At 44.7% G+C, this 72,089-nt stretch overlaps 1 protein-coding gene and 1 long non-coding RNA gene across 2 annotated transcripts; one reads left to right on the forward strand and one right to left on the reverse strand.

The window, feature by feature from the left end:
• The first annotated feature begins 3,068 nt into the window (after window positions 1-3,068).
• Window positions 3,069-56,155, forward strand: LOC135550455 (fibroblast growth factor 11-like). The gene is made up of 5 exons (XM_064981252.1): window positions 3,069-4,060; window positions 42,922-43,029; window positions 45,001-45,104; window positions 55,608-55,806; window positions 55,934-56,155. Exons 1-5 carry the CDS (start codon window positions 3,868-3,870, stop codon window positions 56,116-56,118), a joined length of 789 nt encoding a protein of 262 aa, XP_064837324.1. The 5' UTR covers window positions 3,069-3,867; the 3' UTR covers window positions 56,119-56,155.
• On the reverse strand, window positions 21,273-50,324 carry LOC135550456 (uncharacterized). The gene is made up of 3 exons (XR_010457112.1): window positions 50,282-50,324; window positions 22,576-22,718; window positions 21,273-22,409 (listed from the first exon to the last, which is right to left on the reverse strand). It is a non-coding gene; the product is annotated as an uncharacterized LOC135550456 (long non-coding RNA).
• Window positions 56,156-72,089: the final 15,934 nt, after the last annotated feature.

Below are 72,089 nucleotides of genomic sequence, written 5' to 3' on the forward strand. Positions count from 1 at the left end.
CTGTAAATACTGCATTTATATGTTCAATGTTAATGACCAACCAAGCAATTTCTCCAGGAAAGGTTTACCCAGGAACTGAGCATACAGTGCATTTGGAAAGTATTCAGACCACTTCCCTTTTTCCACATTTTCTTACGCTACAGCCTTATTCTAAAATGTATTAAATAATTGATCTTATCAATCTACACACAATACCCTATAATGACAAAGCGAAAACCATTTTTTTGAAATGGTTGAAAATGTATAAAACATTTTTTTTTAAATAAAGTATTCAGACCCTTTGCTATGAGACTCGAAATTGAGCTCAGGTGCATCCAGTTTCCATTGACCATCCTTGAGATGTTTCTACAAATTGATTGGAGTCCACCTGTGCTAAATTCAATTGATAGAACATGATTTGGAAAGGCACACACCTGTCTACATAAGGTCCCATAGTTGACAGTGCAGGTCAGAGCAAAAACCAAGTCATGAGGTCGAAGGAATTATCTGTAGAGTTCCGAGACAGGATTGTGGCGAGGCACAGATCTGGGGAAGGGTACCAAAAAATGTCTGCAGCATTGAAGGTCCCCAAGAACACAATGGATTTCATAATTCTGGAACCACCAAGACTCTCCCTAGAGCTGGCCACCCGGCCAAACTGAGCAATTGGGGGAGAAGGACCTTGACCAAGAACCTGATGGTTACTGTGACAGAGCTCCAGAGTACATCTGTGGAGATCGGTGAACCTTCCAGAAGGACAACCATCTCTGCAGCACTCCACCAATCAGGCCTTTTGTAACGGTTTTCTTGACTTGAAGGAGAGGCGGACCAAAGCGCAGCGTGGTTATTTTGATTCATGTTTAATGAAGCACTTCACATGAACAAACTAACAAAAACAAGAAATGAGAAAACCCCAAAACAGCTCTATCTGGTGCAAACACAGAGACAGGAACAATCACCCACAAACACACAGTGAAACCCAGGCTACTTAAGTATGATTCTCAATCAGAGACAACTAATGACACCTGCCTCTGATTGAGAAACATACTAGGCCGAAGCATAGAAATACCCAAATCATAGAAAAACAAACATAGACTGCCCACCCCAACTCACGCCCTGACCATACTAAATAATGACAAAACAAAGGAAATAAAGGTCAGAACGTGACACCTTTATGGTAGAGTTTCCAGATGGATGCCACTCCTCAGTAAAAGACACATGATAGCCCACTTGGATTTGGACTCACAGACCATGAGAAACAAGATTTTCTGGTCTGATGAAACCAAGATTGAACTCTTTGGCCTGAATTCCCAAGCATCACGTCTGGAGGAAACTGGCACCATCCCTACAGTGAAGCATGGTGGTGGCAGCATCATGCTGTGGGGATGTTGTTAGTGGCAGGGACTGGGAGACTAGTCTGGATCAGGGCCAAGATGAACGGAGCAAAGTACAGAGAGATCCTTGATGAAAACCTGCTCCAGTGGGCTGAGTACCTCAGACAGGGGTGAAGGTTCACCTTCCAACAGGACAAAGACCCTAAGCACACAGCCTAGACAAGTTTCTGAATGTCCTTGAGTGGCCCAGCCAGAGCCCGGGCTTGAACCTGATCGAACATCTCTGGAGAGACCTGAAAATAGCTGTGCAGCAACGCTCTCCATCCAACCTGAGAGAGCATGACAGGATCTGCAGAGAAGAATGGGAGAAACTGCCCAAATACAGGTGCGCCAAGCTTGTAGCGTCATACCCAATAAGACTCTAGGTTGTATTCGCTGCCAAAGGTGCTTCAACAAAGTACTGAGTAAAGGGTCTGAATACTTATGTAAATGTGATATTTCAGTTTATATTTTTTTTTATAAGCATTTGTAAAAACCTGTTTTTACTTTATTATTAAGGGGTATTGTCTGTAGATTGGGAAAAGAACAATTCAATCAATTTTAGAGTAAGGCTGTAACATTAACAAAATGTGGAAAATGTCAAGAATGGCTGAATACTTTCCGAATGCACTCTATGTTTTTCTGTGTGTGAGTGTCAATGTGTGTGTGGTGTGTGTGTGTGTGTGTGTGTGTGTGTGTGTGTGTGTGCATATGCGACTGGGTGAGTGTATGCGATAGACTGGGCTTGGAGTGCCAGGGCCGGTGGTGTTCTGTGGTGGGTGTTGTGGCGGGAGGGAAGGGGGGAGGCTGTCTAACTCAATCTGTCCCTGGTCGTGTATCTGTCACGGTTAGCGTAAGCCAGCAGCCTTCCTTGACAGACACTCAATGACCGTCTCTGCAAGCAAACCTGCTTTTTCTACCCTCCATTTCATATGAGGAGTTTGAGGAGAGAGAAGGAAATAGAGGAGGGAAAAGGGAGGGAGACATGCAGCAGAGTCTCCAGAGAGAGTCAGCATGACATACTAGTGTAACGAAGATGGTGAATGACAGAGAGCATACACACCAAACAGAAACACATACCGTATGCAGAGATGTACCCAAAAGTATTGTGTGTTTATGCATGCACCTTAAGCACTTGTTCTCTTCCACACACACGCACGCACGCACACACACATTCTCTCTCTTTCTCGCTCTCCACCTCTGATGGACAGTCAGGCAGCGCGACAGAGAAATTGTATCTCTTCGAAGAGCGTTAACTCTGAGGAGAGAGGTGGCTGCATGGTTTCTTTCTCCTCAGCCTCTCTGCTTCTCTCTTTCTCTCCTCTTCTTCTCATTCCCAGTCGATCTCATTCTCTCCCATCACAGCTGCTCTCTCCCTCCCTCTCTCTTTTCCACTATCTCTCTCTCCCCCTCTCTCTCCTTCTCTCTCTCTCTCTCTCTCATGAATGTCACCTCTACTGATGGTGGCTGCTGAAATTCACACACACAAACACACACACACACACACACACGCACACGCACACGCGCACACACACACACACACACACACACACGCACGCACGCACGCACGCACGCACGCACACACACACACACACACACACACACACACACACAGACACACGCACACACGCACACGCACACACACACTCTCACACTAACTTGCTGGCTTTGGGTGGAGGGGGGGTTAGGTGAGGGCTGTGTGGAGAGAGAGTATGCCAGAAGAGGCGGAAGAGAAATCTCTCTCTGTCCATCCCTCTGTTCCGTTCCCGGCTTCATTCTTGTGAGTCCATCACCGTCCCGCCTGTATGCTGCCACTGGATCTTAGTCTGCTGGATTACCGCGCCGTTTCTCCGCTCATTATTCCTGACGCTTTTCCACGGCAGGCAAAGTTGGGCATCCAGAAACTACATGGTGACTGCCTGTATATTTTTATGCTGTTTGAGCTTCAAAATGATTTCACTCTTCACTGGAAGAAGTGTAATTTTTATATGACAGTGAAAAGAGCTCTGTCTCTTTTTGGGGATTGTACACATATAGGATAGGCTAGTGATTTTGCAATATTTTGAACTTCGTTGTCTGGTAATTTGGTCGTGAGGGACAAGATGGGTGGGGTTAAAAATGTAAGAAATGGAGATGTCTTTACATGGTTTTTAATCAAACAGACATTCTAACCTCAATCACCCTTCTTTATTTTGACTGATGATGTGACCTTACTGGTCTTTGTTTTGGGTGTTTTTTTTAGTGTTGGTGTATTTATTTAACATCACACTGGAGGGTCAACATTGGATGTTTGACTGCACTTGAACTTTCACCTTCTCCAGCTCCTTCCTTTTTCAGGGGGCTCTGAACCTAACCCCCATATCTGTAACACCGCATAGAACCCCTCTCCCCCCTCTGGGGCTCTCCCTGGACCTTCCCATCTCTCTCTGCTACTTGAGGACAGAGACAGCCCCACCAGGAGAGGGGTTGTTAGGTAGGAAGACACCCCCCTCCCAAAGGTGAGAGGGGGGGGAAGATGGCAGCTCTCGCCAGCTCTCTCATCAGACAGAAACGGGCGGTCAAGGACGACGGACAAAACCGACCTGTAGCCAACAAAAGGAAGCCCTGTCCTAAGAGCAACAAGTCTCTGTGCCAGAAACAGATCTTAGTCCTTATCTCTAAAGTACGGCTATGTGGGGGTCGAAAAGGTCGAAACGAAAAGAGACCGGGTGAGTCATCGCTCTCTTCTTCCTCCTCCTCCTCCATCTCCTCCCATTCCTCTCTGCCAAGTCACTGATTGGTTGGTGGAATGGTGGTCACAGGTAAACACAAGATATGCTTTTGAGCCTGTCAGTAGTGTTTTGGGGTAAACATTTTGGGGGTTACATTTTTTGCTTTATTCATAACTAACGGAATGTGGGGATGTTCATGTTGGAATTATTTGTACATTTTTTGGAATGAATGATTAGAGAATTATATTCTATCCAATGTGTCTGTTTGGGTCAGACCATGTCAGAATGAAAAGGAACACCATATTAGATTATCACTGGTTGTAGTGGGTATGCCCTAGTCACAGAGAGACAACAGAGCTAAATCAACAGTGGTGAGCAGGAGTCTCCACTCACACTACTGGATTATATAGTGTACAGTCAGCCTTCCCCAAATCCACACAGCTGTTCCCATCCTGGTTGGTGGCTCGTTGGATAGTGGGTATATCATGTGGAGTGGGTTATTACTCTGTCTATACTGGAGGGACCACATGATGCAGTCGACTACAAAGAGAAAACCCACAGCTCACATACACTATTCTTACTTCACCTTTTAGAACTGCCTTTGGGGAGGTAATTAGAGCCACTTATTTCTGTCTAAGTGTGTGTGTGTGTGTGTGTGTGTGTTGGTAATGTGCACTGTAATGACACCTCCGGTTAAAATTCAGTTATGTTAAAGACCCTTCGACCTTTCAACCCAGAGATGATTAATACATCTCAGATTGAGACCAATCTAACCTGTGTTGTGATCTATGCAACTTTGCCAGTTTTCTAATCTATGTAACCTTGCCACAGGCCCCCAAAAATACAATGATCACAATATTGTTCTCTTCAATGTCCATTGGGTGGCCATGAAAATGTAGACCACACGAGCCGCCTGATTAATGAAAACGTCTGGTTTCTGTCAATTCTTCTGTGCTTCTGGATAGTGAAGAGTTGAACGTAAAGGATCATAGCAGCCGCCATGTTGAGAATATAACCCATAATGCATTTCATACAACACAAATATTTTGTTGTAACCCCAGATAATCCCTGTTTGGAGAATCACCACTTTTCTACAAAGCCTGAAATGTCTGCTACGTTATGATGGTGTTTTCAAGATGTTGCTGAATAGTGAAGAGATTCTGCTTTATGGACACAGTTAAGGACATGCCAGAGAGGGTTCACATTATAAAACACTACGTTATCCTTGTTATTTCCTATGGCCATTGGTGTATGTAGTATAGTATCTTGTAGTTTTCTTTCAATGACTTTGGCAACATTTTCAGACACAAATGATATAATTTCTAAACATTAAGTACAAAACTCTAAACTGATAACACTTGTAATGCCCCCCCCAAAACTCTAAACTGATAACACTTGTAATGCCCCCCCCAAAACTCTAAACTGATAACACTGGTAATGCCCCCCCCAAAACTCTAAACTGATAACACTTGTAATGCAAAACTCTAAACTGATAACACTGCCCCCCCCCCGCCTAATGTTCAGAACATTTGTTGGGAACATTCATTGGGGTTTTATACATCTTTCACCCCTGAGTCATTCATGCACAATCAACGTTTTCCATGAAATACCATTACCGTTTAGTCCCCAATACATAAGATAGGCCCTTTAGTCATTTTAACTACCATTTATTCAATAGCAAAAATGACTAGACATTTTAAGTGCTGAATAGAAAGAATAGTAAATAGTCAGTTTAATTTTCCATGCAGTTTTTGACTTTAACTTGATATGCAATTTGTCTGCCCCATGCAACACTGTGCCTTTTCTTATGTGACTTGTCAACTGATACAGTATCACCTGTCTCTCTCTGCTTGAAATTCATCAGCTTACAATGCATCAATGACATTCAGATAGTAAGTGGGATACACGGAGTGTACAAATCATTAGGAACACCTGCTCTTTCCATGACACAGACTGACCAGGTGAATCCAGGTGAAAGCTGTGATCCCTTATTGATGTCACCTTTTAAATCCACTTCGATCAGTGTAGATGAATTGTGTATGTGTGCCATTCAGAGGATGAATTTTGTTTGATTTCAATTTATATTTCACCTTTATTTAACCAGGTAGGCTCGTTGAGAACAAGTTCTCATTTACAACTACAACCTGGCCAAGATAAAGCAAAGCAGTGCGACACAAACAACAACACAGAGTTACACATGGAATAAACAAAAATACAATTAATAATACAATAGAAAAAGTCTATATACAGTGTGTGCAAATGAGGTAGGATAAGGGAGGTAAGGAAATAAATAGGCCATAGTGGCGAAATAATTACAATATAGCAATTAAACAATGGAGTGATAGATGTGCAGAAGATGAGTGTGCAAGTAGAGATACTGGGGTGCAAAGGAGCAAGATACAATTAAAAAAATAACAGTTTGAGGATGAGGTAGTTGGATGGGCTGTGTACAGGCGGAGTGATCTGTGAGCTGCTTTGACAGCTGATGCTTAAAGCTAGTGATGGAGATAAGAGTCTCCAGCTTCAGTGATTTTTGAAGTTCTTTCCAGTCATTGGCAGCAGAGAACTGGAAGGAAAGGCGGCCGAAGGAGGAATTGGCTTCGGGGGGTGACCAGTGAAATATGTTTGCTGGAGCTGCTGCTGCTGGTTGATGCTGCTATGGTGACCAGTGAGCTGAGATAAGGCAGGGCTTTACCTAGCAAATACTTATAGATGGCCTAGAGCCAATGGGTTTGCCGACGAATATGAAGCGAGGGCCAGCCAACGAGAACATACAGGTCGCAGTGGTGGGAAGTATATGGGGCTTTGGTGACAAAACGGATGGCACTGTGATAGACTGCGTACAATTTGCTGAGTAGAGTGTTGGATGCTATTTTGTAATGTGATTTTCTGGATTTTTTTTCTCATTTTGTCTGTCATAGTTGAAGTGTACCTATGATGAAAATTACAGGCCTCTCTCATATTTTTAAGTGGGAGAACTTGCACAATTGGTGGCTGACTAAATACTTTTGTGCCCCACTGTGGTGTCGTCTGCAAAGAGGTGTATCAGAGAATCACCAGCAGCAAGAGCGACATCATTGATGTATACAGAGAAAAGAGTCGGCCCGAGAATTGAACCTTGTGGCACCCCCATAGAGACTGCCAGAGGTCCGGACAACAGGCCCTCCGATTTGACACACTGCACTCTGTCTGAGAAGTAGTTGGTTAACCAGGCGAGGCAGTCATTTTAGAAACCAAGGCTGTTGAGTCTGCCGATAAGACTGTGGTGATCGACAGAGTTGAAAGCCTTGGCCAAGTTGATGAATACAGCTGCACAGTATTGTCTCTTATCGATGGCGGTTATGATATTGTTTAGAACCTTGAGAGTGGCTGAGGTGCACCCATGACCAGCTCGGAAACCAGATTGCATAGTAGAGAAGGTAAGGTGGGATTCGAAATTATCGGTGATCTGTTTGCAAACTTGGCTTTCGAGGACCTTAGAAAGGCAGGGGTAGATATAGGTCTGTAGCAGTTTCGGTCTAGAGTGTCCCCCTTTGAAGAGGGGGATGACCGCGTCAGCTTTCCAGTCTTTGGGGATCTCAGACGACATGGGAAAGACAAAAGATTTAAGGGCTTTGAACGGGTATGCTAGTAGGTGCAAGGCTCTCCGGTTTGAGTGTATCAACAACTGCAGCGCTGCTGGGTTTTTGAAGCTCATCAGTTTTCTGTGTGTATCAAGAATGGTCCACCACCCAAATGTACAGTATCCAGCCAACTTGACACAACTGTGGAACACATTGGAGTCAACATGGGCCAGCATCCCTGTGGAAAGCTTTCAACACCTTGCAGAGGCCATTCCCCAAAGAATTGAGGCAGTTCTGAGGGCAAAAGTGGCACAACTCAATATTAGGAAGGTGTTCCTAATGTTGTGTATATTGCTATATACAACCCAGATATTTCATAAGTGCATTCTACACTACACTATAATTCCAAATGGTAGCACATAGAGTGACTCTTTCCACTTTGTCCTATTGAAGCATTCTGGCTGATATACAATGTTGTAGTATTACAGCCACATCAATATACAGTTGAAGTTGGAAGTTTACATACACCTTAGCCAAAAACATTTGAATTATGAGTGAAATAATCGGGTCTGTAAACAATTGTTGGACAAATGACTTGTGTCATGCACAAAGGAGATGTCCGAACTGACTTGCCAAAACTATAGTTTGTTAACAAGAAAGTGGAGTGGTTGAAAGACAAGTTTTAATGACTTCTACCTGAGTGTATTTAAACTTCTGACGTACACTGTATGATTTGGTTTTACCTTCCAAGATAAATTGACACATTTATTTTTACCAGGCAAGTCAGTTAAGAACAAATTCTTATTTTCAATGACAGCCTAGGAACAGTGGGTTTACTGCCTGTTCAGGGGCAGAATGACAGATTTGTGCAGAATGACAGATTTGTACCTTGTCAGCTCAGGGATTCGAACTTGCAACCTTTTGATTACTAGTCCAACGCTCTAACCACTAGGCTACCCTGCCGCCCCTAGGAAACAAAGATATAAATGTACAGTGTTCAGCAGTTATCTATATCCGTTAACTCGGGACTATATAATTTTGGTTTAGAAGTTATCAGTTTTGAGCAGTTAGTTCATTTTATTGTTAACAAATGAAAACAAAATCATATGAAAAGTAAAGTGAATATTGCTATTTGAAAAGCAGATGCTCAGATTGACTATGTACCCAAATGGAAAGAACAACTGGGCAAAAACTGGTTGAATCAACATTGTTTCCACATCACTTCAACCCCCCCCCCCTCCTCCCACACACACCCAAGAATGTATGTGATGACATTGAAAAATGGATACGTAAGGGTATTTCGTTTTCTTCGTCCAAATCCAATGACATGGTGATTTTTTTTGATTGGTTTCCCATTGAATTCACATTAGTTGACAATGTAAAGCAAAACAAGACGTTGCACTGACGTATGTGCCCTGTGAGGAGTAATTTGGTACAGTGAACAAGTGACTTTGTGAATTAGTTTGTTGTAATCAGTCAACTGAAAATGTGCTTCGATGATCTGTTTTGTGCTTAGAGTTGTGAAACATTCTGATGATCTGTTTTCATATTTGTGCTTAGAGTTGTGAAACATTCTGATGATCTGTTTGGATATTTGTGATTAGAGTTGTGAAACATTCTGATGATCTGTTTCGATATTTGTTATTAGAGTTGTGAAACATTCTGATGATCTGTTTCGATATTTGTGAGAGTTAGAGATCTGTTTTCATATTTGAAACATTCTGATGATCTGTTTCATATTTGTGATTAGAGTTGTGAAACATTCTGATGATCTGTTTCGATATTTGTGATTAGAGTTGTGAAACATTCTGATGATCTGTTTCGATATTTGTGATTAGAGTTGTGAAACATTCTGATGATCTGTTTTGATATTTGTGCTTAGAGTTGTGAAACTAAGAATAAGAGCACCTCCTCCCAGCTGGCCACTGAACTGAGGCTAGGAAACACTGTCACCACACCGCTTTGCATGCTCTTCAACCTATCGCTGCCCACACCTGCCCGCCCGTCCAGCATCACTACTCTGGACGGTTCTGACTTAGAATATGTGGACAACTACAAATACCTAGGTGTCTGGATAGACTGTAAACTCTCCTTCCAGACTCACATTAAGCATCTCCAATCCAAAATTAAATCCTTCCTATCTTGAAACAAAGCATCCTTCACTCATGCTTCCAAACATACCCTCGTAAAACGAACTATCCTACTGATCTTTGACTTCGTCGATGTCATTTACTCTACTCAGAAAATTGGATGCAGTCTATCACAGTGCCATCCGTTTTGTCACCAAAGCCCCATATACTACCCACCACTGCGACTTGTATGCTCTCGTTGGCTGGCCCTCGCTTCATATTTGTCGCCAAACCCACTGGCTCCAGGTCATCTATAAGTCTTTGCTAGGTGAAGCCCTGCCTTTTCTCAGCTCACTGGTCACCATAGCAGGACCCACCAGTAGCACGTGCTCCAGCAGGTGTATTTCACTGGTCACCCCCAAAGCCAATTCTTCCTTTGGCCGCCTTTCCTTCCAGTTCTCTGCTGCCAATGACTGGAACGAATTGCAAAAATCACTGAAGCTGGAGACTCATATCTCCCTCACTAACTTTAAGCATCAGCTGTCAGAGCAGCTCACAGATCATTGCACCTGTACATAGTCCATCTGTAAATAGCCCATCCAACTACCACATCCCCATATTGTTATTTATTTTTTGCTTCTTTGCACCCCAGTATCTCTACTTGCACATCATCTTCTGCCACATCTATCACTCCAGTGTTTAATTGCTAAATTGTAATTACCACTACAGCCTATTTATTGCCTTACCTCCCTAATCTTACCTCATTTGCACACACTGTATAGAGATTTTTTTATATTGTGTTATTGACTGTACGTTTGTTTATTCCGTGTGTAACTCAACTGTGTTGTTGTTTGTGTCGCACTGCTTTGCATTATCTTCACCAGGTCGCAGTTGTAAATGAGAACTTGTTCTCAACTGGCCTATCTGGTTAAATAAAGGTGAAATGAAAAAAACAAATAAAAAAACATTCTGGGGATCTGTTTTGATATTTGTGCTAAGAGTTGTGAAAATGTAGCACATGCAGTACTTGTGGAAATTGCTACAAAGTGATAAAAAAACGATCTGTCTTTGTGTGACATTAATTATTTGTGTGTCTTTGTTAGTGTTTGTAGACCTCTATTTACATGTGAGTGTGGAAGACTGCTTGTGTGTGTGTGTGTGTGTGTGTGTGTGTGTGTGTGTGTGTGTGTGTGTGTGTGTGTGTGTGTGTGTGTGTGTGTGTGTGTGTTAATGTATGAACAGGTAAAATAATTGAAACGAGTAAATAAGGATACAAAGTATATTGAAGGCAGGTGCTTCCACACAGGTGTGGTTCCTGAGCTAATTAAGCATCTAACATCGCATTATGTTATGTATCAAATGTATGTATCATGGCTTATGTATCAACATTTTGGGCAGGTCATTATTTTGGCACATATTTTGGGCTACCATGGCTATGCCCCCCATAGGAAGACAATTGCCCAATCCACAGGGCACGAGTGGTCACGGAATGGTTTGATGAGCATGAAAACAAAGTAAACCCAGGCAGGTCACCCGTGATACAAGTCAGTGTTCCATGTCCATCCATGTCTGAGGGACGTCAGGAGATGTCGTGGAAACAGGCAACAGTGATCCCTTTTACCTTCAAGTAGGCTTTAGTTTTGCTTGGGCATAAGCATCTCCCCCTGGTTCCAGAAGTCGCAATCCATTTGTATATTTTTTGTTTCAAGCATATCCCAAACCTTAACCCTTACTTGACACATTCATAGTTAATGCTTAACCTTAGGAATTCAGCGTTAATGCATAAACTTAACCTTGGAACCATACGGCAACCATACACTTCGAGATTTGACGTGTGGAGCAACTTAGAAATTTGACGTTTGAGATACACGCATGAACATCTAATTCTGATGTGAGACTGTGTGAGCTTGTTGTGAAAACCATATACCATGGCCGTCTCAGTCACCAGATCTCAACCCAATTGAACACTTATGGGAGATTCAGCAGCAGCGCCTGAGACAGTGTTTTCCACCACCATCTAACTAAACATCAAATGATGGAATTTCTTGTGGAAGAATGGCGTCGCATCCCTATAATAGAGTTCCAGACACTTGTATAATCTATTCTAAGGTGCATTGAAGCTATTCTGGCTCCTGGTGTTCCAACGCCCTAAGACACTTTATGTTGGTGTTTCCTTTATTTAGTCAATTACCTGTATGTGTGCGTGTGTGTCCATGAGTGTGTGTGAGTGCTTGCCTCCCGTATATGTGTGTTTGAGTTGCTGTGCATGTTCAGGTCTCTGTGTGTGAAAGCCCCAGAGTAATGTATGATAACAACCTCTCCACGGGCCTGAAATAGCACCGTGCTGTATTCCCATTCTTCTAGTGGCAACAGAGTGCACTGCTGACATGCCTCATAGCTTTGTTATGGTAATACCCACTGGTCTTGCAACTGTGAGCGATATCATAAACAACAGTGAAAAACAACAGGAAAGCTTCGTGGCTCTCACATATGACTGTGTGTTTGCATAACATGGCTTCAGGCCACTAAATGTCTCATAGTTGAGTTCACTGCACTGTAGGGTACTCACTTCATGCCAGTGGTTGTGTCTTTCATTTAGGGTGTGTGCAGAGAGTTATATAAGTGATGCGTCGCCATTCCTCCATTTTAAGTGCGTTCTACCATCAAGCCATCAGCATTGGCACGGAAGACCCATATCATGTTCTGCGCATGTATTTATTTACCTTTATTTGACACACATATTTTTGTGGTCACCCTCCATTCACATTTCTCACTGCCAATCGTGAATGATAATTCCTCCAAGTTTCACCGGTGAAACATCCATGCAGCATCTTCATGCTAACCATGTGATCTCAGCTTCATAGGAATACGCATTTAGGTCTTTTTAGTTATGTACAATGTTGTTTTGAATTATGTATAGTGAGCAGTTGGTGTTAAACTGTAGCATACCGGTGTTTTGTTTCAGTCAGATCCGCAGCCACTCTGAAGCATTTACCACTTTCATTAAACTGTCATATTTGCAGTATACACATTTCCTATAATGGTGGTAGGTGTACAGTGTTAAAGATGTCATATTACCATCAACAGTGTGATAGTTGCAAAATGCAGCATCAGCCTCTGCTCCCACCTTCCCTCCACCTCTTCCTGTCCTGGCCTTTCTTAAGATGGCCGCCTGGCTGGCCCGCTATATGAAAGCTCTCTGCCAGTGATCTGCGGTGATTCTCCCCTCTCCGATCCATCCAACGCATTAATGTACAGTATACTGATTCATCAATAATTACCCCCTTAGTTTGTCCAAGGAGGAATCTGACCTGGGAAGGGTGGGATATAGAGCAGTGACCCTCTCCTCCCCTCACACACACTGTCTAGCTCACACACACACACACACACACACACACACACACACACACACATATACACACAAACTCACACACACCTACAACCTGGCCAATGACACCTGGGCAAGATGAGAATGAGACAGTAATATGAACCAAAGCTAAAGAGGAGTGTTTGATCTGCAGTTAGTGCATGTTGACAGCCAGACAGACAGGAAGTGTAGTATAGTCCCAGATGTCTTCTGGCGCAGAGGTGGGTCGTAGTAAAGCATGAGTAGGCATCAGTAGGGCCAATCGACTGTACTCTGGAAAAGTGCTGCGGGTCACAAATCTGGGACCCTATCGGCGAGCAGGAGACCAGGGAACGTGGTGAGATCCAGCGTAGGATAGCATTTAGCTGACCGCAAGAGATGAGGGCCCTAAAGTCGCTTACTGGACAACACCTGATCAGACTGAGCGGTGTTAGGTAGCCTCCCATCAGATCTTTACTGACTGCGACAGGGGTCAGAGAGGGAGAGAGAGAAGAAGGGAGAGAGAGAGAGAAGAAGGGAGCGAGAGAGAGGGAGGGAGAAGGGATACCATGAGGTTGAGAGGTAAGAGACCACGGTCAATAGAAAAATGTGTTTATTTCTACAAGTTAAGCCCTTCTTTTCCCTTATGACAAAATAAAGCATCACTATAAGCACAGTCAGATCTGACAGTAATAGCAAACTACTGTACATCGAATAGGCCGTGTTGATAGCCATCACATCTGCACAATAATTACAACGTTTACATTTTTGTTACCCCTTTATCTCCCCAATTGGTAGTTACATTCTAGTCCCATCGCTGCAACTCCCGTACGGACTCGGGAGAGGCAAAGGTCGAGAGCCATGAGTCCTCCAAGACACCACCCTGCTAAGCTGCACTGCTTCTTGACACACTGCTCGCTTAACCTGGAGGCCAGCCGCACCAATATGTCGGAAAAAACGCTATACAACTGGTGTCCGAAGTCAGCGTGCATGCGCCCGGCCCACCACAAGGAGTCGCTAGAGCGCAATGGAACAAGGATATCCCGGCCGGTCAAAACCCTCCCCTAACCCAGACGACGCTGTGCCAATTGTGTGCCGCCTCATGGGTCTCCCTGTCACAGCTGGCTGCGCCACAGCCTGGGATCGAACCTGGGTCTGTAGTGACGCCTCTAGCACTGTAATGCAGTGTCTTAAACAGCCGAACCACTTGGGAGGCTATAATTACTAATAAGTGATTTTATCACGAGTAAACCATAGATTTAAAAAATTCTTTAGCCATGACAAACAAGATTTAAAAATAACCTTTGTGTCTATTTTCAGACTGTACCGTATTATGGAATAAAACCTAGGGAAAGAGTCGACACCCAGCTTGTGTCTGTCAGTCTCTGGGCAAAACAATGAGCAAAGATCACCTTGGATTTGTCCAACCAATTTCCGTGGATTTTCAAATTTGTCCATGAACAGCCCTTGTTGCGTCACAATGCCTAAAATACCTCTTAGCAAATAGCATCCACGGACCAGGACGCTAGTATCCATGCGTAAGCATATCCGATTAGTTTAGGAACAGAGGGAGAATAAATTCCTATATTCCACTGTTTGATAATGAGAATGCCCAAGATGCATCAGATTACAGCCTTATGCAACAGCAAAGATTTGGGTCCGTTCCATAATCTTTGAGGATTTTTTTGCTCAGAAGGAAAAAACACAATTAGAATCGAAGGGATTGATGTTTGTGGTTTGGTGGCTTAATTTTCTGTCCATAAAATAAGTCTCCAAGCTGGAGCTCCGAACTGAGCTGCAGGATACAGTAGATGGAAAGCATCCAGAATCATGCTGATATCTAAAAGAAATGCAGAATGCATAAATCAGATTATCATTCTCTTTGAATGGATCAGAGGAAATGTGGCCTTTAGCCAAACACACAGTGATATTAGGGTACAGTAGCTCTGATAGCTTTAGTGGCAGTAATCAAATCAAATCAAATTGTATTAGTCATATGCGCCGAATACAACAGGTGTAGTAGACCTTACAGTGAAATGTTTACTTACGAGCCCCTAACCAACAGTTAAGAGACAAAATAAACAAGTAATTAAAGAGCAGCAGTAAAAAAATAACAATATATACAGGGGGGTGACAGAATAGAGTCAATGTACAGGGGCACCGGTTAGTTGAGATACATAGATGACAGAGAGTGGTCGTGGTGTGGAGAGGGGAGGGGGGGGCAATGCAAATAGTCTGGGTGGCCATTTGACTAGATGTTCAGGAGTCTTATGGCTTGGGTGAAGAAGCTGTTTAGAAACCGTGAACAGGGAGTATAGGAGGGGGCTGAACACACACCCCTGAGGGGCCCGCGTTGAGGATCAGCATGGCGGATGTGTTGTTACCTACCCTTACTACCTGGGGCGGCCCGTCAGGAAGTACAGGATCCAGTTGCAGAGGGAGGTTGTTTTTAGTCCCAGGGACCTTAGCTTATTGATGAGCTTTGAGGGCACTATGGTGTTGAACGCTGAGCTGTAGTCAATGAATAGCATTCTCACATAGGTGTTCCTTTTGTCCAGGAGGGAAAGGGCAGTGTGGAGTGCAATGGAGATTGCATCATCTGTGGATCTGTTGAGGCGGTATGCAAGTTGGAGTGGGTCTAGGGTTTCTTGGTTGATGGTTTTGATGTGAGCCATGACCAGCTTTTTAAAGCATTTCATGGCTTCAGATGTGAGTGCTACGGGTTGGTAGTCATTTAGGCAGGTTATCTTAGTGTTCTTGGGCATAGGCACTATGGTGGTCTGCTTAAAACATGTTGGTATTACAGACTTGGACAGGGAGAGGTTAAAAATGTTAGTGAAGACACTTGCTAGTGTCGTGGCAATTTCCTGTATTACCAAATGATGAGAGAGCAAACCACACACCAGTCAGAGTTATACTTAAACTTCACCTTTAATAATAATTAAGCTTTTGCAATAGCATTTGACTTTCAACATTTCAGGATCTCTAATGAAAAGTTGAGAGTGGTCAACATAATGGCAACTAAGATATTTTATAGCAAAGATCCACCCCCTAGTCGACATGACAAACCACAGATAATAGGAACTGTTCACACTGAATTTTTTTTACTTGAGAGAGGAGTATCTCATAGCCAGACAGCATTCACTATAAATTATCGTTCAGTTTGGTCTCTAAAACGAGGCTCTAATCTCTTTTTGGTACTTCATAGTACCAAAACACCAACTCATCCAATGGCATATATCAATTGTCAATTCTAGATACTCACATATCAAGAACACCCCACTTCTAGACAAGATCACTGAGGCGAGTGAGGCTCTGGGTCATATACTAGGTCACGATAAGGGCAACATCAGAGGGGACATACAATGGTTCCAGACACTGCCATACTCCTCCCCCCAATGGGAAAAGGAGGGAGTGACTGGCGTACATACATTGTGGAGATAACTAACCGGTTCCCCATTATCAGGCCCACGCTTCACATGGTTTAGGAATAGTTACAGACACATTCCCATAAGAAGACAATGTCTCATTCTGTCCTCCTCCCCTTCTGATATTCTGCATAGCACCACATGGTTTAACAGATACATTCACATATGAAGACAATCCTGACCTCTCCCCTCTCTGGGCACCAAGTGACTGAGACCTAGCTGAGGAGGGATAACTGCAACTGCCAACCTTATAGTCCAAAGGGAAACATTCTAATGACAAGTATCTGACGTAAGCATATTATGAAAATAAAACATCTTATCTATGTTACCCAACTAATTCTGATTCGCCGCAACACTAGTTGGTCAGCGTATGCTCGCAGTACACGTCCTGGTTATCCATCTGGCCCTGCGACCTTGTGAATGTTGACCTGGCTAAAGGTTTTACTCACATCAACTACGGAGTGCGTGATCACACAGTCTTCTAGTACAGCTGATGCTCTCATGTATGTTTCAGTGTTATTTTCCTCGAAGCGAGCATAGAAGTAGTTTAGCTCGTCTGGTAGGCTCGTGTCACTGGGCAGCTCTCAGCTGTGCATCCCTTTGTAGTCTGTAATGGTTTGCAAGCCCTGCCACATCCGACGAGTGTCAGAGCCGGTGTAGTACGACTAGATCTTAGTCCTGTATTGATGCTTTGCCTGTTTGATGGTTTGTCGGAGGGCATAGAGGAATTTCTTATAAACTTCCGGGTTTGAGTCCCGCTCCTTGAAAGCGGCCGCTCTAGCCTTTAGGTCAGTGCGGATGCTGGCTGTAATCCATGGCTTCTGGTATGTATGTACGGTCACTGTGGGGATGACATCATCGAAGCACTTGTTGATGAAACCAATGACTGATGTGGTGTACTCCTCAATGCCATCGGAGGAATCCTGGAACATATTCCAGTCGGTGTTAGCAAAACAGTCCTGTAGCTTAGCATCTGCTTCATCTGACCACCTTTTTATTGATCTAGTCACTGGTGCTTCCTGCTTTAATTTTTTGCTTGTAAACAGGAATTAGGAGGATGGAATTATGGTCAGATTTGCCAAATGGAGGGCGGGGGAGAGCTTGGTATGTGTCTCTGTGTGTGGAGTATAAGTGGTCCAGAGTTCTTTTCCCTCTGGTTTCACATTTAACATGCTGATATAAATGTGATGAAAGTGGTCTGTTATGGTAATGCTGGTATGGCTATACGTATGCTAGTCCCTGGTATTTAAATGATTAGTTCACAATTTTACAATTTGATGTAAGATGGCTCCACACCCTGAAAGTAGTCTATGAGCCATATGAAACTGTATTGGTTAATGGTTCAGTTCTTTAAACAGCCATTGCAAACTTCAGCTAACTTTAGCCACCGCTAGCAAAACAAAAAAATCTGTGGAAGTGACGGGGGCATTTGATTATGTTGTATTTGTTAAAAGCAAAATCACCTTCAATTAACATGAAGCCAAATATGCATTTGATTTCATTTGGACATGATTTTTTTAAACATGCTCACATGCCCCCATCACTTTCATTGGTTTTTAGCTAGCGGATGGTAAAGTTAGCTGAAGTTAGTAATGGCTGAATAAAGAAAATGTAACCATGGATTACAGTTTCTCCTTGCCCATAGACCACATTCAGGGTGAGGGACCATCTAACATCAAGCTGTAAAATACTTACTCCTTTCATCAGAAGTTACGTAGGGAAATGTCAATTACATCATACTGTATGAATAACTCTTCTTTTCTGACATCCATTAAAACAAGCACCATTACCATTTGTCATCAGGTAGTGTTGAACTCATTAAAGTAAGCACCAAAAACTACCGTTGCTACTTAACTTCTAAATAAATAATAAATCCCTTGCGAACAGGAATGCAAAAATCAAGTCTGGTCATGTATTAGTATTGGGCAGCAGTACTGTGCAGTGGTAAGAGTTCACTCTATGACTATGCTGTGTAACCCTGAGTGTGCACTGAACTGAGCTGAGGGTGTTGCAACAGGCCCCAGGGGCTGATTTACCCTCATCCAGCTCAGCTAAGGGAATAAGTTATGCACAGAAAACACCTCTTTGCCTTCTCTCGTCCTAAAGATATCACAAAAAGACAAAGAACGCAGTCAGTGCCCCCCAACATATAACAGCTGAAATTAAAATTGTGGAGACTTTGATTAGACCGGACAAGGACAGATTGAGTTTAACCGCTAACAGTAGAAAGACAGACAGAGAGGGGGGGGGGGAGGGGGGCGGTGGAGGACAGGCAGTGAGATAAAGATGGAGGGAGTGTGAAAGAGAGAGAGGGGTATAGAGAGAGAGAGAGAGAGAGAGAGAGAGAGTGGGATAGAAAGTGGGTGTAGAAGGCGTCCATTCCTGTCCATCTGGATTAAAGTAATCTATCGAAGAAAAATTGTGCATAAAGCAACGTGCCTCTGTGTGTGTTCGTGTGTGTGTGTGTTCGTTCGCATGTGTGCGCGTGTGTGTGTGTGCACGAGTAAATGTACATGTGTGTGGTTAGTATTGACGTTGTGTCAGCTGTAATCTATCTCAGGCAATGTTGGTCTGAAAAGTGGCTGATCCCAGGCAGCACCAACACAAAACGCCTCTCACACAACACCAGGACTATATAGCACCATTCATGACCCACAATGTTCTCACACCAATTTAGTTTCTCTATACGCTACAACAATCCACACATAGTAATATCTATACCGACAGTACCATTCTTCACATTGCTCATTTACACTTAAACTGACTGATTTACCCAGTTTCAATCCACTTTATTAAGAAATGCAACTGAGAAGGAGATTAGGGTCTTGGAGGCGTGCTTTGATGTGGTTGTCTCTTGTGTGTGTGTTTGCACGTAGGACGTGTTTGTACATTCGCTCTGCCTAAACTGTACATGTGTACAGTTACAGTCACTCACCATTCGAGATAACTTGAAACAGTCTAACCAGGCTGGAAGTAGCCTAGGCTAACTAGCAAGCTAGCCAACTCCTTTTGCCAATTAGCTTCAGCCAGACAGTGGGACTGGCTGACGCCAGACCGTGGGAAAATTGGTTTGACCTTGTATTGCCTCTCTGTGGGGCTAGTTAGGGACCGTCAATAATTTACATGGGAAAACATTTTCATATTGCACACCTTTTACTTCTCATTTAATGCTTTCAATATTTGTATATGAACTGCTGACATTAAAAAAAAATATTGTCCCATTTCCATTGTGTAAATTACCTATCGTCGATAACTAGCCCTATAGTGATATCCAAAGTTAAACCAAATTTACCATGGGCATCACAACCGGGTTGCATGCAGCTGAGCTCTGAATTGATGATTACTACGGTGCTGCCGGCTGTGGGCATTATTGAAATAAACCCAACCCAAGGAATACTGTGGCGTACCTTTAGCCCTTTACACTCATGGGAATTGGCCTATATGGATAGGGCTACATTGAAATGTTTCTTACAAAAGAAATATAAAATGCATACGCATGGTAGCAATTGGAAGGGAACAGTTTGGAGATTATGGGAAACGTATTAGACCAAAGTTGAGGACACAACTGTTCACCTGACTCAAGACTGAAACATTACACTGTTGATTTTAGTGGCATTTCACGTTCACTTTACTTTTTGCCACATTTGTTGATAGCAAAATCTGAAAATACTCTGGATGCATTCAGTGACACGATAAGAATATTCCTGGAAAATGTGGAGTAGGTGCAACATAAGACAAAACAATTGCAAGAATTTGAGTGAGAGGACGAACTGGTGTCTCCAAGTGGACACACACACCTCTCCAAGTGGACACACACACACCTCTCCAAGTGGACACACACACACCTCTCCAAGTGGACACACACACACCTCTCCAAGTGGACACACACACACCTCTCCAAGTGGACACACACCTCTCCAAGTGGACACACACACCTCTCCAAGTGGACACACACACCTCTCCAAGTGGACACACACACCTCTCCTAGTGGACACACATACCTCTCCAAGTGGACACACACACCTCTCCAAGTGGACACACACCTCTCTCCAAGTGGACACACACACACCTCTCCAAGTGGACACACACACCTCTCCAAGTGGACACACACACACCTCTCCAAGTGGACACACACACACCTCTCCAAGTGGACACACACACATCTCTCCAAGTGGACACACACACACCTCTCCAAGTGGACACACACACCTCTCCAAGTGGACACACACACCTCTCCAAGTGGACACACACACCTCTCCTAGTGGACACACATACCTCTCCAAGTGGACACACACACCTCTCCAAGTGGACACACACCTCTCTCCAAGTGGACACACACACACCTCTCCAAGTGGACACACACACACCTCTCCAAGTGGACACACACACCTCTCCAACGTGTGCACACTTCCTAAGTGATTTCATTTTTTTTCATGACTCAAAAAAAGTCTTCAACTATAAGGGGCTTGTTTGAGCTCTCCTGGCTGTGCCGTTGAGAAGCTAGAGCAAGCACACTTGTAGTTGTTTTGAACACAACCCTGCATCTCCACCATCACATAATCACTGTTTTTGTTTTACGCAATACAAAACGTCCCATTATAAATCACAATCTGGGTCAGGTGGGCATCATTTGAAAGCTTGTTCTATTGCCAACATGACTACCTAAGTTATAGAATGTGATCGTACAGTGTTAGGCTTTGACAAGGCAATTCAGAGAAACACATTGTAGTTTTGGAGTGCTAAGAAAGGAGTCAGGAGTGCATTCAGGTTTCAAATCAAACTTTATTTGACACCTGCGCCGAATACAATAAGTGTAGACCTTACCGTGAAATGCTTACTTACAAGCCCTTAACCAACAGTGCAGTTCAAGACAGAGTTAAGAAATATTGGAAATGTAATAAAATGTAATAGTAAAATAATAAAATGTAACACAAAATAACAATAGTGAGGCTACAGTATATATAGGGGGTACCGGTACAGAGTCAATGTGCGGAAGTACAGGTTAGTTGAGGTAATTTGTACATGTAGGTATGGGTGAAGTGACTGCATAGATAATAAACAGCTAGTAGCAGCAGTGTAAAAATCAAATGGGGTGGGGGAGGGGGTGTCAATGTAAATAATCCGGTGACCATCTGATTAATTGTTTAGCAGTTTTCTGGCTTGGGGGTAGAAGCTGTTGAGAAGCCTTTTGGTTCTAGACTTGGCGCTTGCCGTGCGGTAGCAGAGAAAACAGTCTATGACCTGGGTGACTGGAGTCTTTGACAATTTTTTGGGCTTTCCTCTGACACTGCCTAGTACATAGGTCCTGCATGGCAGGAAGCTTGGCCCCAGTGATGTACTGGGCCATACGTACTACCTCTGTAGCGCCTTGTTGTCAGATGCCGAGCAGTTACCATACCAGGCGGTGATGCAACCGGTCAGGATGCTCTCGATGGTGCAGCTGCAGAATGTTTTGAGGATCTGTGGACCCATGCCAAATCTTTTGAGTCTCCTGAGGGGACATAGGCTTTGTCATGCCCTCTTCACAACTGTCTTGGTGTGTTCATGATGGTTCGTTGGTGATGTGATCACCAAGGAACTTGAAACTCTCGACCTGCTCCACTACAGCCCCGTCAATGTTAACGGGGGCCTGTTCGGCCCGCCTTTTCCTGTAGTCCGCGACAGTGGAGGCTGGTGACTTGAAAAATTGAGGAGGACGGGAGACTCACGGTATAGGTGAATAACGCACAAAGAGGAAAAATTGTGTTTCAGAAATCGTCAAAGACTAATTATTTTAACCTAAAGCATTTAATAAAGACATTTATAGTACAATATTATGGGGTATGGGAGTGAGAGGGCTAATTACACCGTGTGGGATAGGGATCACAGCAGTGATTGAATGAGGATATGAGGCATGAGTTGAGGTGTTCAGAGGCTTGACCAGTGCAGGACAGGATTTGACTGGGAAGACAAAAAACAATAACACAACACACTACACAGTTAGAAAAAAAGAACTAAGAATGAGTTAGTCCAAGCAAGTAGTAAAGTCATTGATGTGTAATAATGTGATTGTGTATGTGATTGACTCTACATACAGGAATGAGAGAAAATGTATAGGGGTACTCACAGTGCTTGGAGGGAAACATTCAATTTGCCTGTGGATGAGAGGGCACATGAGACATGGCTTCATTTGATGTCAGGAGAGAGTTGACAATGGTAGTGGAGTGGAGCTGTCATCACCTCTTAAACAGGGAACAGGAGGGGACTTGGCTGTAAATACAAATAGCAGATACATTCCATTACAGCTGCGCCATCGTAGGTTTGGACGAGTTTCTCTATGAACTTAAAAAATAATGTAGTCAAACACAGACTGCACATCTCGCTTACTTGACACATCAAAGTATCCCAAGAAACATTCCTGAATAAAGCCCTGACCATCCACATACCTGAGGATAACTGACAACTGCAAGCAGACTGGTGGCACCATAGGTCTCAGAGCGGTGTAGCAATTTTTCCCCCTGAGGCCTGGAGTTTTTCCTTATATGATAACCTAACTTGGAAAACTCTGGACCCTATAAGGTATGACAGTGATTCATTTGTAAAAATGTTTTATATGGGCTATGGTGGGACCAGTTTTTCCTAATCAGGTCACATGATTTTTAAAAACCCCTGAAATTCCTGGCCTGGGGGATGAAAACCCTGTCAAACTGCAGCTACCTTATATTAGTTCATATGACATGTATTTAACTGGATTAGGGGGGGGATTTCCTCTACCCAGACAACAACTGATAGACATAAGAACTCACAAGGCTGAGCATGCTTTATGCATGTTTGCATCATGCAGGCAACTGTAGGCTTTATAAAACATTTACTCACACCCGTCATCACTATTATGTTGATTCATTCATTCCAGTTTATCATTATGGATTAAAAACGTATAGGCAGCCTAAATCAGCCAAATTTGAATATAAACTAAATTTGATCACATTCTTTCCTGACACACAAATGGACTATAAATACATAAAGTTACCAATTAGTTTACCCTGACCAGATGGACAGGGCGCATAGGCTGTATGCAGCTGCTCTTATTAGTAGCCTACAGTTGATCAGACTGAAAAATAGTCTCAGCATGTCAGATTTCTAATGTTTAGGTATAGCCTAGTCTGTTGCAACATTTATATCGTGAGTTTTTGCTTGCGTCTGTCCGGAGTGATCATGTGTTACCATCTTCGCTAAATAAATACCGGAGGAAAGTGGAAAGGCTACTTGACCGCACGCACGCATGCTGCGTCAAACTCTCTCTTTAAAAACGTGTAATGGATGATGCGATCAAATCATTCGGAATTATTTTCTACATCCCAGAAATGACAGTCGGAAGTGCGATATGTTCAGCTAGTAAAACATAGTAACGTGCCATTTCCTCTGCAAGCTCCTTGTAGTTGCCCTTGTCAGCGGAACTTTCCAACTTGTCGTGTCCTCTAAAAGCAAATTAAAGCATGCTCAAAAACGCAGGCAAGGCCAATAATACAGGCAGCTTGATGGCCAGCTATACTTTTGATACCAGTTGGTATTGAATGCCTTTACCTTTTCATACTTCTTCATGAAACTGATCCCAGGCTGAGGTCGACCTTTTCCATAAACCCCAGATAATGAAAGGGGTTCTTAACACATATAACACCCATAATGCTCTGTGGCACAATCCCAATTCAGCTCAACATGTTCATTCTCTGATCCTAATTCTAGGATTGGATGGACACCATGTCAATTCATACTGCAAAAGCTTTGATTGGTTGTAGGATGTCCTCCGGAAGTGCTCATAATTACCATGTATGTCTATGGAAGGTGGTGAGGCCTACGAGCCTCCTAGGTTTTGTTATGAAGTCAATGTAGCCAGAGGAGGACAGAAGCTAGCTGTCCTCCGGCTGCACCATGGTGCTACCCCAGACAGTGCTGTTGAAGTTACTGTAGACCTTCATTGCAAAAAAATGTTATTTAATAAATTATTTGGTGACGCATGAATGTATTTAACATAGTTTTATCTAAAAAGGATAAATGTAATGTTTCACAATTTTTATTTTTATGAAATTTCACTGAGGAGGATAGTCCTCCCCTTCCTCCTCTGAGGAGCCTCCACTGGTTTCACGATCAGCTCCTTTGTCTTGCTCACATTAAGGGAGAAGTTGTTGACCTGGCACCACACTACCAGGTCTCTAACCTCCTCCCTATAGGCGGTTTCATTGTTGTCGGTGATCAGGCCTACCACTGTTGTGTCATCTGCAAACTTAATGATGGTGTTGGAGTCATGTTTGGCCACGCAGTTGTGGGTGAACGGGGAGTACCAGCTACCAAGAGCGTTATCACACAGGCATCCAGAACAGCTGGTGCTCTCATGCAAGCTTCAGTGTTGCTTGCCTCGAAACGAACATTTAACTCATCAGGTAGGATCCTGTCACTGCGCAGCTCGCGGCTGGGTTTCCCCTTTGTAGTCCGTAATAGTTTTCAAGCCCTGCCACATCCGATGAATGTCAGAGCCGGTGTAGAAGGATTCAATCTTAATCTTGTATTAACACTTTGCTTGTTTGGTGGTTTGTCTGAGGGCATAGCAGGATTTCTTATAAGTGTCTGGATCAGTGTCCCACTCCTTGAAACCGGCAGCTCTAGTATTTAGCTCGATGAGGATGTAATCCATGGCTTCTGGTTGGAATATATACATACGGCCACTGTGAGATAACGTTGTCAATGCACTTATTGATGAAGCCGATGACTGAGGTGGTATACTCTTCAATGCCATTTGATGAACCCCGGAACATATTCCAGTCTGTGCTAGCAAGTCACTGGTACTTCCTGCCTTAGTGTTTGCTTGTTAACACGAAATAGGAGGATAGAATTATGGTCAGATTTGCCAAATGGAAGGTGGGGGAGAGCTTGGTATACATCTCTATGTGTGGAGTAAAGGTGGTCTAGAGTTTTCTTCCTTTGTTTGCACATGTGACATGCTGGTAGAAATTAGGTAAAACGAAAGTATCTAGACAATATTTCCCCATGCTATTAGGCTAGCATTTGCAAAAGTTGGGGTTTGTCTAAACCAGGAATGGGCAACTGGCTGCCTGTCCCCCCTTTGTAGGCCAGTGGATCAATTTCCAGAGGACAGGCTGGCAGATGACCCAATGAGGGTGCGGAACGCCTCCCAGAACTGAGATGAGAGGCCATGTCGACCGGTAGTCTATGGATCCGGAAGACGTGATGTACCATGAGCTGTGCCGTCTCCGTGGCAGAGGGTAGTTTGGGGAGAGGAATGAAGTGGGCGACTTTGGAAAACCGATCCACAACAGTCAGGATGGCGGTATTGCCATCAGATGGGGGAAGAGCCATGACAAAGTCCAGGGAGATGTGGGAAGGTCCTGGTACTATGCTGGATGGAGGAGAGGTCCGGGGCACCTTCCGAGACCCCAGGAAGACATCCCGGGGCAGAACGGACTCCAGCCCATGATGGCACCAGTAGACCAGTTGATGAGGGGATTGTGTCATTGGAGCCAGGAGAATCCTAAAACCATGGGAATCTGAGGAGACTTGATGAGCATGAATTGAATAGTCTCGCTGTAATTCTCTGACACCCGTAGGTTGATGGGAGTGGTATTATGAGTGACCCGGCCTATAGAGCGCCCGTCCAGGGGCTGAGTGGGGGGGGGTAAGCGGGGCTCCCGAGAAGGTGGAGAGATCGATGTACCACCGTTGTAAGCTGCCTCCCAGACAACCCGCGGAATTCCTCCAGCAACTTGTCCAATCCCCGATCATGGCATTCAGCCAACGTTTGGACCCCCTCCATAAGGCCACGAAGCAGTTCCTCATGCCTCCCGATGGTGGCTCCTTGGGAGGAGATGGCGTTGCGCAGCTGACCTGGTCTGCTGGTCATGGCCAATTCGTACTAACAGGTTTGAAGGTAAGACCCAGGTGCAGACAATGTCAAAGTAACAGAAGTTTATTAAATCTAACACTGGCAGTCAAAGGTACAGGACAGCAGCTCAGGGTCAGGGCAGGCAAAGGTCGATAATCCAGAGTAGTGAGGCAGGTTCAGGGCAGGCAGAAACCTCAACCTGGAAAATTTGAAAACAGGCACTCTAGACAGGACAGGAGCAGGGGGGGAAACGCTGGTAGGTTTGAATGGACAAAACAAACTGGCAACAGACAAACAGAGAACACAGGTATAAATGAACAGGGGATAATGGGGAAGATGGGCGACACCTGGAGGGGTAAGGAGACAAGACAGGTGAAACACATCAGAGGGGTGAAGACAGGTGAAACATATCAGAGGGGTGAAGAGAGGTGAAACACATCAGAGGGGTGAAGACAGGTGAAACATATCAGAGGGGTGAAGACAGGTGAAACATATTAGGGTTTGACACCTATGTGCTCTTTCTATGTCCAGCTGTTAGTCAGGAATTATTCACACGATAATTACCAGGTTCTCATGCCTTATTAGTTCTCATGCCTTATTGCTTAATTATAAACTGGGTGGTTCGAGCCCTGAGTGCTGATTGGCTGACAGAGTGGTATATCAGACAGTATACCACGGGTATGACAAAACATTTATTTTTACTTTAATTACCTTGGTAACCAGTCTATAGTCACCTCAGGGGTTTGTGATGTACGGCCAATATACCACGGCTAAGGTCTGTGTCCAGACACTCCGTGCGGCGTAGTGCTTAAGAACAGCCCTTAGCCGTGGTATATTGGCCATATACCACACCTCCTCGGGCCTTATTGCTTACATATACCATGGCTAAGGTCTGTGTCCAGGCACTCCGTGTTGCGTCTTGTTTAAGAACAGCCCTTAGCCGTGGTATATTGGCCATATACCACACCTCCTCGGGCCTTATTGCTTACATATACCATGGCTAAGGGATATTCTTTGACACAACGTGAGGCACAACCCTGAGGTGCCTTACTGCTATTAAACTGGTTACCAACATAAATAGAATGGTAAACAAGCATGTTTGTGTCATACCCGTGGTATATTGTCTGATATGCACACGGCTGGAATGCTTTTTTAGCCTATCAGCATCCAGAACCCAAACTACCCAGTTTATAATCTACTATATACACTGGCCAATCAGAATGATCTTCTGGTTTAAACATCATGACCCAGTTCTCCAGTTGACAGATTATTCCCCTTGCACGCCACGCTGTGCACTGCTGTAGGGGGAGGAAACCCCTCTTTCTGCAGTGAGGATGAACCCTCATGGGACAGTGTTTGTCTTCTCTGGTAAATCAAACAGAGGTGCCTGGCTGAACTTGTGTGTGTGTGTGTGTGTGTGTGTGTGTGTGTGTGTGTGTGTGTGTGTGTGTGTGTGTGTGTGTGTGTGTGTGTGTGTGTGTGTGTGTGTGTTACGGATACAAGTATCCTGTGTGTGTATCCTGTGTGTGTGTTTCTTTTCTCTCCTTCTCCCCTCACAGGTGAAAATCATCACTCCCAATCAGTCACCAATTATCAATCAGAAGACACACCTCCTCCTGTTTCCTACCCAATCACCGTTCCTTTCCCTTCGTTCGTTTAAAAACCCTGTCAGTTGTCAGTTGTTTGCTGTAGAGCTCAATTTCTCTGTAAATGCCATGTCTGTTTCACTCTCTCAGTTTCACTCTCTCTGTTTCACTCTCTCTGTTTCACTCTCTCTTTGTGTATTGACCTCTCTTTTGTTTGAGCACCTCCATAGCACTTTGTCATCACCTGTGAGTATTGTTTTTGGTTATGGTGTTTGTTTGCTGGTGGGAAAAGGGGGAACCAAGACAAGTCGCCCATGGGCATACACTACCCGTAGGTAAACTTTGTTAAATACACTAGGTAGAACTGGGCGGACCACTCACTGTATTTTTGGTTAGTTAGCTGTTGTTAAAGTAGGCTAGTCTAGCTTAGGGGTGTTTTTGAATACTTATTGTTTCTTTCCTTGGGTCCAGCTCAGCCCCTTTTCCTGCTCCCCCCATTACCGTGTGTTTATTAATAAACCCTGAGTTTGACGGTAGATTTCAGTTGTCGTAGTTATTTCGTTTTCACTTTTACTTTGTCACTATTAGAATTTGTATGAGTTATGTTACGGGTCTCATTACCATCCCCCCTAGACTGTCGGGCCAAAAGGGATTTGTGTGTGTGTGTGTGTGTGTGTGTGTGTGTTCATGGGAAAGACATGGTAGTTGAGGGTCATGGGAAGCTGTTGGATAGGACTGAAGGGAGAGTGAGTAGTGTGTGTGTGATGATGAACAGCACTCTTGCTGCTTTGCATTAGTTTTCTTCACCTGCCTCTGGTCCTTATTCCTCCAAGTAAGCAGGGCAGAGGCTTTGGAGTCTGCAGCTAAGAGGGAAGAAACCATGGTGTATAGAGGTAGTAAGAGCAGTCCTTGCGGTGTATGGAGGTACTGTAGTAAGAGCAGTCCTTGGGGCGCACTATGGTGCTCCCTTTCTTTCTGAGCTGACAGCTCCTCAGACAGTCTATATTGCTAATTACTAATGACACAGATCTGTCATGATGCCAATGAGGCAGATATGAAATATGTGAATGTTTAATGTGTGTCAACTAGGGAATCAGTCAGTGGGAGCTCTATTTGCGTCGCTGTGTGTTTGACATGTCCTTGTCAATGTCATTAATAAGTAGCAGTAACTCTCGCCTGGCTGGCTGGCTGCTGGGTGTTTGACATGTCCTTGTCAATGTCATTAATAAGTAGCAGTAACTCTCGCCTGGCTGGCTGGCTGCTGGGTGTTTGACATGTCCTTATCAATGTCATTAATAAGTAGCAGTAACTCTCGCCTGGCTGGCTGGCTGCTGGGTGTTTGACATGGGTAACCGTTTTACCGTGGTATAATTGAAAGTGAGAGAGTAGTGTTTGATTGGAAGATGAAGAGGTCATTAAACACCCTTCTCACGCTACTACTGCATGATTTACCCAATGTACCTCTTTTCTGTTCTCTTCCTTCTAATGTTTCAACCTTCCTCATATCACATCCGCATCCTCTCCTCCTCCTCTATCTTTCAGCTTCTTGTCTATCCTCATCCCTGCCTCCCTATTATCTCTTGCTCTCTTTCTATCTCTCTCTCTCCGCATCCCACGTAGCATCGATAATTACTAGCGATACTCCAGAATTCATGGCTCTGTTTGGAGGGATTGAACACCACCAGAGACAAACTGTTCTCTCTCTCTCGCTCTCACACGCACACATACAATTCCCTCACAATCTGGTTGAAAGAGGAAGGCAGAGAGCGAGGACAAATGACAAGAGGGGAGGGGAGAGGCAGAGAGTCCTTCTAATGAAAGGAGAGGGAAGCCCCTGTAGTTTAGCCCGGTCACAGAGCAGAATGAGAAATGCCCTTGGCTGCTCAGTCAAGCAGTGCTTGTGATTAGTCTCCACACTTATCAAGATGAGGTAAGTCACAGATAACCCCAGCAAGCTACAGTTCCCAGGGAGCAATAGACTAACAGAGCATTGCAGACACACTCACTAACATATACACAGGCACACACACAAAGACACACACACACCACATACACACATGCACTCATACAAGCGCACACACACGCACACCAACACACACATACAAAGACACGAACACAAAGACACAAACACACACATACTCACACACGTGCCCACACACACAAAAGGGTTCCACTGACTGGCATCCATGGTTGATGATGGCACATGCTCTGTAGAACTGCCCTCACCCTGGACTGGAATAGTGATGCAATAGTGATGGCTCAGCATATGAGGTGCCAACAAGGGAGGTGGGTTAATTGGCTCACATTGTGGGTGACAGCAGTGAGAAGGAAACAAAAGGAAACAGCAAGAAAATCCCTCAGCCAATCATATTAATTAAAGGGTGTTGATGCATGAGATTAAATTAGACAGAGCCAGGGGTAAAAGGAGAATATTGTGGGTAGAGGGTACGGTGTGTGTGTTACTGATGAATGATGATCTGATGAATGAAATGAGCATGGATCTGTTACAGTGATGAGAGTGTAACATGTTTGCTGTGGTACTGAGGTTGTCACCCCTACCCGTATTGCTACCAGATCATTAACTAGGATAAAAAAGCAGGTGTGTCACAGGTGGCCGGTGGCACCTTAATTGGGGAGGATGGGCTCATAGGAGTGGAACACATGATAAATGGTATCGAACACATCAAACACCTGGTTTCCATGTGTTTGATACCATTCCATTCACTCCATTCTAGCCATTATTATGAGCCGTTCTCCCCTCAGCAGCCTCCTCTGGCGTCCGTGTATGTGTGTATGAAAGAGAGAGAAGTTCATGTGTTCATGGTAATGTAATGCATGGCTGCAGAATCCTGTGACATGGAGTACAAGGAGTCAGTGTTATGATTCTGCACTATATAGTCCGCTGTCTGGTTGACATTCACATCAATGTCATTGTGCCCATTCAAATGTGTTTGCACGCATATGTCTTCGTGAGACAGCCATGGATGGAGTATTGAGGGGAGCTTGTAAAACGGCTAACTAGCTTGAGGGAACCATTTTGGTAAACATTATAGGTAGACGGTCATTTGGAAAATAGCATGTGTGCCTGCACTGAGATCAACTAAGAACTATAAACTGAACAGTTAAACTGTGGGCATATGCGTTGACATGCCAGCCTCAGTCTGTCTGGGAAATGTCCTTCTGCCTCCCCTCTTCCCCCTGGTCCTGCTGCCTCCCAGCCATCCCCTCTGGTCTGCTGCCTCCCTACTGCCATCCCCTCTCCCCTCTGGTCCTACTGCCATCCCCTCTCCCCCTGGTCCTACTGCCTCCCATCCCCCCTCTGGTCCTGCTGCCTCCCAGCCATCCCCTCTCCCCTCTGGTCCTACTGCCATCCCCTCTCCCCCTGGTCCTGCTGCCTCCCAGCCATCCCCTCTCCTGCCGCCATCCCCTCTGGTCCTGCTGCCTCCCAGCCATCCACTCTCCCCTCTGGTCCTACTCCATCCCCTCTCCCCTCTGGTCCCAGGAATCTACCCTGCCATCCCCTCTCCCCTCTGGTCCTGCTGCCTCCCAGCCATCCCCTCTGGCCTGCTGCCTCCCAGCCATCCCCCAGCTCCCCTCTGGTCCTACTGCCATCCCCTCTCCCCGCTGGTCCTACTGCCATCCCCTCTCCCCGCTGGTCCTACTGCCATCCCCTCTCCCCGCTGGTCCTAGCCATCCCCTCTCCCTCTGGTCCTAGCCATCCCCTCTGGTCCTACTGCCTCCCAGGAATCCCCTCTCCCCCTCCCAGGAATGGCCCTGCTGCCTCCCAGCCATCCCCTCTGGCCCTGCTGCCTCCCAGCCATCCCCTCTGGCCCTGCTGCCTCCCAGCCATCCCCTCTGGCCCTGCTGCCTCCCAGCCATCCCCTGCTCTCCCCCCCTCTGGCCCTGCTGCCTCCCAGCCATCCCCTCTGGTCCTGCTGCCTCCCAGCCATCCCCTCTCCCCTCTGGCCCTCTGCCTCCCAGCCATCCCCTCTCCCCTCTGGTCCTGCTGCCTCCCAGCCATCCCCTCTCCCCTCTGGCCCTGCTGCCTCCCAGCCATCCCCCTCTGGTCCTGCTGCCTCCCAGCCATCCCCTCTCCCCCAGGAATCTGGCCCTGCTGCCTCCCAGCCATCCCCTCTGCCTCCCAGCCCTCTGGTCCTGCTGCCTCCCAGCCTCCCAGCATCCCTCTCCCCTCTGGTCCTGCTGCCTCCCAGCCATCCCCTCTCCCCTCTGGCCCTGCTGCCTCCCAGCCATCCCCTCCCTCCTCTGGTCCTGCTGCCTCCCAGCCATCCCCTCTGGCCTGCCTCCCAGCCATCCTCTGGTCCTGCTGCCTCCCAGCCATCCCCTCTGGCCCTGCTGCCTCCCAGCCATCCCCTCCCCTCTTGCCCTGCTGCCTCCCAGCCATCCCCTCCCTCCTCTGGTCCTGCTGCCTCCCCAGCCATCCCCTGCTCCCCAGCCATCCTCTGGCCCTGCTGCCTCCCAGCCATCCCCTCTCCCTGCTCCTCTGGTCCTGCTGCCTCCCAGCCATCCCCTCTGGCCCTGCTGCCTCCCAGCCATCCCCTCCCTGCTGCCTCCCAGCCATCCTCTTGCCCTGCTGCCTCCCAGCCATCCCCTCCCTCTCCTCTGGTCCTGCTGCCTCCCAGCCATCCCCTCCCTCCTCTGGTCCTGCTGCCTCCCAGTCACCCCTCCCAGCCATCCTCTGGTCCTGCTGCCTCCCAGCCATCCCCTCTCCTCTGGTCCTGCTGCCTCCCAGCCATCCCCCCCATCCTCTGGTCCTGCTGCCTCCCAGCCATCCCCTCTGGCCCTGCTGCCTCCCAGCCATCCCCTCCCTCCTCTTGCCCTGCTGCCTCCCAGCCATCCCCTCCCTCCTCTGGTCCTGCTGCCTCCCTGCTCCCCCAGCCATCCCTGGTCCTGCCTCCCAGCCATCCCCTCCCCTCTGGCCCTGCTGCCTCCCAGCCATCCCCTCTCCCCTCTGGCCCTGCTGCCTCCCAGCCATCCCCTCTCCCCTCTGGTCCTGCTGCCTCCCAGCCATCCCCTCTGGCCCTGCCTCTGGTCCTGCTGCCTCCCAGCCATCCCCTCCCTCCTCTGGTCCTGCTGCCTCCCAGCCATCCCCTCTCCCCTCTGGCCCTGCTGCCTCCCAGCCATCCCCTCTCCCCTCTGGTCCTGCTGCCTCCCAGCCATCCCCTCTCCCCTCTGGTCCTGCTGCCTCCCAGCCATCCCCTCTCCCCTCTGGTCCTGCTGCCTCCCAGCCATCCCCTCCCTCCTCTGGTCCTGCTGCCTCCCAGCCATCCCCTCTCCCCTCTGGTCCTGCTGCCTCCCAGCCATCCCCTCCCCTGCTCTGGTCCTGCTGCCTCCCAGGCCCTGCTGCCTCCCAGCCATCCCCTCTCCCCTCTGGTCCTGCTGCCTCCCAGCCATCCCCTCTCCCCTCTGGTCCTGCTGCCTCCCAGCCATCCCCTCTCCCCTCTGGTCCTGCTGCCTCCCAGCCATCCCCCCTCCCTCCTCTGGTCCTGCTGCCTCCCAGCCATCCCCCCTCCCTCCCAGCCATCTGGTCCTGCTGCCTCCCAGCCATCCCCTCTCCCCTCTGGTCCTGCTGCCTCCCAGCCATCCCCTCTCCCCTCTGGTCCTGCTGCCTCCCAGCCATCCCCTCACCCCTCTGGTCCTGCTGCCTCCCAGCCATCCCCTCCCTCCTCTGGTCCTGCTGCCTCCCAGCCATCCCCTCTCCCCTCTGGTCCTGCTGCCTCCCAGCCATCCCCTCTCCCCTCTGGTCCTGCTGCCTCCCAGCCATCCCCTCCCTCCTCTGGTCCTGCTGCCTCCCAGTCACACCCTCTCGCCTCTAGTGACTCTCCAGGGTTGCTCTGCTCTGGGGAAGAGTGAGTTGTGACATAATGGCCATCTGTAACAGGCTTGCCTGGGATTGAAAGCTCAGCCCGACACAGCCTCCCCAACAATCATGTCTCTCTCTCTGCTGCCCAGTTAAGAGCTCCGCTGGGAGAGCTCTCTCTCTCTCTTTTTCTAGCACTAACTATCTGCCTCTCTCCAGTGATTTTTCATTCTGGCTGTCTTTTTATTCTATTTACATTTGGGGGTCACAGCAAGGATGTGTTCTTATATATGTTTTTTCCTTGACATGCTCAAATAACAAAGATTGGTCCCTTTTTTGTAATCTGTTTGACCAGGAGACTCTGATCTTTGTACGTCAGTGTCTTTCCTCGTGCTGAACAAATGTGTCCATAACATCCGTCAGGACAGATTTTCCTCCATCTTAAACCTTTTGTTATCACCAAATCACATTTTACACTTTAAATCCACCCCGCAATAGCCTATCACCTCAACTGGTCATCACCGTCCTGGACGTCCCTAAGATGAACCTCACTGAATGTGCTATTGATATCTAGAAAAACAAGGGAACTATAACAGGTATTCTTTGCAATATATAACTCTAATGCTCAAAATCATCTGCAATCATCATCTCATGAACCATATGGCACATTCACTCCAGATTTGGTATTTAGACTTATTACACCAGTCTTTACTGGTTTTGAGACAAATATGGCCGCAATGTACCTATAGATGCATGTTAGCACATATGCTAATGATAAAAATGCTTAAAATATCTTCTCATGAACCATGAGTCAGATTGGCTCCAGATTTGGTATATAAACTCAATTAATTATCCTCTAATGAATTTGAGAATGATTAGTTTCTGCATTCAAAGTCGGCCACTCTACACCACTAGATGGTACCATATCACACCAGGGCTATAAGAACTGAACCCATTGACATGAGGCCATGAAATTTGGTATGTAAACCTTGTGTATTTGTCCGTAGAAGCTGTGTGAATATAAAGTCAGTTGGTGGCACTATGAATGTCATTGGCACCAGTGGAACCATAGAATACTGGAGCAGTAACTATTGATTAAGTGATCTTTGTCTCATGCAAATTAAGGTTAGATTTAAATTTCGCAGACAATCAATGAGAAATATCGTGATTAGTATATCTGCATAGTCACATATTGTTGCCATATCAAATAGTGTTGCCATATTATGTTGTCTGAACATAGTGAAAGATTTATATTTTATTCTGGAAAATTAGAAACCTGAAGTCCTGCCGCTTGCGCAGTATGTGTATTACAGCTGTGAGCGTGTATTATTTTGGAATGCGAATGTGGAGTATTAATGAACTTATCTTGTGTTCTTTCTGTGAACCCTGAACATTGCTACTCTTTCTTTCTTTCCAAGAATTGAACAGAACTCTAGTCAGTGACAAATGAAACCATCCTTTGGCCTTCTCCACCAACTGGCTTGACTTCCTTGTAGCAATATATTATGCTGTTCCTCATCCCAAAGCCACAGTCTCACTTGTTTCATGGTATAAAGAGGCTACTAGAGCTGCAATGATTTTTCCATTGATCGATGCAGAGCGTTAGCAGAGCAACACAAGAGCCCCAATGGCACCTGGGAGATTCTCAGTGGCACTTCCTAATGGCTAGAGTTGGTAAAAGCCACAGTGGCTCTTTATTCCCCTCTGGTACATATCTGGTGTGATGAGGACTGGTTTGTTTTTTTTGTGTTTTTTTTAACGATTTCTTACACACTAGAATTGAACTTTTCCCACAATTAGCAAAACCTTACACTCAAGGAGCAAAACACAAGGCTAGATTTGCACAACTGTAGGCACATTGTCAGCTTCACACTATTTGCAAAACATTACACACAGTGATTTGCAAAACCCTGATGATGTCACTTCCTTTCAATTCCGAAGCACTGACTGTCAAATTACCACACCTATGAGCCAATCTGTTAAACTTCTTAAGGCTGCAATCCCGTTAACGGGATGATATGACGACAACCAGTGAAAGTGCAGGGCTCCATATTCAAAAGAACAAATCTCATAATTAAAATTCCTCCGTTTTCAATGTGGTCTTGTTGTTAATCCCACCAGTGTCCGATTTCAAATAGGATTTACGGGGAAAGCAGCACAAACGTTTATGTTAGGTCACCAACAACTCACTAAAATACACAGCCAATTTTACCAGCCAAAGAGAGAGGGAAAGAAAAGCACAAATAGAGAGAATTAATCACTAACCTTTGATAATCTTCATCAGATGACACTCATAGGACTTCAAGTTACATAATACATGTATGTTTTGTTTGATAAAGTTCATATTTATATAAAAAAATCTGAGTTTACATTGGCGCGTTACATTCACTAGTTCCAAAAACATCCAGTGATTTTGCATAGCCACATCGATTCAACAGAAATACTCATCATAAATGTATATTATAGATATACCTCTCCTTAATGCAACCGCTGTGTCAGATTTCAAAAAAACTTTACGGAAAAAGAAACCCATGCAATAACCTGAGACGGCGCTCAGAAGTAAAAATCACCACAGCCACAACGATGGTGTCAACATAAACAAGAAATTACATGGCAAATATTCCCTTACCTTTTGATCTACATCAGAAAGCACTCCAGGAATCCCAGGTCCACAATAAATGTTAGTTTTGTTTTGATAATATCTGTTATTTATGTCCAAATACCTTATTTTGTTGAAAATGTCTGCTTGATAGACACCTGATGCATTCCGCTATCATTCACTCCCACAACACCATAGAAATCTCATTACAATTTCTATTATTGGTTGACATCTAGTGGAACCCCTAGGCAGTGCAACATCATTAATATCTCAAGGGGATTTCATTGGGGACTCTGATGAATACAGCAGGGGTGGCAGGGTAGCCTAGTGGTTAGAGCGTTGGACTAGTAGCCAGAAGGTTGCAAGTTCAAACCCCCACACTGACAAGGTGCAAATCTGTTGTTCTGCCCATGAACAGGCAGTTAACCCACTGTTCCTTGGCCGTCATTGAAAATAAGAATTTTTTCTTAACTGACTTGACTGGTTAAATAAAGGTAAAATAAAAATACATACAAAGCCCAGTTTTCTCACTTCCTGTTTTGATTTCAACTCAGGATTTTGCTCAGGATTCTGTTATACTCACAGACATCATTCAAACAGTTTTAGAAACCTTGGAGTGTTTTCTATCCAACACTAATAATACTATGCATATATTAGCAAATGAGATTGAGGAGCAGGCCGTTTACTTTAGGCACCTTATTCATCCAAGCTACTCAATACTGCCCCCCAGAAGTTGTTAAACACAGCCATCAGGTGCACAAACACATAATTGCTCAATTGTAGACACACCAATCAGGTTTAAGCACTATAAAAATGCAGCCGGTAGGTTCACCTGCCTTCAACCAAAATGGAAGGAGTCAGAAGAAGGGTGAGAGGAGGAGTACACAGGAGGAGAAGGAGGTAGAGGAGGAGAAGGAGGCCCAAGCCAGAGGAATACCTGAAGCAGGAGGAGAATGTGCACAAAAAAGAAGAGGACAAAACTTATCAAATGACATTCGTGCAACACTCGTGGATCATGTTGTGAACCACGGATTGAAGCTGAGGGAGGCTGGACTGAGAGTTCAGCCAAATCTTAGCAGAAATACAGTGGCATCTGTCATAAGGACTTTTCGACAGGAAAACAGGTAAAAGATCTGTCTACAGTTACAGTAATCAGCCTCTTATGTCAGCACCATATCAGCACTTCTGATACCCCTTCCTGTGACACTATACAGTAAGTTACATGTATTATTCTCTGCATAGGATTGAGGCTCGGGAACGACAAGGAGGAAGGGGGCCCATATTCACGCAAGAACAAGAGAGAGATAATAAACATGGTTTTGGCCAATAATGCTATCAGGCTCCGAGAACTACAAGCCAACATTATCGGTGACCATCTCATTATCAATAATGTCCATCAGGTCTCAGTCAACACGGGCACACATCCTGAAGAGACATCCGGTTCAAATGACACAACTTTATCGAGTGCCTTTTGAGCGGAGTTCAGAGAGGGTCAAACGGCTGCGGCATGAGTATGTGGAGGTTTGTATTGTTCACTTTAGCACTGTGATGTTGCATACTGCACACATGCCTTTTTTACATTGACTGTATAGTAGTTCTTTCCTGAACTACACAATCTTGTCTTTCACTGTATTTCAGTGAAAGTTTTGCAGATGGATGCTGAGGAAATCCTGCATGCATTCATATATATTGATGAGGCAGGGTTCAACATCGCAAAAGCAAGAAGGAGAGGCAGAAATATCATTGGCCACAGGGCTATAATCAATGTCCCAGGGCAACGTGGGGGTAACAGCACCCTTTGCACTGCCATTTCACAGCATGGGGTTGTCCTCTGTCATGCCAAAATGGGCCCTTACAACACACCTCACATTCTCGCATTTTTGGACCGATTGCACCACATCGTCACAGCAGGTAATGAAATGCACCAGATGCAATACACGGTCATCTGGGAAAATGTGTCATTCCACCGCTCTGCTTGGGTCCAGAACTGGTTTCAACACCATCCACAGTTGACAGTACTATACCTTCCACCATACTCTCTGTTTCTAAACCCTATCGAAGAGTTTCTCTCTGCATGGCGGTGGAAGGTTTATGATCTCCAGCCCCAGGCTCAGGTACCCCTCATTCAGGCCAGGAAGGTTTATGATCTCCAGCCCCAGGCTCAGGTACCCCTCATTCAGGCCAGGAAGGTTTATGATCTCCAGCCCCAGGCTCAGGTACCCCTCATTCAGGCCAGGAAGGTTTACGATCTCCAGCCCCAGGCTCAGGTACCCCTCATTCAGGCCAGGAAGGTTTATGATCTCCAGCCCCAGGCTCAGGTACCCCTCATTCAGGCCAGGAAGGTTGATGATCTCCAGCCCCAGGCTCAGGTACCCCTCATTCAGGCCAGGAAGGTTTAAGGTTTATGATCTCCAGCCCCAGGCTCAGGTACCCTCATTCAGGCCAGGAAGGTTTATGATCTCCAGCCCCAGGCTCAGGTACCCCTCATTCAGGCCAGGAAGGTTTATGATCTCCAGTCCCAGGCTCAGGTACCCCTCATTCAGGCCAGGAAGGTTTATGATCTCCAGCCCCAGGCTCAGGTACCCCTCATTCAGGCCAGGAAGGTTTATGATCTCCAGCCCCAGGCTCAGGTACCCCTCATTCAGGCCAGGAAGGTTTATGATCTCCAGCCCCAGGCTCAGGTACCCCTCATTCAGGCCAGGAAGGTTTATGATCTCCAGCCCCAGGCTCAGGTACCCCTCATTCAGGCCAGGAAGGTTTATGATCTCCAGCCCCAGGCTCAGGTACCCCTCATTCAGGCCAGGAAGGTTTATGATCTCCAGCCCCAGGCTCAGGTACCCCTCATTCAGGCCAGGAAGGTTTATGATCTCCAGCCCCAGGCTCAGGTACCCCTCATTCAGGCCAGGAAGGTTTACGATCTCCAGCCCCAGGCTCAGGTACCCCTCATTCAGGCCAGGAAGGTTTATGATCTCCAGCCCCAGGCTCAGGTACCCCTCATTCAGGCCAGGAAGGTTTATGATCTCCAGCTCCAGGCTCAGGTACCCCTCATTCAGGCCATGGAGGTTTATGATCTCCAGCCCCAGGCTCAGGTACCCCTCATTCAGGCCAGGAAGGTTTATGATCTCCAGCCCCAGGCTCAGGTACCCCTCATTCAGGCCAGGAAGGTTTATGATCTCCAGCCCCAGGCTCAGGTACCCCTCATTCAGGCCAGGAAGGTTTATGATCTCCAGCCCCAGGCTCAGGTACCCCTCATTCAGGCCAGGAAGGTTTATGATCTCCAGTCCCAGGCTCAGGTACCCCTCATTCAGGCCAGGAAGGTTTATGATCTCCAGCCCCAGGCTCAGGTACCCCTCATTCAGGCCAGGAAGGTTTATGATCTCCAGCCCCAGGCTCAGGTACCCCTCATTCAGGCCAGGAAGGTTTATGATCTCTAGCCCCAGGCTCAGGTACCCCTCATTCAGGCCAGGAAGGTTTATGATCTCCAGCCCCAGGCTCAGGTACCCCTCATTCAGGCCAGGAAGGTTTACGATCTCCAGCCCCAGGCCCAGGTACCCCTCATTCAGGCCATGGAGGATGCCTGTGACCAAGTCGACGCCGCAGCTGTGCAAGGATGGATTTGACATTCAAGACGGTTCTTCCCGCGTTGTCTTGCTAATGACGATATTGCTTGTGATGTTGATGAAATTCTCTGGCCAGATCCAGCTAGGCGAAGAGATAATGTATAGTATGTTTACTGTAGTATTTTCTCTACAATATTGTCAGTTCTTTTCAGATTATGTTTTGTTATTATTTACAGTAATTGTAACCTGTACTGGATACAGTAGTTTACGTTTGTCTGTTTGCTGAGCTAACAGTGTTATGCACACTGCTGTAGTAGCATGAAAACTAGGACATGTGTTGTTGTGATTCTCCATGTTGACTGATTTGGGTATATGGAGAGAAATACATGTTTTCCTCAGTCTGCAGCATTGGTCTTGTGTAGTGTTTGTATAGTTGCACTTTCTCCGTGTACTTCATTTACAGCACTCTAATCACTGACAATTAGACTTGCTAACAGTGTTTTAGGTTGGCAACAGCAGTGTGGAACTGGTTCAAAAAGATTGAAGTCATATGAAATGTGTGTGTTTCGTATGGTAACGAAATATAATTTTTATGAAGTCGTGTATAGTTTTGAAAGTGTTCCATTTTGCAAATGATCTGAAGTGTTGTGCTACTTTGGTGTAGGGTTGTGCTAATTGTGTGTCGTGTTTTGACAAACCGGGCCCTGTAATCAGAATTGTGCTTAAACAATTGAAGAAAAACTCCTAGCTCTTGTCTTCCATTTGTTCTAAGCAGCCTGAGTGTGTATTGTACAGTATGTTGAGACAGTGGGACCTGTTCAGTGTGGGAGTGAAGCATCAGATGTATTGGCCCAGACAGACAGCAAGCAGTGGTGTTTATTAGCCCTGTCTTGCATGAGCTGTCTGTTGAACAGCACATACAGCCATCTTTCCTAATGAAATGACACTGCCATCTCTCTCTCTAAGATCCCTTGTCTCCCTGCTCTCCCACAGACATCCGCAGGGACATGTAATGAACGGCTTCCCTGCTCTGATTGGGTGATGTATGGTGTTATTGGGTAGGATGAATCCCACATAACTCAAAGGATATGAGAGAGAATGGGGACGAGAGAGAGAGAGAGACAATGGGGAGAGAGAGAGAGAGAATGGGGCGATAAAGAGAGAGAGACAATGGGGAGCGGTAAAGAGAGAGAGAGAGAGAATGGGGGCGATAAAGAGAGTGAGAGAGACAATGGGGGCGATAAAGAGACAGAGAGACAATGGGGAGGGAGAGAGAGAATGGGGGCAATAAAGAGAGAGAGAGAATGGGGACCAAGAGAGAGAGAATGGGGGCCATAAAGAGAGACAATGGGGAGCGGCAAAGAGAGAGAGAGAGACAATGGGGAACGGTAAAGAGAGAGAGACAGACAATGGGGAACGGTAAAGAGAGAGAGAGACAATGGGGAACGGTAAAGAGAGAGAGAGAGAGACAATGGGGAACGGTAAAGAGAGAGAGAGACAATGGGGAACGGTAAAGAGAGAGAGAGAGACAATGGGGAACGGTAAAGAGAGAGAGAGACAATGGGGAACGGTAAAGAGAGAGAGAGAGACAATGGGGAACGGTAAAGAGAGAGACAATGGGGAACGGTAAAGAGAGAGACAATGGGGAACGGTAAAGAGAGAGAGAGAGAGAGACAATGGGGAACGGTAAAGAGAGAGAGAGACAATGGGGAACGGTAAAGAGAGAGACAATGGGGAACGGTAAAGAGAGAGAGAGATGGGGCGAGAGAGAGAGAGAGAGAGAGAGAAAGCAAGGAAGGGAAGTAGAGAAAGAGGGAGAGATATTAGAGGGAGGGGGAAAGTGTGAGTTTTGTATCTACATGGTTGTAAATATGAGAGTCTCTGTCACATTGTTACAGACCCTGACTCTGTTCCTATGGGGAAATAACCCTTCAAATCACATACCCACATTGTGAGTACACACACACACACATACACACATACACACACAGAGAGAGAGACCAATCTTGGGTTCTGTGTATCGATCGGGATCCTGCGAGCAAATGGCTCTCAGGGAGGCTGAGAGAGGAGAGGGCAGAGTAGGAGGAGGTTAGAGGCATGGGAACTAACATCTGACCCCCATTCCTCCAGAGGGTTTCTCACAAACTGCTCTCTCATCCATGTTTCATCTCCCTCATTAAAGCTACATTGTGGATGAGAGGCGGCCCGCTAGCTTAGCCCGACTAGGCTGTTCTTTCTAACTGAGAGTGACTGAGCATTAAGCCATGGCACCACAGCACCTGCAGCCTCCTGCTGGCAGACTGTCAACTAGGAGCACCACAGAGCAGGGAAAGGGAAAGTGAGGAAGGTTGTAGGAGTGAACCGGAACAGACTCAGTGGCTGCATGTCTCCTAACTGTAAGGATTTGTTATCTGTCGGTTTCTTAAATGAACACAAAGTAGACGGCAGGGACCCTGCACATTAAATGTTCAGTTATCTTATGCCTCCTCATCTCCTCCTCATCACAAATACATGTGTGATGCTAATGTGTCTTTCATGGAGCAGAAGACAGGCTCTCTTTCATTTGACTTAATCCTCCAATGACCCCAAACTCTTTTGCTTAAAATACCAACGACAATGATAATGGGCAGAGAGCGATAAGGTGCTGGCGAGTTCCAAGAGCTAGCCAGCAGCCACTGTTCATGACATCAGTTTGTCTATTTTTGTCATCAACTTTTATTCAACTATTATTCATCATTATTAGATGACAAATATTACTGACAAATTATTAGATGACAAATATTCATTGCACTGACAACTAAACAATTTGTATACCCTTCTAAAAGACACATTTGGCTGTGTGTTGTTAACTCAGACTAGTATTTTCCTACCTCCCTAACTGACAATCTCCTATTAACCCATTCTGTTCAACTCCAAGTTCCTCTCAACCCCAAATAACTATTACATGACTCTTCTATCTGTCCCTGTCCATGGGCCCTGTCTAATAAAGCTTTGTGCTGACTGTTTCCTCTGCAGAGCCCCAGTTGAAAGGCATCGTTACCAGGCTGTACAGTCAGCACGGATACTACCTGCAGATGCAGCCGGATGGCACCATGGATGGCACAAGGGACGAAGGCAGCTTCTGTCTGTGTGTGTGTGTGTGTGTGTGTGTGTGTGTGTGTGTGTGTGTGTGTGTGTGTGTGTGTGTGTGTGTGTGTGTGTATGGTATCTGTGTGTGTGTTTTGGCACATGGCCTGCCAGTCTGGCTAGTAGCCAGGTATTGTATACTTCTCTCAGTGTCTGGTCACTGGCACCAGTTGATTGCTCATTCAACAACCGCTGATCAGGGCTATTGGTCTGTGGCTGAGGTACTGAAGCCTATGCTTTTCCAGAATAGGTGGATACTAGATTTTGGTATCCTGGTAGACTGGAATAACTTCAGCACACAACCCAATCCTCATTAACACCAACTCAGATCAGGTCATGGCAACGGTACACAACACCACACTAAGCACACAATTTGAAACACTGAAATATTATGTGTTGTTGTTTACTTCTCCCTCATCCATAAAATCCTTCATATAGTGAGGTCATGCCAAGAGAAGATAGAAGGAGAAGTAGAGAAATAGAGAGAGAGAGAGAGAGAGAGAGAGAAAGATGCAGCAATAGAATAACAAAGAAATAGAGAAAGAGATGGAAGGGAGAGAATGGAACAGAAAGAGAGAAGGGGGAGTGAGAGGGATGAGTGTGTGTGCGCGGTGTGTGATGACTGGGTCTGTCCTCAGCTCTCCTCCTCTGGCCCAGCTGTCTGCGTGTGTAAGGAGCAGAGCAGAGAGGAGCGTGTGGAACAGATTGACTGGTCTTTGATTGAGCTGGAGGTTGTCAGAGGGTTTGGTGCAGGGTGACTATGACACCACAGAGTGATGAAAAGGGAAGGGAGAAGACAACAGCATGGTGAGGCAGAGAATGGGAAGGTCACATTGGAGACTTATAGACATGCCTGCTTTCTTGATATACCATGACATCGTTGTACAATAATTTAGTTATTATTCAGCAGATAAATAAATAACCACTTGAGACATCCTCAAGGATCCCTCGCTTTGCAGGTCTTTTGTTTCATTGAATTGTTTACTTACTTATAATATGGATTGGATGCTTGTATTGACTTTCAATATTAATCTTATTTGATTCCCAAATGCGCCTTTAGAAACTGCCAACAGTGAAAATACACAAAATCAACAAGAGGATTTGACAAAGATCTTATTCAAATACAGTTAGAGATTAGGAAAGCCAGATGCCCATTCACAAACAGCAAGGTCTGCAAATAAATAGACAACACAATCACATGTTGACAAAGACGCTGTGCTTCTTATTGCATCGGGTTTAGGTTTCAGAATGGGTGTGGATTTGATAAGGATATTTAGTTGGCACATTTAAAATCCATGGAAGCAATAATTGTTCCTTTATCTCTCTCATCTCGACTTTCTCTTTTCCACCCGATCTGTCTTCTACTCTTTCCAATCTGTTGTCCTGTTCTGATGGTTCCATTGGTCTCTATGTAGAAGAGCTCAGTAACACCCCTGAAACCCTGCACGCCCCAGAGAGAGTGAGAAGAGACGAGAGAGATAGAGGATAGACTTGTCCTTTCTCTTCCTTCCTTCCTCCCGCCTCTGCCCCTTCCCGACGTCTATTTCTGTCATCTTTTTGTCACTCCATCCTCTCTGTTGTTCACGCTCTCTTTCTCCCTTGTTTTCTCCCACTGTCTCTCTCATATGCTCTCGTTCTATTCCTTTGTGTTTCACCAGTCCTCTTAGCTGTATTCAGGGAGGTGCTGCACCCAGAGTAGAGCAAAAGTATGGCAAACCTGTGGTGACGTGATGATAGCCCCTCACTCCAACAACACTCCATATCTCGCTCATGACACTCTGGCTTAGGCTCAGTGAGGTTGTGACCTTTGTGCCTGGTAGGGTTACTCAGAGGTGAAACAACAGCCATGTTCATTCCTATAGAAGACAATCTAGGAAGCTGTTGATTGCTGCTCTCTGGGTCGGTCTAATGTCAGTCTCATGTTCTAACGTTTCTCTCTCCTCCCTCCCTCTTTCCGCCTCTCTGCAGCACAGTTCAACTTGATTCCTGTGGGTCTGAGGATCGTGGCGATCCAGGGGGCGAAGACAGGGCTCTACCTGGGCATGAACAGCGATGGGTACCTCTACACCTCTGTGAGTCCACATGCTCAACAATACATAAACCAGTAACATTGGACAATGTGTCTTTTACAGTAATGTTTCTGAGTAAACCTGGGGGAAATGGCTGTGTGGCAATAGGCCAGTGCCAGCAATAGAGATACTCAGTGAAGCTTTAGCTCTCTAAATGACAGTTATAATGACCATGCAACAGCTGGGACAGCCATATCAGGAGTGGACTGCTGTTGCGAAATCTCCTCAATTACGGTCTGTGTTTTTGCTGTCCATGGTGCTGAACTCTGTGCCAGGAGAATCTGGTCTCTGCCCATGATGCTGAACTCTGTGCCAGGAGAATCTGTTTGCTGTCCATGGTGCTGAAATGGACTTCAATCTGGAGTTGCACATCCTGTTCCATGGGCTTAGATTCAGCGGTGCAGTTGAGCCACTTAGAAATATACACCCCCCGTAAAAAATAAAATTGGGGTCACTTAGAAATGTCTTTGTTTTTGTGCATTAAAATAACATCAAATTGATCAGAAATACAGTGTAGACATTGTTAATGTTGTAAATGACTATTGACGATCATTTTAAAAGGCTAATTGGTCATTAGAAAACCCTTTTGCAATTATGTTAGCACAGCTGAAAACTGTTGTTCTGATTAAAGAAGCAATAGAACTGGCCTTCTTTAGACTAGTTGAGAATCTGGAACATCAGCATTTCTCAGTTCGATTACAGGTTCAAAATGGCCAGAAACAAAGAACTTTGAATCTGCAATGTACAATTTTATGGGGGTTGAGGACAGTATGCAGCTATAGTACAGCGTCTGTACTGAGGATGTACTGTTCAGCGTTAAGTCTCTTTACCGAGCTTAGGTAATAGGGCGTAAGCTCTGTGTGTGATTAAGGATGAAAGGTTACTGTGCCCCGAGCGTCTAGATTGCCACACAACATAAAAACAGCAGAATAATAACAAGGGATTAGCCACTGCAGTGTGACCAATTACCTACACTGTGTCTGGTGCTACTGTAAAGGACATAGAGCAATAGCATTACAGTAGTGGAACAGAGTAGTGGAACATTCACTCAATCTCACTGTGTGTGTGTGTGTGTGTGTGTGTGTGTGTGTCACAGAATTCATTTTTTAAAACACAGGGCGTAACCGTGCGATACTTCATACATAAAGTCTGTCAGCGTGCAGTGCACGTAGGGCAGACGCATTCAAGTTGGGAGAGCCACGGAGAACAATCATTTGTTAGTCGTTGGAGCGTTGGTGTAAGGTTGTAACAGCTACACCTCTGTCAGTGTGAGAGAGAGAGAACATCCCTGAGCTGAAGATTAACATTCTGCAATGAGAAGGCGTTTGTCTATTGCCTCTGTGTGTACAGAGGCAATAGGAGCATCGGGTTCAAAGGAAACACAGTCAAAACCCCTCGGTAACTCACAGAGGCGTTTCTATGTGGCTTCAAGCAGACAGACAGAGTGTCTTCCCTTAGAATAGAATCATGCTGAGGATGTGTAACCTTGTGTGTTTGATGTGTGTTACAGTCACACACCGGTAAGCTGTTGTTTGTGAGAGCGGATGCATGTTTGAAACAGTGATGTACTCTGTTTTGTGACTGTGTGGGTGAGAGGCTGAGGGGAGTGACAACAAGAGACACAGAGGACACTGCCATTGGGGAAAACCTCTGCAGGGCAGCCAGCCTGCCAGCCAGCCAGTCAGCCAGTCAGTCAGTCTTTGTCCTCCTCTTTTCAATTAGGCTGTGCATTGCAGTAAAAGCGTGATCAGACAGCTTTTGTCAGGCTAGTGAAGCACATAGCCCAGGAGGGCAGTATGGAGCTCATGACAAGGGGAAACTCCATGTCACAGCTCTGTTGTCTCAGCCATGAGCCTCAGCTTCCCTATACCTGTAGGAGACTCCAGGAAAATGGCTTCTGTCCTGGTAAAAATAGTGCTCAGCGCTGTCCTGACCCATTTTATCATCTGTGTTCTCTGGAAAACCCTCCTGGGCCATGAGAGGGGGGAGATGAGTGAGAGAAGGGGGCTGATTGTGTGTGTGTGAGTGTGTGTGTGTGTGTGTGTGTGTGTGTGTGTGTGTGTGTGTGTGTGTGTGTGTGTGTGCGAGAAAGACAGAGAGATGGTGGATGGGAAGAGGCAATTGAGAGACTAGATTTCACAGATGCAGTTCCAATGCATGTCAATCAGGCCTCTGAAATGAACCGCGGTGATTGCGTATTTCATGGGTGTGTTGATGTACATATGCATACCTTCAATTATAATGTCTATGATGTAATATATGTTCAGCACATTTGTGTAGTGGTTGATGTGTGTGTGTGGGCAAGTTTTACACATGCGGTTATGTATATTTGAGTGGATAATTGTGTTTGTGTCTGTGCTTGTATGAGTAATTTCTATTGTCTGCGTTTAATTGCTTGTGAGGTTATACATGTAAATCACTGTAATATCTATGAGTGAGTGAGTGAGTGAGTGAGTGAGTGAGTGAGTGAGTGAGTGAGTGAGTGAGTGAGAGAGAGACCTTTCCTGATGAATGGCTTTGTCGTCCAGTCTTCTCCTGTGAGGGCTGCATTGAGATGCAGGACAACACAGCCGTCCAGATAGCATCACCTCCATCACAATGGGGGAGAGAGAGAGAACAGGAGAGAGTTGGAAAAAACAGGAAAGGGGAAGAAGAGAAGAGTAATCAGGCAAAACGGCAGGGATAGAGAAAGAAGGGATGAGGTGTAGAGAAACGGAATGGAATGATACAGAGGCAGACATGCTGCCCGCCAGGCAATGAAGTGCACTTAGGAGAAGTAATGCTGTGTGCAGGCAGGGTTCCTTCTTTCTATTCATTTATCATTAGTCCAGCAACAAGGTTCTATGCTAAGATGGTACTAATAAGTAAGAGATGTAGACATGGTTGCCAATGGTATCTGTTGTTGTTGTCTTTCCAGCCACACAGCATCAGATAGCGTGTACATATCTGTATGTGTATTGGGTGTGAATGTGTTGTGAACAAAGAGCATTGTTTTGACAGATGTATCACTGCTGTGTAATTTACCCCGAGCCTATGACAAAGGCCACTGCTGATCTAATGACACACAGAGACATCACAAGTGCACTACCTCCCTCCGTTCTCTCTCTCCTATGAAGGGGATATTGAAAGGGGGATGACAAATGGAGGTATGAAGGGATGTGAGGTGGATGCGTGGTCACCTCTGTCACTCCCCTGCATGTGAATCACATCAACAGAGACTGTTAATCAACCCAGAGATGAGTGTAGAGTAGGCAGTAGACTCCACTTACACATCCCCTAGCCCCAAATCACTCTGCTCCTAGCTATCACTCACACAATATAACGTCATACCAAGCAGTGGCATCATAACCGTTATAGAAGGGCCATGTAGTTATGGTGACAGAGGGCGTCGCGCTCATTTTGATTTTTGTCCATTCACACCAGACACAATCTGGGCAGGTTAAAATAGCAAAACCAACTGTGAATCAACTACATTCATTTTGGGGCAGGTCGAAACACACATGAAACATTCATGGATATTTAGCTAGCTTGTCCTGGGAGATGAACATTTGGTTGTTATTTTAGCTGGAATGCGTATGGTCCTCTTTTTAGCTGGTTCTTTGTCTTACAAAATTGTGTGTTTCTCTACTCCGACGATTCATCCACAGATAAAAAGGGAAGCCTGGTTTGTTTTTAGTTCATCTTCAATGAATCTCTCCTCTTTTGTCTTTCAAGCTTCCACATAGGTCTGTAACTTCCTGATACCCAGTCAGGAGGGGACTTGTGGCGCGTCTCCAATAGAAACAAGCTCTATTTTAGCGATTGGGTACGCAGATGCTCGTTCACAACCTCCAGCCCAATCAAAGACCAGCGCTCGAGCAGTGTGGGTGAAATGATGGAATAACCTGTGTATTGCAACGCTCGTGCACACAACATGACCAGTGAGGTCAGCCTCGCCCTCTGTTAACCCCTCTCTTTAAGTGCATCTACAGAGCCGTGAAGAAGTATTTGCCCTCTTTCTGATTTTTTCTATATTTTGCCTATTTTTTACACTGAATGTTATCAGATCTTCACCCAAAACCTAATATTAGATAAAGGGAACCTGAGTTTACAAATAACCCCAAAAAATGGATACTTAATTTTAAATATTGAATTAAGAAAGTTATGCAACACCCAACTAATAACCTTGTGCCACTTTTAGCTGAATTGAAAAGAACTGTAATTTGCATGCCTGCTTACACTAATAACTGCTTGTGCCACTTTTAGCTGAATTGACTGCAACCAAATGCAGAACTGCTGTAACTCTTGCATGCAGAACTGCTGTAACTCTTGCATGCAGAACTGCAGTAACTCTTGCATGCAGAACTGCTGTAACTCTTGCATGCAGAACTGCAGTAACTCTGTTTTGGTTGAAGATCTGATAACATTCAGTTTCAAAAATATGCAAAAGTAGAGACAATTAGAAAGGTGATCAATACTTTTTCACAGCCCTGTACGCCTTCTTAACCCTTGTGTTGTCCTTAAGGGTCAAACAATGACCCGCCACTATGTATAACAGCAGAGAAAAACCCCTAAATGATATTTCTTCAACTTGAAATTTGATGACTTTTCCTAGAGTGACCCCAACGTTAGAAAAAGTGAAACGTCGCCTTTGTTCATATTTCAATGAATGCTGTACACCACCAGGGTACAAAGATTGTCTTAGGGTCATTTTTGACCCGGAAGAAATAAAATCATTTACACACCACAAAAACAACAAAGACACACACACAATGAGATATTGGGATTATGTGTGGTACTGATTGAACTCAGCCAGCAGCTCCTGAAGAGGAAGATCACCATGGTTGGCACAGTTAGAAAGAACAAGCCTGAGCTTCCCCCTGCACTCCTCGGAACAAGGGGGAGAGAAGCCTTCTCATAAAGGTTTGCCTTCACCCTCACCACCACTCTAGTTTCTTACCTCCCAAAGAGGAACATGAATGTTCACTGCACAAAACGACTGAGATCAGTGATCACGAAGACAGGAAGCCAGCCATCATCCTGGACTTCAACCACAACAAAGGAGATGTGGACAACCTGGGCAAGGTGATTGGAACTTACAGCTACAGGATCATGACTGCCTGCTTGCCCCTGGTCATCTTCCATAACATCATTGATGTGTCATACAATGCCTTTGTGATATTGGACAAGATCAAACCTACCTGGATGCCTGATAAACGAAACAAGAGGAGGGTGTTCCTGGAGCAGCTGGGAAAGGCACTTGTAACCCCACGCATTCAAAGAAGGGAGTGCCTCCCCAGCACAGCAGCCTCTGCAGCACTTGTGAAAGCTGTTCAGGGGACTGAATCTTGTCCTGATCCACCATCCACCTGAGGCTGCAGCTGGGGCAGACAAGAGGAGGAGATTCCAATTCTGCCCCCCAAAGAAGGACTGTAAAACAAATACTATGTGCTGCACATGTGAGATATACATCTGCAAAGTCCATGCACACACACTTGCATACTGTCCTACATGTGCTAATTAGAGATGATTGATTTATGTTTTTCATATTTTTGTTTTGTATCTATTATCTTATTTTATTCATATTTATTGTTGTTGCTTATACACCTTGTGGGTGGGGGCAATGGTTAAAAAAATGAGAGAAGGCTAGTATTTTGTAGTTAATTCCTCATTGTACAGTGTATAAGAATATATCACTATGTTGCCAAAAAAGTTCAAGACTGTTATTGTTCAATAAAATGCATTCAAAACTACTTTCTGCACATTTCTGCTACTTTCTTAGGCTATACACAGTAAGTACTATCTCTTGCTAAAAAACAATGTTTACACCTATGCAATACCTTCAGCAATAATAATAATAATAATTATAATAAACCTCTACTTTAGTACAGAAAACAATTATGACAGGTGTGTTGTAATAAAAATGAGTGGTGTCCACTAATTAATGTAGTCTTTCTGCAATGTGAAAAGGGAAAACACAGATATTCACAAAGTTTGTGATGAATGACAGGTTGTTTCTTCATGCAAACTAGATTTGGGTTTTAAAATTCAATTAAGCTGCTTTATTTTAGGTGTTTAGTGAAGGCATGTCATTTTTGACCCTCAGGACAATGGGAGTATACAGAATGTTAAGACGAGACAAGGGTTAACTTAGGTAATAGGCCATGTCACAGAACATCTGCACCTGGCTCTAAAAACATCAACAACATGTGCTAGTGTCCCCCACCTCTGCACACTCCAAAACACACACACACTCCGACACACACACACACAGAGGAAAGACCCAATAGGAGATTCAGTGAAAGCTTTGGGGGGGGGCTGTTGCTACAGCGTTAATACAGCACCATGGAAATATGGCGGGATTACTGTAGCTAGGCAGATTCCATCGCATCTCCTAGAATACCCGGGACTGCTGGGGATGGTCAACAGACCCAGGCAGGGCTGCCTAATGTGTCACTACCACCCCTGCTGGCAATACAGAGCAGGACACCAAGGAAACAGGACCTCAGTCTTACTATGAGCCCAACACATATTGTATTTTACTCTCCTGCCATATTTACTAAGCATTTGCACTGGTGCAAGAGGTGATTTACTTATCAGAGAAGAACAGACAAAGTAGAGGTAGCAGGAAGTGCTACAGATGACATTTTGTTATGCGAAAGGAGGTTGTTTGAAAGGGAGAAAGTGGCATAGAACTCCCCCGCTATGGGAGACTCTCCATTGCATACTCCTCACATTTTCTCCCCTCTCTTCCCACCTCCTTCTCAAAACCCACGGGAGGAGAAGGTCAGAGAGGTGGGACCTCTGGCTTTCTCAACCAATGGTTTTGAGAAGGAGGCGAGGAGAGTAGTTTGCCATTGAGATTCTCCCTATGAATCTGCATGAGTAGCCCTAAATGCATGAATGACTGATGGGTGAGGAAGAGGTACCAGTTACAATGTAAACACCTTGTGTGCTAGCCCCTGGCCTGAGTCCTTGGCCTAACTAGTGTTTCAGGAGAGCAACGGAGCGTAACGTATGGTGGCGTTAGGAGCTCAGCTTCTTGGAGCAGGTAGAACAGGTGTAATCAGGCACTGAGGGAGGAGGAGGAGGAAGAGGAGGAGGAGAAAGGAGAGGGTTGAGGAGAAGGTCAGGACACTGCTCTGCATGATAAAGAGGTTCTTCCCATCCTCAGGATTCTCTCCACGGACGCTGGATATTACCTATTTCACCAGCTTTCATTAGAATTCATTCTGGCTGGAGATGCAGGGAAAGGAGCCTGCCCGAGTCAGTCAGTAAGTCACAAGTGAAGGGTGAGATTTTTATTTTATTTAATATTTTGTCCCCCCCCCCCCTTCTATACTTAAAAATGGTGACCCTCCCTGTCACGTTCAACACACGCTCAGCAATTATTTACTCCACTGGTGGTTCTATAGGTCCTCAGTGGAAGTTCAAAGGTCACATTGTGGGGGAGGTGTCTTCCATTCTTCAGAGATAGATAGCAGATTACCTGGGTCCTTAAGGCTGACTCATGGATTAAAGGTATGGTAATTACAGAAACGAGGTTGTATGAGTTTAGTCATAGCAGCCATGGTAGCTGAGTTGGAGATTATGAGGATGGTTAGTTCAGGGGTTTAGCGGTCGATTTATGAAGAGGGTCCTTAGTCTGTGCTGACGTCTTTCCAGGAAAACTCAGGAGACGTCCTGCTGTTAGATAGAAGTCAAAATGAAGACGTGGATTATAATTAGGCTCATTCCACAGGATTTATCAAAGATTGTCGTCATGGTAGTGTTTACAAGTACAACACGTGGATTATCGTCAGGGTCATTTCAGAAGTCGACTGGTGGGTTTTCGTGAGGGTATAATTTCAGAGAGGAAATTGTGCTATCATGAGGGTCATTTCAGAATTGAAGGTTATCTAGGTCTTAGTAATGGGTTATCCTGCCTGGTGATGATTCAGAGGTTGATTGTGGGTTACGGTGACACAGAGGTCAGTGGTAGGGTCCTAGGTTATGGTGATTGGAGACCAATTGTCCTTGGTGCCCTGCTTCCAACTGCCGGTCCTGGGGGAGAACCAGGGGAGAACCAGGGGAGAACCAGGGGAGAACCAGGGGAGAACCAGGGGAGCAAGCCTCAGACTCAGACACTCTTTCTCCCAATGACCTGCCACTGGCATTAAACAAAGCCTGTGGGTCCATGTATGCTGATGATTCAACTATATACTTGTCAGCAACCACAGCTAATGAAGTCACTGAAACCGTTCACAAAGAGTTGCAGTCAGTTTTGGAATGGGTGGTCAGTAAATTGGACCGAAACATCTCTAAAAACTCAAACGAAGCACTAGACCTCAGCTGAATCTGGTCATGAATGGTGTGGCTGTTGAACAAGTTGAGGAGACTAAATTACTTGGTGTTACTTTAGATTGTATACTGTCATGGTGAAAACATAATAGATGAAATGGTTGTGAAGATGGGGAGAGGTTTGTCCGTAATAAAGAGATGCTCTGCTTTTTTGACACCACACTCCGTAAAGCAAGTCCTGCAGGCTCTCGTTTTGGCTTATCTTGAAAATCCCAAATTGTTTGCATAGTCAACTTACGCACAGCTCTGACACACACACTTACCCCACCAGACATGCCACCAGAGGTCTTTTTGTAGTCCCCCAAATACTAGAACAAATGGAAGAAAGCGTACAGTATTATAAAAAGCCATCATTGCATGGAACTTCCCTTCCATCTCATATTGCTGAAATGAACAGCAGACCTGGTTTCAAAAAACAGATAAAGCAACACCTCACAGCACAACGCCTCTTCCCTATTTGACCCAGATATTTTGTGTGTATGTACTGACATGTAGGCTACGTGTGCCGTTTTTAAACGTATGTAGTTCTGTCCTTGAGCTGTTCTTGTCCATTAATGTTCTTTATTATGTAATGTTTCATGTTTTGTGTGGACCCCAGGAAGTAGCTTGTGGCTTTCGCAACAGCTAATGGGGATCCTAATAAAATACCAAATACCCTTTCTCTCCCTCTCCACCCTGATTAATAATGAATGAAGCAGATCATTTATCAAGCTCCTTAAGATACCAAACCTGACAGAAGACGTAGAAATAACTCTGTGATCTGGGGGGGGGGCTGGGGGTGGAAAGTACCTACAGATGAGGGTGGCTCAGGTGGTCCGGAGGTACGATAGTGAAAATGGGGTCGAGGGGAACTGAGGAAGGATATGAGGGCGTGGCGGAGCGAGGTGGAGATATGGCGTGATTGACTTTCCCAGACACGCACAGCACCTTGACGGTGAGAGGTGATGATCTGGGAGCGTGTGACCATGGAGCTCCTTAATGCTGACGAGTCCACTACTGACTCCTTAATGCCCCTTCTTATTGCCGCCTCGTCCTCCCCCAATCCTCCACCATCTCCCCCAGTCTCCCTGAGCCCCAGAGAAAGTCTCCAGTCAGCTGTTTCTGCCCTTCTGCTCGCACTATATAAATCGTGCAGATTGGGTTTGCTCTCTGACAAGGGAAGGAGGCTGACGGTGACTAAGAGAGATGTATACCTGTCGCTAGTGGTTACATTCACCAGGCAACATTCTGCAGGGTTTAGTGGTCCTTATGTGAGTGCTGGACATAGAGGGGTTAAACACTGGTGTAGGGACTGGGGAGATGTTCTAACAGCCAATAACTGTTGAGTTTCCATCTGAGATTTAGCCATGTTTTTACTGGGCCATGGCCTTGGTGGAACTGCTCTAACTTTGGGGAAACCTTTTCACAAAGCAACAGTCTTGAATGACGTAGAGGTTGTTGATTCTGCTCGCCCCAACATTTCTGGTCGCCCCAAGGAAACACAATAACACTAGAGCCCATATATATATATATATAACACAAGACACCGGTGACACACAGGTCTGGGGTAAGTCTTAGGTGGAGGTGCACCATAAATGTTGGATACGCTTTAACTTTGAAGGGGTTCTTTGAAGGGGTTCTTTGAAGGGGTTCTGCTATGTGTGTTCACTTTCAGCCAGTATTACAGAGTGTGTTGAATGTTGAATTTGAAGGTTGAAAGGGGACTTCCATCTGAACCATTTGTTCTGCCTCCGTACTTTCATGTGTTTCCAAAACAACTGTGAATGTATTGTTGTGTTGTGTATTTATTAATTTGCATACTATGTGCGCGTATTTGTAGGTATGTGTCAATCTTTTGTTTATGGGAGAGTTTCCCAGTGGTTTCTCCCTTCCACTGTACCTTTAGAGGGCTTCGTTAAGCTCATACCACTGATGCTGTAACGTAATCCCTCTCTATGAGTGTAATACCACACTCTTCTCCCCAAAGACCAGGATGTTCTCGCTTTTTCAAAGGAACATGAGTACACACAGACTCCTAGCATTCCCTTCCATTCCCCGTAGACACCACTCTCTTAATGAATATGTTTTTCACTGAGTGTGTGTGTGCACATACTATGCATGCATTGGAATGCCTGTTTGTGTTTCCGGGTTGGCTTAATGGCTACAGTCGATCCTCTCATGATGTTTGTTGTGTTTTTTCTCCTTCAGGAACACTTCACTCCAGAGTGTAAGTTCAAGGAGAGTGTGTTTGAGAACTACTACGTGACGTACTCCTCCATGCTCTACCGCCAGAACCAGTCGGGCCGCTCCTGGTATATCGGTATCAACCGCGACGGACAGGTTATGAAGGGCAACCGGGTGAAGAAGACCAAGGGAGCCGCACACTTCCTGCCTAAAGTTATTGAAGGTTGGTCACATGCCCTCCAAGCTATGACGAATGTTTGAGATAGGGGTATATCAAAAACGTATAAAGTTATCGTAGATGCCATAGATGTGCACTGGACACTCAACCATTTCTCTCTTCTGCTCCACAGTTGCCATGTACAAGGAGCCATCGCTACACGAACTAGTCAATGAACAGAAGGAAAAAGAGAAGGAAAGAGATAAAGACAGCCCTGCTCGGAAGACAGTGAAGACGTCAGAAGAACGTCATGAAATAACATTCTCCATCAAGAACTGCAGGAAAGAGAAAAAAGCTCCCAAGGCTGACGCCTCGTAGCACAGGGGACCTAGGGGAGGGGAGGGGGAGCAGTGACACTGAGAACTCAATGGGGACTCAATCACCCATCATGCGTCGGGCTGGCTGGAGGAATGACCCTCATGGGCTCCCTTTACCAGAAGTGCACTGGGCTGCACCATGCTGACGGGTCAGGGGTCAACAGCTCATCAGCAGCTCACCAGGTCTGGTTCTGGGAGGGTTTCCTCTCACTTGTCACCAGAGAGAGAGAGAGAGAGATGGACCAGGGACCGAGTCAGCATCACCACCCTTCCACCCTGTCAATCACCTCTACCCCTCCTCTGGTACACTCACTACCAAAAGCACAGCCTGTGTCATACCTCTTTAATTGATCTACTGCCCTCAATCACCTGTCTCAATTTTCAGAAATCAACTACCCTCGCCCACACACAGTCATTTCTAATCCGTGTATTCTGATGTATGTGCGTGCGATTGTGTGTGTGTGTATGTGGGGGAAAAAAGTGTGTAACACTAATCACTTTATGTCATCATAACCGCCATGCGTGGGTCCACTCTTCTAAGTAATGGAAATCACCATTGTGAAAGTGTCGCTATGCCTGGCCTCCACTATCTGCCCACCTGCAAATCACACACCCCGCAGCTGGACGTGGGCCATCAAAATGATGCTTTATTGGACAGCATCAGGGGGATCTATTTATATTTGATAGTAGGCCTCTGTTGAACCGCAGTCTGCCAATCACTTTCAAAAATGCCAAATCTTCTGCTGAAAGAGAAAAGTCAAGCCAGCTCTTTTTTGGGATCAGAGATATCTACAGGCTACAGGATAACCTTTTTCAGTGACCAGCCTTTTCTAGCTCACTCTTTCAAAGTCCATTTCTCCTTTGATCAATCACAACGAGGAAATAAATGGAGGGAACTGAAGAAGTTCATCATATTAAATCATGAGGATGATGTAAAGGATGATAATGAGGATGATGAGGATGAGGATAAGGATCATTACAATGGTTACAGTGATTACGGTGATATTGATGATTCAACTGCCGCGTAACCTTGCAATAATCTCACAGGCAAAATAACGAGACAGAAATGTCAGGGTATCCCATTATCTGAAGTTGATAGCCATTTGCCCTTCTGGAGCCATGAAAGCACCATGTCCAAATTACTATTAGAACCCTGACTGGGACATGACTGCCATTTCTGGCCCACATAACAGTAGCCTGGCAGAGATGATTTCAGATTGGGCTCAGCAGGCTGATTCTGAACATGTGAGAGAGAGATGGAGCTAAATGCCTTCGGGGTCCAATGTTATTATGATGCAACTCTTTGAAGGTTATTCCCTGGGGATTTGATGGAATACAGCCATAATTGCTGAAGTTATTCGCTTAAATGTATGTAAAAAAAAAAAAAATATGTAACATGTCTCTGCAATATGTGTACAGGTTTGGGTCTCTGTCAGAGCTGGGCTGTGTTAAAAAAGAAAGTGTGGCGTTTTATACAAGTGAGGGAGAGTGACAGTGGTTATGAATGTGCATGCTTAAAATACTCCCAATTGCTAGCCTCCAAAACTCACCTTGTGGTGCTCATAATTCACTAAACTATTTCAGATAAATGGTAAGGATTGGACCTGTTCAATCTGATTAAATTCTCTGTCACCTGAAAGGTAGTGCTAGTGACCTCTGACTGTATCCTTTGCTTGGCAACTGTTGTCGACATGAAGCAGAGTTTAAAGCTGACATCAACGTCTGAGGAGGCTCTTAGCTGGAGCACAATAGATATATGGGGCTTTCTGGATGAGTTTTTATAAAGACACAGCTGGAGCACCTACTTGCTATTCTAAAGACATCTCACTGCTTATCCCCTCACCAGAGTTATCAAATCACCACAGAGGAAATATGGATTTCTTTGTGTGCGTGGCTGTTTGTGATTGTGTTCTTCTCCCAGTGTATGGATGTTTGTGGGAATATGTGAGTTTATGTTGGGAGTGCATAGTGTGCGTATCCATGTTTGTGCAAGTGTCTGTTTCTGTATGTGCATCTGTGTGTTGAGTGGGAGGGGACTTCTACAATGTCCTTCATACTGGACATGGGGCACTGTGAGGGGTGTCTTCGTGATGTCCTTCTCTGTGGAGATGATGTTTTGGGTGACAAATGGCCACCTTTCAAACCCAGCACTGCCGCGGCATTGTTATTGGCCTGAGAGTGCTGAAGGAAGCAATGGGCAATAGCATCTGAAACAAATCATGGACATCAAAGAAACAACGCACACAGGGACATCCTGGTGTACAGAAGGCGGATTTTCTAAGCATGGGGATATATGAAGTAAAATGCCCAAAGGCATTGCTGCGTAGCTTGTTCCTGCCGTGGCGGCTGTGCTGTCAGAGTGAGATAGCAGGGGTGTTCTGTGTGACCAGCTCCTGTCCTGTCTAGTGGGTCACTGAGAAGGGATGGCAACACAAGTGAGCTTATTATTTTTGTCCCTTACAGAGCCCCTCTATAAGAAACAGGCAATAGCAGTGGACTGCCTGTATATATGTTACACAACATTACAGAAGATGAGGGAAAACCCAGAGAGGTAAAAATACATAACAAATGAAAATCTAATCAAATTTTATTGGTCACATACAGTACACGTGTTTAGCAGATGTTATTGCGGGTGTAGCGAAATGCTTGTGCTTCTAGTTCTGACAGTGCAGCAATATCAAACAAGTAATATCTAACAATTTCACAACATATACCCAATACACACAAATCTAAAGTCAAGGAATGGAATTAAGAATGTATAAATATATGGATGAGCAATGTCAGAGCGGCATAGACTAAGATATAGTAAAATAGTATGGAATGCAGTATATACATATGAGATGAGTAACGCGAGATATGTAAACATTATTAAAGTGACATTCTAAGAATGTTACTTGTTCCCAAAACCTACAGAATGTGAGAAGGATGATTTTGGCATGTTATTGAGGATACAAGTATGTCTGAGATGGTCTAGAATGTTTTAAGAGGGTCAGAGTGTGTAGGCAGTCGTTGAGATACAGTCATGTTCTGAAATATCAAGCCTACTTTTTGGTGATGTAGACTATCTGAGAACGTTTTTGGGTTAGACTTAATATTAGGGAATGAGGGTTCCTTGCTGAGTTCTAACGTATGAGGAGGAAGCTTCACTAGTTCTGAGAAAAAAATGTGAGGCAGAGAAAGTTAGCAAGTTCTGAGAAATAATGTGAGGCAGAGAAAGTTAGCAAGTTCTGAGAAATAATGTGAGGCAGAGAAAGTTAGCAAGTTCTGAGAAATAATGTGAGGCAGAGAAAGTTAGCAAGTTCTGAGAAATAATGTGAGGCAGAGAAGCAAGTTCTGAGCAAGTTCTGAGAAATAATGTGAGGCAGAGAAATAATGTTAGCAAGTTCTGAGAAATAATGTTAGAGTTCTGAGAAATAATGTGAGGCAGAGAAAGTTAGCAAGTTCTGAGAAATAATGTGAGGCAGAGAAAGTTAGCAAGTTCTGAGAAATAATGTGAGGCAGAGAAAGTTAGCAAGTTCTGAGAAATAATGTGAGGCAGAGAAAGTTTACTATGAGAAAGAGGAAGTCAATGAGAGTCAAATAAAGTTCAATAGTTCTGAGATAGAATGTGAGGCAGAGAAAGTTCACTATTTCTGAAAAACAATGATATGCAGAGAAAGTTCCCTAGTTTTGAGGTAGAATGTGAGACAAACTGGTTTTCTACGTCTGAAACAATGTGAGGCTAAGTTCACTAGTTCTGTTATTGAATGTGAGGCATAAAAAGTTAACTAGTTCTGATGTTGAATGTGAGGCAGTAAAAGTCAGCAAGTTCTGAAAAAGAATGTGAGGCAGAGAAAGTTTACTATGAGAAAGAGGAAGTCAATGAGAGTCAAAGAAAGTTTAATGGTTTTGAAATAGAATGTGAGGCAGAAAGAGTTCACGTTTTGTGATAGAATGTGAGGGAGAAAAAGAGGAAGTCACTTCAAGTCAAAGGAAGTTCACTAGTTCTGAGAAAGAATGTAAGACAGTGAAAGTTTTAAGAAATAATGTGAGGCAGAGAAGGTTCTGAGATAGAATGTGGGGCAGAGAAAGTGCACTAGTTCTGAGAAAGAAAGTAAGACAAAGAAAGTTCAATTGTTCTGAAATAAAATGTGAGGCAGAAAAAGTTTACTATGAGAAAGAGTAAGTCAATGAGAGTCAAAGGAAATTCAATAGCTTGGAAATAGAATGTGAGGCAGAAAAAGTTCACACATTTTGTGATAGAATGTGAAGCAGAGAAAGAGGAAGTCACTTAGAGTCATATGAAGTTCAATAGTTCTGAGATAGAATATGAGGCAGAGAAAGTTCACTAGTTTTGAGGTAGAATGTGAGACAAACTGGTTCACTAGTTCTGATATTGAATGTGAGGCATAGACAGTTCACTAGTTCTGAAATAGAATGTGAGGCAAAGTTCACTCATTCTGATATTGAATGTGAGACAGTGAAAGTTCACTAGTTCTGATATTGAATTTGAGGCAGTGAAATGATATTAAATGCGAAGCAGGACGGTTTGGCAGTGGTGGAAAAAGTCCCCAACTGTCATACTTGAGTAAAAGTAAAGATACCTTAATAGAAAATGACTCAAGTAAAAGTCAAAGTCACCCAGTAACATTCTACTTAAGTAAAAGTCCAAAAGTATTTGGTTTAAAATATACTTAAGTATCAAAAGTAAATGTAATTCCTAAAATGTACTTAAGTATCAAAAGTAAAAGTATGAATCATATAAAATTCCTTATGTTGGGCAAACCAATATTTGTTTTATGGATAGCCAGGGGCACACTCCAACATTCAGACATTGTTTACAAATGACGCATGTGTGTTTAGTGAGTCTGCCAGATCAGAGACAGTAGGATGACCAGGGATATTCTCTGTTTAGTGAGTCCGTCAGATCAGAGGCAGTAGGGATGACCAGGGATGTTCAGTTGATAAGTGCGTGAATTTGACTATTTTCCTGTCCTGCTAAGCATTCAAAATGTAACAAGTACTTTTGAGTGTCAAGGGAAATGAATGGAGGAAAAAAATACAATATCATCTTAAGGAATGATTTGAAGTAAAAGTTATCAAAAATATAAACAGTAAAGTAAAGTATAGCTACCCCAAAAAACTACTTAAGTATTTTTATTTAAATACTTTACACCACTGCTCTTTGGTTCTGATATTGAGAGCAAGCCAGAGGGATATTTAGCTGTTTGAGGCAGAAATAATGAATTAGCTATCATAAAGTAAGACAAAGAGAGCTCTTTTCTTGATTAGAGTAGAATTTAAGGCAGAGCAGGTCCCACAAGGGGAGGGGGAGGGGTAGTGATGTTGAGAATACAAGGGCAGTTGTGGTTCACACACACACGCCCTCGCACGTGTCCGCTTCAGAGTCACACTCCACTTAATGCGCAATCTCACCAAAAGGTGTCCTATATGTCTACTGCCTATTAACCTTCCCTCTACACACTGTCTGCTTGTACATGCGTGTGCGTTCGGTGGCACGTGTGTGTCTGTGTGGGTGAGTGAAAGAGTGACTGAGCGAGTGTAATGACCGACCTGTATGTGTGCATGAGTGTGTGAGGGAGAAAAGGGAGAGAAAGGGGAGAGGAGGAAAGAAGAAAAGACAAGGAATGAGAGTGAAGTGACGATCGATAGACTCAATAAAAGCCAAAGAGGAAAGCAATAGTATAGCGTTGAGAGCAATAATGTCCCTTAGGTGCAGTGGGAGGAGCAACCCATGTTTGTGGACAATGAACTCAAGAGCAGTTTTGTTCCATTCCAACGTGCAAACTGGACAACGTGGCCTGTTGTACAACAAATGTGGGGGCAGATATTTCTCCCATCTTACGGTACACTTTAGAGATCAACAGCCCCATACAACTGGCCAGTGTGATCTGGCCATGTACTGAGCTACTTGGGTTTCTGTCGTTTAACCGTCCTTTTCTGAGACTGGGGACAATGCCGTGGAACTCCATTAGAGTGCACTCTGTTTGAAGGACTTTGGTCTTAGGTTCTGACCCAACTGGGGTCAAAACAGGGAATACCAATCTCATAATAACAAGAGAAAATGGTGGTTAAAATATCATTATAATAATAATAAATATTTATAGAGTTCTTATGAAGGGATTTGACAGTACTTTCAAAGTCTGGCTTAGCCTTTTTGTCTGTTTAAGTATGATTTAACAGCGATGTTTATTAGGGCTGTCAGTCTACAGTACACAGCTAAAGGCCAGGGAAATTGTTTGGATGGACAACAAACCTAGCATTTGTTGGTGCTTTCCTGGCTCATTGTTTCATAGAAATATTACTATGTAGCTATGTCCATATATAAATAATATATGTGATATATGTGTGTGAGGTGTTGTATTGATATTTTTCAGAAAATATCTTTAAGAATAGGTGGTGAACATTTTTCTTGTTGTGTTTTACTTTGCGTTGTCATAACTTTCTGATGCAGACTCTTGGGAGGGATCTTTTTCTTTCCTCATACCAATCCTCCCCTCAATGTGGTTTTGTAGGTGAACGTTATGGTCACACAAGTCTTCCAAAAACAAACTACGCCCCCTCCTTTTTCCTCTCGGCTCTTGGTTTGTCCTTTCCTCTCGTCTTCCAAAAGTAACAGACGTCTTCCAACAAGAGCCATAAGTAATAACACAGGGCTTAGCACTGGTGGAGCCTATGAAAGAAGGTATTACTTACCAGGTGGGACTCTACATGGCAACTGAGCCAAAGTGAGCAGAGCTCGATCTACTAACACTCCAGCCACAACAAAAACTGAGACTAGAGAGTATGAACAATGCAGATAGGACTAACAACTTGCAATTGGGACAACCAGCTCGCAAGGACGGCAAGCCGTCATCAGCAAGGATTAACAGTTAGCAAGGAGGACTAACAGGCTACAAAACAGTCCAGCAGTCTGCAATAAGGACAACAAATCCAGGTTGACTTGAGAATTTTTGCAACGCATGCATGCACCACCATTTACCAACTTTCATGATAAGGGATGACTCCTCCTCCACAGTAACTAGAGACACACCGGCCCCTCCCCTCACCCTCTCTCTGAGTTTGACACAGACCTGTGTACATTTCTATAGTAAATCACACCTGACTCAAGGGGAGATGTCTTATTATGGAATATTATTCAATAAAACAAACAGATATATTTGTATGATTGTACGTATTGTCCCTTGGTGATTCTTGTCATGACTCGTGCTCTGGTCAAAAGAGGTCATCTGATGACGTGTTTTTGATTATGTGTTGTGCAAATTGACTTATATCTAACTGATTACAGGGTCTGGTTATGTGTGGCTACTGACCAGTGGAACTTCAAGGCCTCAAGGTGAAGAAAACACATACTCTCATACATGTGTGCTGCTGACTAGAGGCCTTGGGAGGGTTTTAGACTTTGGGCTGCTGTGTGTGAGAGGGCTGTGGTGACCCTTGGCCCTGTATTAATGAGAGGTTGTGTGTGTGTGTGTGTGTGTGTGTGTGTGTGTGTGTGTGTGTGTGTGTGTGTGTGTGTGTGTGTGTGTGTGTGTGTGTGTGTGTGTGTGTGTGTGTGTGTTCCAGATGGTATTGACAGCTGCAGGTGCTCACAGGTGAGTGGAGAGAGACAGGTGACAGAAGTACCTGGCTCCTCCAAGCTGAGCACGGTGGCGCAGGGAAACCACGTGACCCATCATCACCCTACAGAGTCTCTCACTGTCTCTCTAACACACACACACACACGTTCTCTCATTAATACAGGGCCAAGGGTCACCACAGCCCTCTCACACACAGCAGCCCAAAGTCTAGTACCTTCCCAAGGCCTCTAGTCAGCAGCATGATGGCAAGACATTCACTTAATTGCCATTTAAAATAATTACCCACATATAACCCACAAAGTACAGAAACGCTTAATGCATCATGGTGTGGTAAACCATGTATGTTTTGGATGTGATTGACTATTTAAATTAACGATTTAGAGTGAGAATGTTTTGTGACACACACAATCATGCAGTGTTTAGAGCGTGAGAGATGAGTAAATTAGCACTAATCCACTGTCGTAAAAAGAAATGGTGAAAGTGCGAGAGGATCCCCAGGGCTGAGATTAAACACTCGCTCATCTCCATCTGATCGACTTTATAATCAGCCTGCATTTCAAAAACCTGCAGATTATTAAGAAACGCATCAGAGAGATGAATAGCAGCATTTATTTCTCTTCGGCCACTCCAAGGTTGGTGAGACTGGCCAGTCTCTCAGTGATAACCATGCTAACCGGATGACGGATTACAAGCTGTGGGAGAAACATTAATGATGTTTCTAGGTGTCTGGCAGCCCAGGTTGACGATCTAGACAGGATATTCAACTGGATTATTACAAGTCACGGCTGTCAAGGATTTTCAGAAATACTGAAATTGGCCACTGACCTTTTGACCTCCATCAAGGTCAGCTTTCCTCTGGTTACAGCTAACCAGGTGACTGCTGGGTAGAGCACAGGCATGACCTCAACTACAATGGGGAAAATATGTACTCAATGCAGTGGCTATGTTTCAACAGATTTAATCAAGCTGTGCTACGGTAGATTAATACAGTGAATATGGATTCAGGCATTTCATCACACATATGAGGCAATGGCCATTGGTCGTACTGTATTTGAGGTAACCCATTACCAGAAATAGTCATCTGCAGAGAACATGTGCGCTTCAAAGCAAAGCCATGACAAATATGCTATGCAAGCTTTAGGTCGTACTTTTGCCGATCTTAGAAATCTATCTACATAAATACACACTGAGACATAAATACATAGTGGTTTTTCCTACCGCTGGCTGTTTTCACAGTAGAGAAAAACGATCTGTTAAAAGTAATGATTCATTCATAAATGATTCATAATTCCTCCCGGGAGAGGCAGTGTTAGGGGGGAGGGGAAGGGGACGTTGGTGTCAGGAGATGCACCTTGCATGCTGCTGAATTTCCTCATTACATTTACCATCTGGACCCAGAGCTGGGATTTCCCTCTCAAATCACTCATTACACATCACACACTCCTCCACATAAACACTATTCCACACAAACATTCCTCCACACACACGCTACACACATTCTCACCAGGGTTGGGTAGGTTACATTCTAAATGTAATCAGTTACAAAAAAAATGTATCAGTAACGCAACTTTTGGATTATCCAAAAGCAGTAACGTAATCTGGTTACTCTGTTACTTTTGGATTACTTTCCCCTTAAAGGGATAGTTCACCCAAATTACAAAATGTCACATTAGTTTCCTTAGCCTGTAAGCAGTCTATGGACAAGGTATGACAGCAATCCATGCTTTGGTTTAGTTCCCTGATACTAGTTCCATATGCTAACGTTTTAGCATTTGTGTCACAAATCCCATTCAAATCCTGGTACCGATATTATCATTTTTTGTGAATCATTAGAAGACGACAAAAAGGATCCATCAAACACATTTGACTTGTAGTCAGACTCGCTCTGGTGGAACAAACGTAAAGTTGTGCCTTTTTAAATGCTGAATTGAATGTTATTGAGAAAACAGAAAGGTGTCAAATGTTTTTTACAAATTCGCAAACATCCTTTCTGAATTTACAAGTAATCCAAGAAGTCATCATCTAGTTTTTCAAAAGTATCTGTCATCTGATTCTGTCCTTTAAATGGTAATGTAACTGATTACAGTTCCAACCCTGGTTCTCACACTCTCTGGCCACTTCAAACCGTTTACACACCTCATCTCTACCTCTCCCCCTCACAGATGTCCTCATCTCTTGACCTTGACATACTCTGAGGCTGAGGACACACACTATCTGTCTCAGAAGGGTGCATAAGGGTACACACACATACATGGAAACACACACAAACGCACACACACACCCACGAGATCCATACTGCAGTTGCTCATCCTTTTAAAATTAGATCAATTAACTCCTATATTTGTGTCTTCTGCTGCCCTCTGCTGGATTTACAAGAACATCATCAGTTTGTCCGGAAACCAGCACTCTCGGTCAATCACTGCAGTCAAGGCTGAAAGAAATTGAAAGTACTCTTGTATACTCTTTAGCCAGTAGTACTTAAAGTAGTGTCACGAGCCAAAAGAGGTCCCTGAAAATTGCTTACTACATCACATATGTGCACCACATCATTGCTCTTTCTCTCGCTTTGCTGCACGTGCAACTTGCTAGCTGTCACTCAAATAGCAAGGGGCCAACGCTCATTGGCTAGAACTCCAGTTGTTAGTGGGCTGGCCCCCCGTGGGGGAAAATGGAGGGAAACACTACTTCCAGAAAACGGTCGCTTTCAAACTAGGGGTTTCATGGCTAATTGAGGTAAAACAGTAATTCTGCTCATAATGCCCAAAGACGGAGGTTTAGAAATGACATTGTAGTCACCAAAGATCCGGAGCATGTCCTAATTGGACAGACTTATGCATTAACAGTTAATAGATTGTCTCCAGGATTGAGAACTAATTTCCCGAAGATATTCAGTTATGAGTTCTAAGTGTCCCACTGCCACATCAAGAGTAGCTTACCAAAAATACAGGACAATCTGAACATTTCAAAAATGTGTATTTCTATGTTGTGAACACACACACAGTTAGCATACAGCACGCATCCATCATCCTCTCCTCTCTGTCCCTGACAAATGTGTCACTGCTCATTTCACCTTTATTTTGCTAACACACTAGTCCTCCTCTCCTGTCTCGTTCCCCCCCATTTCATCTTATGTTCTCATTAGGATGTAAATTTGCTTTATTGACTGGCTGGCGGAGGGGGGGAGAGAGGGGGGGTTTGAAACTCATGGACACCTTAATGATGTTTGGCACTCAGAGAGGTGATAACAGCAGCAGTTTTACAAATGACAGAGCAGTAAAAACATGGCAGTGTTTTCTCTGCCACGTATCCCACAAACACACACCACACACACAGGTCCGTGCACCGACGTATTAGGGGATAGGTGCTCAAAATGAAAAAAGGGCACCCACCAACTTTCATCAATCGACTTTCATAATTCATATCTCACTGACGGCCTTTGTAGTGAACCATTTAGCATTTTTTTAGCATAGACCTATTTATTTATTTATTTCAATCTTCGTGATGTCACGATGACTTGTGGGCAGTAGATTCAAAACAACAACAACAACAAAAACTGTGTACAATTGTTTAATATATTTATATAATACCACCCAAAAGGGCATTGGGGGAGTGGGAGTGCAAAGGGACAGGGCCAGGTAGACTCTATCTGTGCACGAGCCTGCACACATACACACACACACACACACACACTTCATACTGTCCACTAGAAGACAGTAGTGAGCTTTATCGTTTCATCAAACGTGGGGTGACCTTTTATCCTGAGACCTAGCAGCACTGCTACATAACGGTAGTACTTTTAATTCTCATTTTGGGAAGTCCTTACATAGACTGTGGTCAATGAAAAGCTACTCTATAAATAAAAAAACTAAACACAGCTCCATCTTCCCCACACATATCAGACGAGGTAATGTTTTTCTCACAAAGTGAGTAATTTGACAACAAAAACTCTGCCTTCAAAAGTCAAAGGGTAATTACATAGATGTGTGTTTTTGTTTCTCTCTCTCTCTACAAAATAATTTACCTCTAAAGTGAGTCAATAAATGATTGTGTGTGTGTGTGTAAGCTTGAGTGTGAAACATCTCACTCTCACATGAGTGTATGTGTGACTAACCATAGTGTGTGTATGTGTTTATATGTCAGCGTCATTATTTCTGACTATGTTTGTGTACATGCATTCAGGATTCTAGATGTAAATGTGTGTGTGGTAGGATCTTCCTTGTACTTTTCAGTCACTACTTTAAATGTTTTTTTTGTTTTTTTACCTTTATTTAACTATGCAAGTGAATTAAGAAACAAATTCTTATTTACAATGACGGCCTACACCGGACAAACCCAGACGATGCTGGGCCAACTGTGAGCCACCGCCCTATTGGATCTAAAGGTGGTTGTAGAATTACAGAGGTTGTTCAGTAAACCCGTTTGACTGGTAACAGCCGAGCAGACACCACTCCCTCCGTAATATACTTGGCTTGCAAAAGGAGAAATGTCAGGTACTTAAGACCACAGTACAGCATGTAAACATGTCACAGAATTAATCATTTCCCATTCATTTGACTAAATGACCAACACATTACTTGCTCCTTTTTTGATCAAGGTATTTCCATACATTAAAATCTGGTCAAAGCTCTGACTCCACCTGACTGAAACCTGATGTCATCCCAATTATCACAGTTTAGCCCATGCCTCCTACGCTTCCCCAGTACACAGCTAACTGTCATCTGAAAAACTCTCTTCCTGCAGGCTTACCCCACCTAAATATAACACCCTTACTCACTACAGTCTGACTCACTTAGATCTTAATCACTTCTGATCTGTACCCCCATCCAGTCAGTAACAGTCAGCATCTGGTGTGGCCACCAGCTGCATTAAGTTCTGCAGTGCATCGCCTCCTCATGGATTGCACCCAGATATGCCAGTTCTTTCTGTGAGATGTTACCCCACTCTTCCACCAAGGCACCTACAAGTTCCCTGACATTTCTGGGAGAAATGGCCCTAGCCCTCACCCTCCGATCCAACAGGTCCCAGACGTGCTCAATGGGATTGAGATCCAGGCTCTTCGCTGACCATGGCAGAACACTGACATTGTAGAATGAGCAGTATGGCTGGTGGCATTATCATGCTGGAGGGTCATGTCAGGGTCGTGTCAGGATGAGCCTGCAGGAAGGGTACCACATGAGGGAGGAGGATGTCTTCCCTGTAACGCACAATGTTGAGATTGCCTGCAATGACAACAAGCTCACTCCGATGATGCTGTGGCACATCGCCCCAAACCATGACGATCCTTCGACCTCAAAATTGATCCTGCTCCAGAGTACAGGCCTCGGTGTAACGCTCATTCACTCTGCGATAAACGCTAATCTGACCAACACCCCTGGTGAGACAAAACCGCGACTCGTCAGTGAAGAGCACTTTTTGCCAGTCCTGTCTGGTCCAGCGACGGTGGGTTTGTGCCCATAGGCAAAGTTGTTGCCAGTGATGTCTAGTGAGGACCTGCCTTACAACAGGCCTACAAGCCCTCAGTCCAGCCTCTCTGTCTATTGCGGACAGTCTGAGGACTGATGGAGGGATTGTGCGTTCCTGGTGTAACTCGGGCAGTTGTTGTTGCCATCCTGTACTTGTCCCACAGGTGTGATGTTCGGATGTACCGATCCTGTGCAAGTGTTGTTACACGCGGTCTGCCACTGCGAGGACGATCAGCTGTCCATCATGTCTCCCTGTAGCGCTGTCTTAGGCGTCTCACAGTACGGACATTGCAATTTCTTGCCCTGGCCACATCTGCAGTCCTCATGCCTCCTTGCAGCATTCCTTAAGGCACGTTCACGCAGATGAGCATGGACCCTGGACATCTTTCTTTTGGTGTTTTTCAGAGTCAGTAGAAAGGCCTATTTAGTGTCATAAGTTTTCAGAACTGTGACCTTAATTGCCTTCCGTCTGTAAGCTGTTAGTGTCTTAACGACTGTTCCACAAATGCATGTTCATTAATTGTTTATGGTTCATTGAACAAGCATAGGAAACAGTGTTTAAACCCTTTACAACAAAGATCTGTGAAGTTATTTGGATTTTTACGAATTATCTTTGAAAGACAGGGTCCTGAAAAAGGGACGTTTTGTTTTTGTTGCTGAGTTTATATGAGCCAATCAGAGGTTTCAGACATTTTTTCTATCCATGAATGTTCTTTTCAAAATATTTACCAATCACAGCACAATATTAAGATACCAAATGTGGGTCTTCATCATAGAGATGTGTAGAGAGTATTATTTGGAAATAACTTGTTTTTGCATTGTCATTGCCATTGAGGGCTTACACCGTTTTAGTTAACTGGGTGGGAATTCCTATAGCCTGCTTGCCATCTCTGTTCAGCTATTGCATTCCACTTTGGCAAATGACAGGACTGGCAAGGTACTAGTCCTCAGACGAGCCAGGATTCCTATGGGTTGCCAGTAGAGTCCTGCTTCAAATCTGGTACCCACGGTTGCAGTAGGTGACCTCCAAAAAAAATCAGCTGTCGGGTGGAATGAAACATTAACATTCCTTCAACCCATGGGTCGGTTTGCGTCGCAGAACAATTATATTGTGGGTCGGAAATGTTTTAGTTAGTCTCTATGGCAGCGACTCGCAGGCAGTCCACGCTGTGGTGTTGGGTTGCCTAGCAACCAGATTAAACAAACACCTAGCGCTCATCCAACAATTGGCAGGGAAGCCTAGTGGTTAGATCGTTGGACTAGTAACCAGTAGGTTGCAAGTTCAAACCCCCGAGCTGACAAGGTACAAATCTGTCGTTCTGCCCCGAACAGGCAGTTAACCCACTGTTCCTAGGCCGTCATTGAAAATAAGAATTTGTTCTTAACTGACTTGCCTGGTTAATTAAAAAAATTATAAATCATACAGTCTGGGGTGTATTCTTAAATTCAATCTGGAGTGCCAGTGTGCTGTGGTAATTCGTAAATTCAGAGGATTGTAAATTCGTAAATTCAGAGTGTTGTCAGATTGTAAATTAGTAAATTCAGTACATTGTCAGATTGTAGTTCGTAAATTCAGAGTGTTTCGCTCTCGGATTGTTCAGAGCGCATGCTGGACGCTCTGGCCGAGGAGAAGGGTTGATCTGATCGTTCTGGCCTCACAACGGCAGTCAAGCTAACTGGCTAACTACTTCCAGACACAAATTAGAGAACACCTCACTCTGACCCTTTTACTCGCCCGAGCAGAGCCCTAGCAGTTATTCTGCGCTCCAGCACCCTCAGGCGAGAGTTCTATGAATCGGAGTAGACAGCCAGAGTGCATTTACGAACGCACCCGAAATAACGCCACAGCGAGTGGGCTGTCTAAATCCACTGCAGCGCAGCATAGAGACTAACTAAACCATTTCCGACCCACAATATATTTGTTCTGAACCGTGAAGAGAATCATCCAGCCCATTGGGTTTCTCACTACACCCCCATATGCCATATCTTGAAACATGCTGTAAAAGTACATTTACTTTGTAATACTTCTGACAGCCAACATTCTAGCCCCGCCCATACATTCTGGATTTGATTGCATTCCCAGAAAACATGGATTATTGAATCCTTGTTAGTTTTATACCTAAAATTTAACTCTGCCGTTCTGCTGTAGAATCGGATAATTTTGTGTCTTGTGTTAATACATTCTATGCATTATTCTATACTGGATTAAGCATACATTTTTGTTAGTTATGCTCCAACATTCCCTCCATCTTGTGCCACCATCAGTTATTTTAAAATATTGGTTCCAATAGTTTATACAGTTGGATATGCGCTCTGTAAGGTTTTGTATATCTTACCTATCAGATGAACATAATTTTCTGACTCAAATAAGATTCTGTCAAGGTTGCTCTGATGTCCAAAAGATTTCAAATCGAAATTTTGTGATATGTAACTTTTAAATGTAAGCATGTATTTGAAACTATCGACATTGGTCAGTTCAAAATTACATTTCAATTCCATCATGGAAATAAATGTATTAAATACATTTCGGGTCCAAACTCTGTCGCTAAGTTCATTATCTATTGGTGTAATTAAACATGATATCGGAGAATGATCCGATATCACAATACAATGCATTCGGAAAGTATTCAGACCCCTTCCCTTTTCCCACATTTTGTTACAGTACAGCCTTATTCTAAAATGTATTAAAATATTTATTTTTCTCATCAATCTACACACAATACCCCATAATGACAAAGTGAAAAGTTTTTTTTTTTTTTTTTTTTACACATTTACTAAACGTAAAAAACAGAAATACCTTATTTACATAAGTATTCAGACCCTTTTCAATAAGACTCGACATTGAGCTCAGGTGGATCCTGTTTCCGTTGATCAACCTTGAGATGTTTCTACAACTTGATTGGAGTCCACCTGTGGTAAATTCAATTGAT

The sequence above is a fragment of the Oncorhynchus masou genome, chromosome 12, assembly GCF_036934945.1.
Source record: "Oncorhynchus masou masou isolate Uvic2021 chromosome 12, UVic_Omas_1.1, whole genome shotgun sequence".
Taxonomy (NCBI): Eukaryota; Metazoa; Chordata; class Actinopteri; order Salmoniformes; family Salmonidae; genus Oncorhynchus; species Oncorhynchus masou.

What these genes read in the sequence shown, in the direction of transcription:
- LOC135550455 (XM_064981252.1), top strand. Translation starts at nt 3,868, where the DNA reads ATGGCAGCTCTCGCCAGCTCTCTCATCAGACAGAAACGGGCGGTCAAG. An exon ending in AAGGGACGAAGGCAGCTTCT is followed by an intron (nt 43,030 to 45,000) that starts GTCTGTGTGTGT and finishes GCCTCTCTGCAG; the next exon opens with CACAGTTCAACTTGATTCCT. An exon ending in ATGGGTACCTCTACACCTCT is followed by an intron (nt 45,105 to 55,607) that starts GTGAGTCCACAT and finishes TTTCTCCTTCAG; the next exon opens with GAACACTTCACTCCAGAGTG.